We start from the raw sequence: 72,089 nt of genomic DNA on the forward strand, positions 1-72,089 counted from the left end.
ACCGTGCTTTTGAACATAACCTTTTGCAACAAGTCTTGCTTTGTAACGGGTTATGTCACCTTTGGCGTCTCGTTTGGCTTTGTAGACCCACTTTAGACCAATTGGTTTAACACCTTTGGGTGGTTGAACCAATTTCCAAGTGTCATTCTTCTCGATCGAATTTAATTCGTCTTGCATAGCAATTCTCCATTCCTTGCTATCTTTGGCCTCACTAAATGAACCCGGTTCTTCATTAAGTAACAATAGGTCTGGGTCTTCAAATCGAGGTGGGTTAAACGGGATTTGTTGCAATGATTGGGTTCTTGAATAAACATTATTCGGCTGTCGAACACCTTGGGTAGAAGTGTCATCATAATATGAGCTAAAAATTGGGCTCGCATTTGAACTGGGCTGTCCAAAGCTGTTCGGACTGTTCTGGTCTTCAAACAGGTTGTCTGGGCTGTACGAACTGCCTGAATCAGCCCGCTGACTGTTCTGCAAGGGGCTGTCACGTTCTGTTGTTGGGCTGCTGGTCACAGTAGATGAACCAGGCCTGCTGTGTTCATTTTGGACAGCAGCTATCTCGCTTTGATTGGGCGAAATCTGGGCCGAACCAAACCCGGTGGTTTGGGTTTCATCTTCAACAGTGAACTCGATTGAGTCTTCTTCGTTTGTCTCGACTTCTCTGGCCCAATTCCATGGCTTGCTTTCCTCAAAGAGAACATCCCTGCTTACACACACCCGTTTGGTTCTTGGGTTGTAAAGTCTATAAGCTTTACTTCCCGGTTCACTCCCGAGATACACCATAGATTCACTTCTATCAGCCAATTTTGTTAATTGTACCATGGGTATTTTAACATGGGCAGTACAACCGAACACTTTCAAGTGTCCCAAATTCGGTTTTCGTCTTTTTAAGGTTTCATACGGGGTCTTCTTTCCCAAAGCTTTTGTAGGTGTTCGGTTCACGATGTAAACCGAATGCCGTACACCTTCTCCCCACAACCATTGTGGCAGCTTCATTGCCTTCATCATCGATCTTGTCATTCCAAGTATTGTTTGATTTCTTCGTTCAACAACACCGTTTTGTTGCGGTGTATACGGTGCGGTTAAGTACCGATTTATGCCATCTTCGCTGCACAATTGTTCGAAGTTTGTAGACACAAACTCTCTTCCACGATCCGTTCTTAAAGCCTTTATTTTATAACCTGTTTCAACTTCAACGGATTTCTTGAACTTGGCAAATGCTTCCAAAGCTTGATCTTTAGACTTTATCATGTATACCCACATGAATCTGCTAAAATCATCAACAAGCAACAAAAAATACTTGTTGCCGGATGGTGTGCAAGGTGTAATAGGACCGCAAAGATCAGCATGTATTAGTTCAAGAGGTTGTTTTGCTCGATACAAGGCATTGGACGGAAATGGAAGCCTTCGTTGCTTCCCGACCAGGCAACTTTCACAAAGTTGTGACTTGTGGTTTATGCTTGGAACCCCAATCACCAACTTTTCTTGTGTCATCATTCTCATGACATCAAAGTTTAAATGCCCGAGACAAGAATGCCAAATCCAAGCTGTCTCGTTCATTTTAGAAAGTAAACAGGTTGGTGAAACAACATGAAGACACACTTTATAGAGCCGATTTGGAGACCACTTGACCTTTATTAACGCTGCTCCCGATCGGTCATAGAGTGAGAGATAACCGTTCTCAATATTTGTCTTGCATCCAACCTCATCAAGTTGCCCGAGACTCAATATGTTATTACATAAATCTGGAATGTAATAAACATTAGTAATGAGTCTTTGATCGCCATTTTTACACTGCAGAAGAATCGACCCTTTGCCTCAGATTTCAACCGCTGAACCATCTCCAAACTTTACTCGCCCTGTCGTTTTTTCATCGAGTTCACTAAAGTAAATCCGTTCACCGGTCATGTGATTTCTTGCACCATTATCTAAGTACCAAGTGCCTTTCTCGGTACTATCTTTGGCAAATTCGCTAGGAAACACCTTTTCTTCATTCAACATTACCAAATCTTGTGTAGACTTTACCATTAGTAAAGTAGCATCATCATCCTCCCTTGCCAAATTAGCTTCGCCTTCGGTTCTTCTCGGAGCCCGACAATCAGCTACAAAGTGACCAAGCCTATCACAATTATAACACCTTTTGCTATTTTGATCAGCAACATGTTCTGGCCTTTGATTATTATTCGAGGGGTGTCTAACTCCTCATCCACGGCTGCCAAATCTACCGAGTCCTCGACCACGACCACGGTGATTGATCGGAGCTGATCCTCGGCCTCTGCCGACTTGTTTCGCCTCAGATCTGTGCTTCTCGTGCCATTCAGATCTAGTTAGTAATAACTGACCCGGAGAGTCTTTGGTTGCTCCAACGGGTTTAATACGTTCTTCGTATGCTTTGAGACGTCCGACGATCTCTTCAAATGGCATAGTATTCAAGTCAGAATACTGTTCTATTGTAGCAACAATAGGAAGAAATCTGGTTGGTGCAGAAGTCAACAACTTCTTTACTAGCACCTTTTCTTCAATCGTCGTTCCAAGTGTTTGGAACTTGGACACGATCCCACCAATCTTGCTAGCATAATCATCAATGCTATCAGCCTCCTTCATGCTCAATAATTCAAACTCTCGATTAAGGGTTTGAATCCGAGCCTGTTGTACCCTTTCAGCACCAAGATACCGAACTTTAAGGGCGTTCCACACGTCCTTAGCCTCCTTGTGACATGCAACTTGCAACAAGATGTCTTCCGGCAGCGCCTGGAAGATGAAAGCCCTTGCTTTCTTCCCGACTTTGACATCCACATCAACTCCTTCGGGTGGTTCTATGGCATCCCATATTCCTTGGGCATCCATGAACGACTCCATCTTGATAGCCCAAGAGGTATAGTTCATTGTACTTAGTAACGGACATTGGTACGATGTTGTTCCCCCAACTTCTCTAATTGTAACACCTGCTGGAACTGAGTTTCGATCTGCGGTGGTACTGCTGCTTGAATCAGCCATACGGACTGCTGGTCAGATTCGTTTTTTATCAGATTCTGGGCTGGAACAGGGGTTATGGCTGGTAAACAGGTCGACACCTTCGACCTATGTGATTGGCGGTGGCTGTAGTGTTTTTCTGGACCAGGTAACAACTGGTTGGATCAATGAGCAAAGCTCTGATACCAATTGTTGGTCACAATCGGATGTTGAACTAGAAAAACAAAACAAACCAGATTTCTACTAACTTTTGTAGTTACATTTCTTAGGTGTATAATCAATTATGTTCGTTTATATTTGTTAATCTATGTTCAGTTATATTCCTCCGTTCATATATGTTTATTAGTTTACATTTGTTCGTTTATGTATTCATTTATAGTTAAACCTATTACAAATTTGTCTAGCTTCATTATATTAAAAAATCACCCATTGCAATTTAGTCTAGTTTTATTACATTTTTAGGCCCAACATAATAATATTCACATTTACTTGTAATTAGTGTTTGCTCAATTACGATTGTTTATATCTGCTCGTCTATGTACAGTTATATAGGCATGTTTATGTCTGATTACGTTTGTGAACAGTTCGTTTATACTATTATCGAACAGACATGAACAAGAAAATCAAGTTTGTATAACTGTTCGTGTTCGATCGTGTCTTCGGTTAAAGTTAACAAAGAAAAAAACACGCACATGGCCCGTTCGTGTTCATTCGGTTTGTTTACGGGCCTAATTATATATTCAAAAGAAAAGGTTACCTCAAGCATTCCACTTTTAACTGCAGATATTGAGACATCGATCATAAAAAAGTACAATGGTGGCATTGGAGGCCGAACCATGTACTCAGCTGGAGCAACGAACTCTACAGAACCCTTTGTAAGCTCAGGACGTTGTTCTAGATCAGTTCTTCTACCAGTGGCATCCAAAGGAGCAAAATAATCGTTTTGCACTGCAAATATCCATAGAAATTGTTTAGCAAGAATAGCATAATTATAACAAAATTCCATATACGACAACAAATGATCAAGATATATTTAACTAGTAAACGAATCAAACGAGACTTGTTCATGTTCATGTTCATTTAACTGTATCCGAACAAACATACAAACACGAACATTTTAACGTACGAATTTTCTTGTCCATGTCCGTTCATTAAGAACACAAACATGTTCATGTTGGTTTGTTCATATTCTAAATGAGCCTAAATAAACGAACATAAACAAATGTAAATGAACAAATAAAATTAACATGTTCTTGTAAATGATGGGCAGATGTTTGCTCGTTTAGTTAAATAAACAATTTCTGTCCATGTTCGTTCATTAAATAAATAAACATATACGAACTTCTTGTCGAACGATTCACAAACGGTTCATTATGCGCTTGGATCGTTCACATCATCACATGCCTATTAACTGGTGACCATACAGCATAAAATAATAATTTGATACTAGATATATTAAACACAGATACAGCATAAATGTGTAAGATATCAAATAGCTGGAGGTAAGATGAAACCTTATAACAACAACATGAACAGATTTAGAACTAGAAACATGTAAGGTTGAACAACACATACTGTCAAATTACTGTTTTAACCAACACTTTCCTATTTTAAAAACACTTCATGTTTTGGTACAAGGAATAAGAGTATTACCATCATTAAGCAAAGCACATATATTGCATCTCCATTTTCTTCCACTGTCTGTAAAAGTCACGTAAGGGTTCACATATGTACGACATCTTCTACAACGAACGATACCTGTCGTTGCAAAATTAACTATCGGTACTTCATCCTGAACAATAAACAGTACAAAACAAAATTATTGTTTTATCAAATAGCAAATCTATCTCACATCCATTAGTTGCAGTAAATGAACGAATACTCACCCCCTTAGGAGCTTCTGCTAGAGGACACACAACTGCTCCAAGAGGCAACTGCCAACGGGAAACCAGAGACTGTGAATTTGGTATAGCACTAGTTGTGAGCCGGAGATATCTAGAATCACAGTTCATGGGATACATCTCAGCAAAATAACTCGGTTCCACATCGCCATCGAGTGGTCTTGGTAATGATTTAGTATCAAGCCCATTATCAAAAGATCCAGGAACCGATCCTAAAGAAAGTGAACTGAAATCTTCTACCAAACCTGACATGGCCCCTGTAGGAGGTGCTGAGGGGGGACCAGCTCCATACATTCCTGATGATGATGTCACTGATGGAGGTTGTCCATAACCACCTTGGTGAGAAGAAAAAGGAGCAGATATGGTCTGCTGAGGTGGTGGTGGATTCACTGGCCTGTTTTGTATACTGGGATAGCCAGGGTAAGGTGGTCCAGTTGAGGGTGGAGCTGACTGCATGTTTGACCTTGGAGGATTACTGTACAAGTTTTGAGGTGGAGATCCCATTGGTACAGGTGGCATCTGGGGTTGACGATTTACTTGGCCAGGAGGTAGAGGTCTCATTGGAGGAGGCAAAACCGGCTGGCCCACATTGGGAGGTCCGGTAGTTGGTGGGCCATATGAAGGAGTGGGCCTACCTGGACCACCTGGTTGCATGGGTCTAAAACCAGGAGGCCCAGATCCAATCACAGACCCGGGAGAAGAAAATGGAGTTGTATTTGGCATAACAGGGGCTGATGTTGGCCTGAAAGCAGAGACACCTGATCCAGCCACAGGATGAGATGATGATGAAATGGCCATGTTGTTTTGAGGAGCTGCAAAAGGAGTAGCAGTATATCCTTGATAGTTATTTGCACGGTTAGGATTTTCAGTCCCCATTGCTTGAGTATATCACGTTGTAGCACGTTATTCCTATGCTTCCATAAATAACATGCAACAAACATGCAATTGCAAAAGTGTCATTATTTGAATAAAATAAGAATCAAATTTCACATCATCTTCTTAAAGAAGAATGAGATAAACTACTAAACTAGAGTGTGCACATAACACACAGTGACACAACATAACACAAATGTTGCTTTTAAGCATAAAACATGACGCCATATGCAGCTTACTGATAAAGAACTAAGGCGCCAAAATAAACAAAGCAGCTAGCCAGCCTAAATCAGGCATACACTTGGTTTTATAAGGCGTGTTGTGATCTGATGGTTTTGATCCCAATAGTTTAAAGAAAAACACCAGAAATTATTTATAGATACTATTTGAACTTGTTAACTTACATATTATGATAATCTCTAGTCAGATTTGCTCAGTAAATGGTCTTTTGTTCAAATACTCAAACCTATTGCTCAACTGATAGTCAGATTTGTTCATCAGTCAGATTTGAGGAACTCAAAACCCATTGCAATCAACGACCCAATTTACTTAAACACTAGCCTGACTAAATAAACGTCTGATCACGCATAAGATCATCTCAGACCGTATCATGCGATGCGCATATTATGTGGTTCATAAACTACAACCGGGCGTTCAAACGTTCAAGCTAGAAATCTAAATAATATGCATTCTATCCATTTCCTTTCCAGAATAAGATTAAGGTGCATTTAATAAGATCTATAATTCATATACACAGAAGTGTGTATATATAAAAAAAAAGTACTATCAAGTAAAAATAGACTTCAACTGTTGCAAATTTTCATAAGCAATAAATAATATAATTATAATGTTGAATTGAGCATGTAGCTAAACCTATGAGTGAAAACAACTACATCTCCTCTATGTATATATATATTTACAAGATGAGTTATCAGTTACATTCCAATTGATGTTAGCAAATTACGCTAATAATAAACAAATTAACGATCAGTCAATTGGCACGTAACTGAAACCTAATTTCAGTAACAAAACCTAATGAACGAATATAATTCAATAATTAATCAATCAATCAATCAATCGTATGTGAAGAATTAGTTACCTGATCGGAAAGAGGAGATGTTACCGGATCGGATCGGATCGGATTGGTGATGAAGATCCAGAAAGAAAAAAAAGCAAGCTAGTGGCGGAGAAGAGAATGGTATTTAGTTGACGGTGAAATCGATTTGGATTATTATTATTATTATTATTTATTATTATTATTATATGATAGATTAGATTAGATTAGATTAGATGTAGATTAGGAACCCTAATTTATCAGTTTACTGGACATCAATCAATCACCTCATCTCATTTCATGTGTGATTTCTCTTTTTACTTTCATTTAATAATAAATAAAATAATTTATAAAAAGATGTTTTAGATATTCATAACTATAATCTTTTTTTTTAACGACCAACTAAGTAACGCAGGTACTCCGTACGCGGATCTCATTGGCTAAAGGTAGCTCGAGCCGGCCACTAGTCCGGAAGGACAGAGCCCCTAACGGTCCACCTATTGAGTGATTCACCGGATAAAACCCGACCCCCACGCCCGCCAAACGACACGACAGCGAGGAGCCAGTAAAACCGGGTGAGATCAAAACATGGAGAAGTGTTGGTGAATCATAACTTAAATGTTTTTCATTATCGTTGATAATCTTACTACAAGTGAAATTTAAATGTTGTAAACATAAATAAAAGTTAGAGGCTTAGAGTTAAATGAAGCCATTTTTTTTGTTATAATGGATTTTTCATAGCAACAAAAGGAGTTTTTATGAGTGTTGTTTGTTGCATTGTTAGTACGGATTACTATTGGCTTATGTGTCAGATTTTGGATTGTTAAAATCCCATTTCTAATTAAAAAAACTATGTGTGAAATGATATGAATTATTGACGTAAATATTATGCCTATGGTTAATGACTATTTTTCTCTTCAATTATGTCATGATTTGTATTTAATATATTGTTAAGTTATGATCTTTGTGTCATGTGTCTTTGACACTTATGCTCAAAATTTAATGATGGGTTCGCTTGTATACATGTTAAATATGTCAACATATCGTTGTTGAAGCTTATGTTTAGTTTCATATTATGGAATCATGCCGGATGAAGATAAATTGTGTATGAAGATCATAACATATGTTTTAAAGTTTATTTTTGAAAGAAACCAGAATTTAAAATTTGGCATGAGTTGTGCTAGGTAATGGTGGTTATTCTAGCATAAAGATAATTAACCTACTTATTAGACCCAATGTTATGTTGACTTGGACATGTATATCCTTGTGTTATGATTCTACGTGGCCAAATATGAATTTATACGATATAGTGTAACTATGTATGTCGATTTACCACTAAATGATAGGGGTGTTTACGGTCTGGTTTTGATGGTTTTTAAGTCAAACCGTATATCAAACCGTTAGTAACGGTTTTTAATTCCAAAAACCAAACCGAACCGTTATCAACGGTTTGGTTTCACGGTTTGGGCTTTATTAGGCTAAAATAATGAAAAATAAAATGGCTTGTCAAAGATTCATTGCATATGCTTCCATTTCGAGACCTGTATAAGCACCATGAAATTGATAGGTGAACAAAGTCATTTAAAGCTTGTTAAACTAACTCACTAAACTCTTTTTTTTTCCTTCTGTTAAATGAAATACATATAATAAAAGCCATTAAAGCTTGTTAAATAAAACAATTACTTTTTTTTGAACGGCCAACTAAGTAACACCGGGCAAACAATTACTTTTAAAGTGTAATATATAATCTTGATGTTTTATATATATAGTTATTTAAACATCATCATTATGTAGAACAAGAAAAAAAGAATCGATAGAAGTAACTGAAGCAGATATGCAAGAGAACAAGCAATATATTATACAAAGAAAATACTAAAGCAGACATAAATTTAGACAATCAAATACCCATAATATACAATATAAAAAAGATTAAGTAAATTAAAATCACACGGTCCGGTTCGGTTTTATACGGTTTGAAAGTTTTAAAACCATAAACCAAACCGTTCGTTACGGTTTGAAAAGTTTGAAACCGACCGACCAAAAGATAACAAAAAAAACCGACCGTGAACCAAACCAATGACCGGTTTGGGTGGTTTCACAGTTTGAAACCGAACCGTGAACACCCCTACTAAATGATACAAATCACAATTGGTATTAGCAGATAGGTCAAATTATGTGAAAAAATGATTCTTACCTATGTGGTGTATTAGTGTTGATAACTATGAAAACGAGCATAAGATAAAAAAAAATCCTTATATGAGGTAATATATGAGATATGACTAGTGTATGTACGACCCTATGCCAATGATTGGTGTTGCATGAAACTAAACAAAGTACATGATCAACAATGATAATAGCAAACAAATTAGGAAGTTAAATGATTGAACCAATAGAACAATGTACAAGAACAACTTACAACTACTATTCTTTAGTGTTTAACAATAAAATATGGAGTATGGTTGACCCGAAATATTGTTTGATAGTGATCTAGTAGTTTAACCTCTTGGAAAGGGGTGCAAAATGATAACAGGTCGTGTGACTTAGGTGTTGCAAATTTAGCTTATTTCCATATTTTAACCAACTTTTGATAATTCATAGTAACCTAACCAAATGTCTATTCAGGGCGCATGTGTATGAATACAAAGCTCTACCGGTCTACTTTACTCAAATTCTTAGTTTGAAGTGAAACACTCCCTCTATTTAAAGGGGGGGGGGGGGGGTGTTAAATTGCTATAGCTGCATAAAATTGTATTTTAAACAAAAAACTTATGGTTTCTACTTTCTACAATAAAAAAAAAAACCATTTGGCATGGTTTTTATGTTGTGGTAATCCTAAAGATGCTTTTTATGCTCTTTTAAACTATATTATTATATGGTTTTAGATATCATGAAAGTGGGATCGTTAAGCTTGTTGAAGATTATTGTGTTAGATCATGTGAAGAGAAGATCTCCAAGAACTTTAGAGCAACGTTGTAAGCTTACTTAACATACACTATGCTGTTGGTTTTAGCTGCCAAGTTGTCATGAATGAATACGCATTACTTACAGTAATATCTGTTGTAAATCAACGGTGTCATGGTTTAACTACGTGTATGGTTGACTTTGCCTCTACTAATTTTTTAATGATGTCGTTCGTATGTATAAATCTATAGTTAGCAGTGACAAAACGAATTGAAAGAGATTGACACGTGCGGTGCTAATTTATAATACTTGTTATTATTGATGAAATTAAATATTAAACTATACATGTGGTATTGTGGTCCACCAAAATTTATCACTTTAATCGATATCATTATGTTTCCAAGTACTAATAAAAAAATTGTTCAATCGTGGTATAAGTTTCAGTTAGCATGTTACAACGGCTATTTTGGTTCAACTAAAAGTTTATGTTTTTTAAGCTAATTTACTATTCATTGCTTACATGTTTCCTTTTTTCAACATATTGTTATTCATATATATGTATTTTTGTAACAGTTATTTAAATATAGTTGCAACTTGAAATGCTAGACAACTGGATTGTGTAATATAAAATGAACACGTGTTAATTATATGATATGCCAATCGGTTGCCTCGACTCACGATATTTGAGTTAAGGTAACTAACGTTAATCAAGATATGATGTTTCGAAGCTTATAGTTTAGTTAACAAGATTTCCTCATGTTACGTAATATGAAATAAAATATATCAAAAACGAAAAAAAATTTGTAGCATGAAGTATATTTAATTTCCATTTTTTTCCATAGTCATGAAGAGAGTTAGAGTACATTTTTATAATAGGACCAGATAATCTTCTAGCGTGCAATCTCCACACCTTATGTCTCTTAAGATCAACCTCCGGCTATTCCACTGATTGACCCGCCTGCAATTAAGGATTTTGATGCCTTGTATACTTTCATAAAGATGAACTTAACATCTTTAGCGAATGCCATACACATCCATTCCAACAAATCTTTTTATTTACCATGTAATATGTCAAGAAAATGCCAAGCATATTGCTTTTGTGTATATAAAATTAAGATAAGATGTGACCCTAAAGTGCACCTAAACAGATTGTGTTGCACCATATATGTCACCATGCTTCTTCCTCACACCTATTGTACCTAATCTTTTAAGAAAAAATGCATCGATTATTTTATAGCCATTCCTTTTGTCACCATACATGCCAAAGAGGTTCAAAACAATATTAATCAGTTGTAAATTTAGAGGAATAAAAGGTAAAATGGTTTGTTAATCAACACAATTATTCAACTATTTGTTTTATCATCCTTAACTAAAAATATAATGTTAATATTTTCATTTGAAAGTAACTTTATATAGTTATCAATTGTTTTTCATCTATATATTTAAAGCTGAGTTAAAAACTTTGTGCCATTCAGTTGTGTTTATGAAAGGTCTTTGAGATGGCAAAACAAAAAAAAATCTATAATTAAGGCACACATACCCAGATAACTTTTTTATGTAATCAAAAGTCAGAACATATTTCACACTTCTTAATCTAAATACTTAATCTGCATTTTGCATTATTTTAATTTTGGACAGTCTCCAAGTCCAAAGTGGTCCATCATCTTAAACAGTTAAACACTTAAACCAGTATTATGTACAGAAGAGGAATCAGAACCAGCCCATTCATCACTGATTTGGCATTCTTTTATAAGTTTTAACCCAATCAACATTATTGTAACTTTTTTATTTTCATAAAAGACTTTTTACTTGGAAGGTGAATTCTGCAGGTTCATTGTATGGAACTTGGGGCACATCCACCTACCCACTAACCTTAACCCCACCCAACATCCCACATGTTACTTGAAAACCACACATTCTGAGGTCTATTGATCTAAACAAGCAAGCTTATTGACTGATTGACTAAAGTTTCACCATGCTCTTCTTTAATAACTGGAAATAGTTAATTTACAGTGAGATGTAATTTAACTCATACCTTTTGGTTGTAAATAATCTTCTATTATTTTTAGAACATGTAAAGTAATGATGTGATACTAATTTTTTACGATGTGGTCTTGTGCGATATCACCGTTTCATCTAGCTATAAAAACTCACGTCATGAGAACATAATTAACCAAGGTCTAAAAGGTTAACCATGTCGTGTTTTTTAGTTGACGAGCCAGATAATAATATACAAATATAAAAATTTCATATGAACCTAAGAGCCTTGTTAATATAAAAGGTTAATCATGTAAAAAATTCTAAGTTGGTTGTGGATCAATGGTAGAGCACTCACTTTACAAGTGAGAGGTAGGAGGATCAAACCTCACTACCACCAACTTATATGTGAGATATGAGGGATGACCCTGGTTTGCCAGGGTTCGAGTCCTGATCTCACCCGGTTTTACCGGCTCCTCGCTGTCGTGCCGTTTGGCGGGCGTGGGGTCGGGTTTTATCCGGTGAATCCCTCAACAGGTGGACCGCTAGGGGCTCTGTCCGTCCGGAGTAGTGGCCGGCTCGGGCTACCTGTCAATGGGGGCCGCGTACGGGGTACCCGGCGTTACTTAGTTGGCCGTTAAAAAAAATATATAGACAAACCACACAAATACTACATGTGTGTCTAAGAGGGGGTATGTAATGGCTAGATTCACCCTATGCCCAATAGCTAGGACCATGAGAACTTGATTCTAGTATAGTGGACCATAAGCATATATAGAGAAGTTATGCGTTGAAAGGAAGACCATCTAAATACATAGAACGTGATTTACATTATATAAGATAAAATTATTTAGTTGGTTGGTAGTAGATTTCTTGGTTTCAAGTAAATTATTAGATTTCTCATGATCCATTCCTTTAAAGACTATGTATGTAATTTGTGAGGTCCATGTGATATTTTGTTTGTGTTTTTGTCTTCTTTTCATTGTGATTTTTGGTGTTTAACCAATTATACATTATCTGCTTTAGTGCTTTAGCACTTAAGATTTGACGGTCACTAGTCACTACATTACACATATGACCGATCAATGGTCGCACTTCATGGTTTTGGATAGGTTGGATTGGACAAAATGGATCATTTTGAAAGTTTGAACCAATTCTTAGTTACTTTTTATAGTTTGTATTAAAATTTAAAAGAATATACACAAATGCTTATGGATATTGTGCTTAATAGTCTCAATTGTATTAGGTTGGCGGGTTTCGATTGATGTGTTAATGACGTAAAATTATTCAGCTCTAAAGTCTAAACTAACCCACATATTTATTTGTGTCTTGTCATGTTGAATTTATCTAAAATCGTGTTGTGTTCATATCGACCCATTAATTGATTGTTTGTGGATATGAATAAAAACTACCGAGTCCAAAACAATCAATTTCTATGACTTAAATGAACTAGTTTAATAAAACTAATATTACTTTAGAAATAAATAGTTATAAGGACAAAATCAAAACAAAAACATACATAACTTTAAATATCACCATTTATCATCTCTAAAATCTAAATATAATTTTGTTTAAAACCAATAAAACAAACTAACCTATTTATTGATATGTCATTATGTCGTGTTCATATTAACCTATTTATTAAATATGTAGTGTCTAATCTGACATCTTTAATGAAAATGGTTGTATTAATTAACCAATAACATGTTCTTTTTTCCTTTTTATGTATTTCAGGTTGTGTAGAAATTGACACCCCAAATTACTCTTATGCTAAATAGGCCGAAAGTTATAAATCTAAACCTACAATTAACTAATTTTCTTCGTTTTAAATGGTTCAGCTTGATATCGATTTATACACACATCTATATTATACTATTTAAAGTCAAAATAACTATAATTTTAAGGTGTAAAAAAAATAAAGTGTGTTTTAACCAAATTATTAAGTAAAAGAGGGAAAATGCATTAAAAGAATGTACATGCTATAAAAACAAACACCAATATATATATATTTTTGTTTTTTTACTCATAATAAATACCAATATATTTTTTGTTTTTTTTTTTTTTTTTGTCTTTTTACTCATAAGAGTCTTGTAACAAACTTTTCTATATTAAAACCTCTCTACATGTTAAAATTAAAAGTATAAATTACGTTTTTTTCTAGAACAACTTAAAACCGGCACCTCCTGTTGTTTTGTTTACATGCCCTTTTCTTTCTTACGTGACTTACATTTTTTTTATCCCAGTTATTTATAAAAACAATTTGGATGATTGTTTGGATGTATCAGTTACAATTGTTACAAAAATAGTTTACATTTTTATTCAATTTAACATTATGTGAGATTTTTTTTTTTTTTGAACGACCAACTAAGTAACGCTGAGTACTTCGTACGCGGCCCCCATTGGCTAAAGGTAGCCCAAGCCGGCCACTAGTTCGGACGGACGAAGCCCCTAACAGTCCACCTATTACGTGAGATTTTAATATGCAAAAATAGATATTTTTGTAATAAAATACTTGACTTAAAAAGAAACAAATGTGAACATGTAGATTACCCCACCATCATGTCTCCCCTCACTTCCTTCCTTTCCTTTAAATGTGCAGAAAGCGGGAGTTACAGATAAAGCAAAAAATAATAATAATAATAATAATAATAATAATAATAATAATCAACAACAAAACACCATACCATATGACAGAGAGAGAGAGTGTAGCAACATAATATCATTATGTTCATCAACCTCTTTCTATCAAATGCAAAATTAATATCAAATAAATAAATTATCTCTGTGTGTGTACATTCATACCTGAACGTCACCGGAAAAAAATGATGACAGGTCCAATCCAAGACCGGCATCTAGAAAAACAGATCGGTTGCATGTCTGGCTTCCTTCACATCGGAAAACGCTTTCACTCCACTAAACGCCTACCTGCAGCCACCGTCAGCCCAGCGGTTACCTCACCTGAAACCAACAAGCCAGTGGTTAACTCACCGGACGGTTTTCCGCCGTCTCCGGCGGCGAATATAAAGTTCTGTCCGGCGTCAACACCGCCGAGATCAGTATCACCACTACCGCTACCACTAATGCCGAGACTGTCTCTTGACAGTAGAGCAACGGTTGATTCAAAAGGTAGTCTGCGTGCGAAAGAGATCCGGCCGGAGAACATTAATGAAAGCTTCGAGAAGCAACGAAGGTCACCAAGTGTTATTGCGAAACTGATGGGATTAGACCAGTTACCGTCTTCCGATTCGGCATTATCGAGTTCTGAAACTGTGAAGACGCCGGAGCTCCGGCGATCGGCGTCGGAATCCAGAGTTTCACGTGATTTGTTCCGGTCGAGGTTCATTGAAACCAACAATTTTCCGATAAATAAATCAAATCAAACAAACAGAGAAACAATTATGGAACCGGTGAAACATTCATCGCGAAATCAGAAGAATGAATTAACTAAAACAAGGTACTCTTACTCTCAGCAGAGAAGAAGCTTCTTCGATTCAGCAGATATCTTCCCGGAGCCAAAGCAAACGACGGTGAGTAACTCCGGGAAGAATTTAAGACTGAGAGGAGTAGATGAACAGTCTAAGGATCTGGAAGCATTAAAGCATATTCTCGAAGCAATGCAACTCAAAGGTCTTTTACATTCTATAAACCAAGACAGCCACCGGAACTTCGTTTACGATTCAAACGTACTCCTCATGAACCACCAGCACCGGCGGTGTTCACAGCTTTCTCCGTCAAATCGGAGATACTCCGGCGAGTTTTCACCACGTGGAGTGTTTGATCGGAGTGGAAGGAGTCCGGTGAGGTCTAAAAATTCAGCGATTAATTGTAACACAAATGATAAGCGAAAAGCGTTAATAATCGAAACGCAAAAGAGATATCACGAATCCGTTGAATCACGAAGAAATTCGCCGGTTAATTCTCCTAAACTTACACCGAAAAGTACCGGATCTGAACGTCACTCGGTCGTCACGAATCGATCTCCGAGAAGCATGAGGCCGTCGGAGAAGAGCTATTCAAAAGCGAAGGTTTCTAGAATAGGTGTTACGGAGGATGAATCGTCATCCGTTTCCGAAAGCTCCGGCAGTACAAATTCTCATATCGATCCAGAGGTATACGATCTGCCACTTTATTGTAATCAGCTTGTGTTTTAACAGCTTGTGTTTTAACGGCGTTCGCATATATTTATTATTTATAATAAAAAAAATCCAGAGGTAAACAATAATTTCATAAATTATAATCACATATCTGTAAACTGATTATTAATTTACAGAGATCAAAACCGGAGGAATACAGAGAAGGAAAAAGCTTATTAACGAGATGTGACAAATTACTAGCGGAGATGAACAGCATCACGAGTTCTAACTCAGTGTTACCGAGTCCAGTTTCTGTACTTGACTCGGCTTTTGACAAGGACGAATTATCGTCTCCGTCACCGGTGAAGAAACGCACTATAGATTTCAAAGGTAGTTACAATCTCGTGCCACGTGGCACAATCTGAGTGACTTTTACAATTAACGCCTTCGATTATTCGTTTTCGTTACTTTTATGACAAACTTATGACAATGACATCACCAAATCAGTTAACAGAGTAATACGTACAAAACTTAACATACACCGGTAGTTACCGTCACGTGGCCAGTGCAACCTCACAGGCGGTTGTCATCGGCGCTTGTCGTAAAGTCAAATTATCATTCAATTGAACGTCAGAGACTAATTGAGTAATATCTTATTAATTTTAATTTATTTATTTTTGTTTTAATCTGCAGATACCGTAGATCTAGAAGATGATGACATCTGGAGCTCTATAATATCTCCAGCAACATCAAACGAAGACGACGACTTCATATCTAACGATTCCGATTTCACATACATCTCCAAAATACTCAAAGCATTAAAATACCTACCGGACGAATCTAGCGTCTTCTGTTATCTCGAAAAGCAATATTATGATTATGATAATAATAACGAGTCATCAACCGGTTCAAAGCTTCAACGGAAGCTCGTGTTTGACGTCGTCAACGAAATCCTTCGCCGTAAAAGAGACTTGCCGCCGTGGAATGCAGTTTCGTTAACGGAATCTAGTAACGCCGTTAAGCAGATTTGTACCGAGTTTAAAACAATCCGTGAGCATGAAACGGCGGAGAATTTGTTGGATCTGATTTGTACGGTGCTGAAAAAGGACCTTGCCGGAAACAATGGCTGGGGAGATCATCCGGTTGAGGTATCGGAATTCGTACTGTACGTCGAACGGCTGATATTCAAGGATCTGGTGAGCGAAACAATCGGAGATCTAGTTGAGTTTACCGGGAAAACTACGTTCTGCGCGCCTCGAAGGAAATTAGTTTTTTAATATTTTTTTTAAAATAATTGGGCAGACAGAAATCCGTTTAGTTTAATTTCCCGCTCTTTTTTTATATTTTAAAATAATTTCTATGTTTTGATATTTTTCGATTTTTGGTAGAAGGTAGTATCCAAATTTGTGTAAAATAACTGAAATGACGTTTACCTCAAAGAGTAAAAGTTAATACATGGTTAGTATAAAACGGTTTTTATCGTCGGATAACGTTAGCGATGCCATGTATCCTTAATGCTGCCGACTAAAAGAAAATCACTAATATGGCAAAAAGAAAAATATGGATTGAACTATAGTGACAAATGAAATTTACTAAATTGTAATTAACTTAATAACTTTGAAAAGTTGTATATATGTATGTGCCTATATGGGGCAACTTGGACAAGTATATAACGGTCACTGTTGGAATCTGTCTTTAAATGGAGGTACTGAAGATGATATTTAAAGGAAGCATAAAATATTGAAATGGGATGTGTGGTTGTGGCCACACTCTGACTTATTAATAAAGTAAAATACTTTACGCATGAGAAAATAATAATAAGGGACCTGTTAATAATAAAAAAATTTACTCTTAAAAATATTATAATAATAGGTAAATATTTATGGTTTAAAAGAATGTAAACGAGACGAGCTAAATGTAAGCTATTTAAAGTCAGCTTAGTAAAAGCTTAAGTTAAATTGAGTTTAAATAAACTCGATCTTATAAATAAGTTCCTTTACTAATTTATACTAACAAGCAAGGATTTGACACACAACTATAAATAACTTGTAGCGTTTATTATTCTTCTAAAGTTTTAATAAGGTTTTATATGAGTCTTTGCATTTGTACATCTTATCATGTTAATAAAATAGTATAACGATAAACATAAATTTACCAATATATTCATGTATTAATTTTTCTTTCGAACTATAAATTTTCACAAATGTTATACTCCTAACTACCTAATACCAGGGCCGGCTATAAGGGAGGGCCGGGTGGTCGACTGACCCCAGCCCGACACCCCGATATGCCCAGATTTTTGTAAAAAATAAAAATAAAAAATTATATATATATTTTTATGAAACACAATATGTATATATAATGTTTAAATCTAACTACACAATCATTAGCTTGGTTTAGTGGCAAGAGGTGTGGCTTTTTACACAACCAAACAATATGTATATATAATGTTTCAACCAAAAGGTTGTAGGTTCTAACCTCACTTGAGACATTTTATTAACTTTATTTTATAAAAATTAAAAAAAAAAAATTTTTACACAACCAAATCATAAAACCCAAAAATTTAAGACTTAATTAAAAATTAAATTGTTTAAATCCAACAAGATACCTTAAGGCCCAAAAAAAATTTCACCTTCGGCTCAAAAAATTTTAACTGTCCTCAGAGCCGGGCCTGCCTAATACCAAATTATTTTTTACTCCTAATTATTACACCTACGACCAGGATTCGAGCCGCGGTTACACCAAAGAGGTTTGTGCCTCTTCACACCCTATAGAAAGTGCAATGAAAATGAGGTGACAGTGACACCAGGTTTCACACATGTTGGCTACACCCTTTAGTCTAAGGCTGAGGGGTGCGGAGCGCTAGTCAGGGCGCGTGAGGGACTTCGATAGCGCCCCGGGGCGCGAGAGCCACACCACCGGGGCGCGAGAGGGGCGCGAGAGGGGCGCGAGAGCGGAAAACGAGGCAGGCGCCAGGAGGCTCGCGCGCGTGAGTGGCTGTGGGAAATGGGAAAGAGCCGTTGGAAGGCTTTAATAATGAATAAAAATATTTTTTTTTTTTTAACAAAATCATCTATATATATCACAATACATATATCACAATACATATCAAACACAACCATTCTCACATACTACAACCAAAACGAATATCACACACCACACCCAAAACCCAAAATCACCCTATCTTCGAAACCTTTTTTTAAAAACATGTCTGGAAATTGGTACCCAAACCTAGATTCAGATTACCCTTACGACGATTTATGGTCGGCACCGGAACAACCGATGTTTTATTCGGGGTCGCAACAATCATCCGGCTTTCAACCATCCAACATGCAACCGTCTCCTAACTTTGTAGTTCCGGAGACACAAGAACCGGAACCAGAAGGTGAAGCTGCGGGACAAAGAAGACGCGTCCACCGGAAAAAACAACTTGCAACGGACGGGTCGGGTTCGGCTTCGACCGGAAGGGCGAAACGGAAAATCACTCCGTGGTCATCGGATGAGAAGGAAGCCCTGTGTCGGGCTTGGATAGCCATTTCTGAGGATCGGCGTTGCGGTAATTGTTTTAACGTTTTTAAAAATGATTGTAAATAAAAAGTTAAATAAAAAAGTTAAATGGCTTACAAATTTATTTACATAATTTTGCAGCCGACTACCAAAAGAGCAAGGTCTTTTGGACAAAGGTTAGGGAGACGTTCTATTCGCTCGTTGGGAGTACAGAGCGGAATCCCGATATGATTTCGGGTCGGTGGACCGAAATTAGAAAATTTGTCGGCTTGTTTACTAATCTGTTCAACAGGAACGCCGGTCGTATGAGACCAAGTGGCAGTGACGATTTGGCGGTCTATAATTTCACTGTCGAAGAGTGGAAGCAGGAGTGCCTGCGGAGGTATGGGGCGGTGAAGACGTGGGACGGTGTAAAGTTGTGGGAGAGGTTGAGAAGGTGTGCCAAGTGGGTTGAGCTGGTGGCGCCGGACCTTGATGCGGAAGTAGGGCCGAAACGGACTAAAACTAGTTCGTCTGGAGCGTACAGCACAACGGACGGGTCGGATTGCCGGGTTGGATTCGACCTAAACGTTGCGGGGGAGGAAACGTCTTCACCGCCGAGGAGGCGGCCATTGGGAAGGGACGCCAGGGGGAAAAAACCGGCTGAGGGGGAAGCCGTAAACATCAACGATCTTGTTGAATCCCTCAATAAATTCAACAAAACCCTGGAGGTGGTCTCTGTTGACAAAAAGGAAAAAAAAAGAATGAGAGATTTGGACTTCCTTGCAAGAGACTTCAGCCACCTAAATCCGGTCGACCAAATGCTGATGGAAAAACAAAAGGAACGTATCCGGAAGAGGTTGATCGAAGAAGACGAAGCCGAAGAATAAGAATAATGTTAATGTGTTTTTTTAATTTTTTTTAATTAATGTGTTTTTTTAATTTTTTAGTACTTTAATTTTTTTTATATATTAATGTGTTTTTTTAATTAATGTGTGTTTGTTTAAATAATTACTTGTTTTTTTAATAATACGTTTTTTTAATACATTTATAAAAAAATAAAAAAATAAACCGCTCGCGCCCCCTCTCGCGCCCCTCCACACCATGCCCCGGGGCGCTATCACCACTACCAATACCCATCTTATCAAGTTTCTCTCTCTGCCACACGTCACAATATTATTGGATGGCGCCCCCACTCACGCCCCCTCTCGCGCCCCCCACACCCCTCAGCCTAAGTACTATGAGTTTTCTGCTTGGAAATTCTCATGATTAGAACTTTTAAAAGGTTAATGTATTCATAATTCATATGTAATGATATAATTTAAATTTTTTTATGTTTTTGTCATTATACAATTCTCAATACCAGGAATTATAAAATTATGTATTAAGATTCGATCTCCAATATAAAATAAAAAGTCAAATAAGAGATATTTTATGATAAAAAGAAAAGAAGATAAGAAGGACAGGGTTACATTCCTTTCATGTGGTGGGTCTTTGAAGAAACACTAAGTGATCCCGGGCAGATTACGGATAATCTGGGGGTTAAATAGATGTTTCCCACGAGGGGTTAGACCCGGCAAAGATGGTTCTTTTGATAACCTGCAAAACAGACACCGTGAGCTCGTCACTGAGAAGGGGGGGGGGGGGGGTACCTCCTTGTGTCCACCCTCCGGCGTGAGAATCAGACTAGATTGCTCTTGAATATAAGTGTATATTAAGAGATTGCTAGAGAAGATAAGATAATGAGATATCAGATGATGTCCTTACCATTCCAAGGTATTGGGGTATTTATAGCCGAAGGTAGGTTTCCAAGAAGGTACAGCCGGTTGAATAGTATCCCTGTTCTACCAACAGTGGGCTACGCACAAGCCATGCTGGTTGGTGGATAGGCTGCGGCCGATAGTGACAAGGCCGGCTGTATACTGTTCCTTTACTGCCGGCTATGCACTGTTCCACCAACTGTAGGCTACGCACGTCCCACAGTGAGGGTTGGTGAGTAGGCAGCGGCTAATAGTGACAAACAGTACTAGAGGGTGCTCCTCCTCGTACTGTTGTCGGTGAGCTGTCACCCTGTGATTGGTTCATGGGCTGTTTTGGTCAGATCGTCTGTTTTGCCCATACCTTGGCAGGTATAGTACAAAAGATCTTCCAGATGCATACGGACTGGCTCATTTGGGCGGGAGTATTCCCGCCTTGCTCATTCCTTCAGGTGACATTACTGAAGTATCAAGAGTTAGTGCCTTGTGCGTGTAGCCTTGCTATCAGTGCGGGTAGCCTTCCCTGATGGCTTGTATCCGCAACTGCGGGAACAAGCGGGGTACTTCACCATTGGGAGGCTTTCCCTGCGGGTACAGCTGGCGTACTGCGCGTAAGGTCTTCATCTCTGAGCATGGTGGGTCCTGCGGAAGCAGTTGGTCGTTGCGCAGACGTCCCATTTCAAGGTGAGTCTTGCGGGTCCAACTGGGATCTGCTGGGACCTACCTCTTCAAGTCCCCCCAGTCCAATGTTCTTCTCATGAATTATTAATAAGTGAGGTGAACTTTTGGATTTTAGCAAGGGGTTTTGAAAAGGGTTTTTAGTTTTAAGGTTTTTCGTGGGGATTCTTCCCGCGGTTTTCCTAATGTCACGCAGAAATTCCCGACTTTTCTGCTTGATCTTTGGGTATGAAGCGGGTATGTCTGTAACCTCCTCGCAAGTCAGGAGCGTTGAGTCCCACTTGTGTGGATTCTCCATGGGGTTTTGGTAGTTTTGAACATAGTGATCAATTATGTTAAAACCACCAATTCCATCTTGGAGTTTCAAACAATATAGTTCTCGACGTTCCCGCTATGCGGGGATGTTATTCCCGTTTCCGCAAGCATGGCCCAGAAGATCCTTCTTGGTTTGAATTCCCTGCGGAGCGCTAAGTATGTGAAGGGTTTTGCCTTGACACTGTACCCGCACTCGTCTTACGGTTACTTTACTTCCAAGGTATTCCTGGCGTCAATTCCCTGCGGGTGCTAAGTATGTGAAGGGTTTTGCCTTAACACTGTACTCGCACCTGTCTTATAGTTACTTGGTTGCCAAGGTAAGGGGTATTTTCCCGCTTTTGAATCTTTTTGAAATTTTGAAATTCGAAGAGTTGGTGAAAGGATAAGAACAGTCCAAACTATTGAAACGTCGTCCGACGGTTTCTTCTGACAGTGTCAGGACGTGCAGGAAGTTATGGCGACGTGACAGTATATGGTCATTCCAGACGCTTTTTCAGGCGCGTGGGCGCGAATTTTCGGGCGCGTGGCCGCGAAATTAATGTCACGCGTCCTTTCAACAGCTGTTGCCAGCTTGCTTATTGCCACGTGTCATAGTTTCATTGCACCTGCGATTTCTCTCTCTTCCGCATTAAATTCATCGCATTAATTGCGATTAGTATATAAAGGGGGAGAGGGTCCTTTGCAATCCACACTTTCACTTCTCTTCATCTTCTAAACGATTTCCGGCGAATACTCACTATTCCATCGAGCATTCTTCTGAAATCGTTTTTCTGTACATCCAAACATGTATTCTTTTGCCGAGGAGTCTGACGTGTTCGTCGAGAATCCTTCGTCCACCTCTGATAAGGACGATAAGAGTACAGCTGGCGAGTGCCAGCGTGCTCTTCCGGCCGACCTGTATCGGTACGTCGTCCGGAAGTTCATGCTCGAGTCGTTCGAGCCTGAGTTTCCGGAGCCACACCAGACGGTGTACGATGCCCCCCAGGGCAAGATAGGGGTGTACGCTGCATTCTTCGTTTATGGGAATCTCAGGTTCCCATTAACGAAGTTTGTATACCGTGTCTTGGAGAGGCACGGAGTGCATCTGACGGAGGTACACCCGATGGCGATCTCCAAGATCCGCCACTTTGAGTGGGTGTGCCTCATTCTGGGCGTGGAGCCCCATGCTGACCGGTTGATGACCTTCTACTCTTGGAGGTGCATCCAGGGGTGGTACACCTTGGTCAATCGGATCAAGGGGTTGAAGATCTGCGCTACCGAGCGCAGTCTTCGGTCGTGGAAGCGTGAGTTTTTTTAAATCTCCGCTCACGTCATCCCCCTTGCGATGACCTTTAAGAATGGGAGAGCACTCCCCACCCTTCACGCCGTCAACTACCAGGAGGCGGAGTGGTTCGCTAAGATCTCCCGGGTCCAGACTCCGGTATACCGCTTTGCGGAGTCTGGGATGGTGATGCTTGGGATGAGCCGGGTGTGGAAAGAGGCGTCACAGGTTCCCATCGTCCTCGAATACGGTTTGAACTATGTTCCTTACGGTATGCTCTTTCTTCTTTGTTTATATAGGTTTGTCTTCTAACTGTTTTTCTTTTATCTTAGAGGGGAACGACTTGCAGTCGCTCCTGCATCCGCGGGAGGCTGATAGTCCCGCTCGGATGGGTACTCGTGCTCTAGATGAGAACGAGTTGCCCATCCTTGAACAGACGGCGGATCGGTTCGTGGAGGTCTACCCGCCAGGCCACGAGATCCTGAGCGCCAGGCGGCCAGGTAAGGAGTTATTCAACCCTCGACCCCTCAATGCTGAAACCTCTGCTGGAATTCCTCTAATCGTGTATTCTGATGAGGAATCCGCAGATGGTCCTCCGTTGGTGCGGAAAAAAGGCTGCCGGCGGGAAGGGGAAGGCGAAGGTGGCCTCCACTGCCGATCCGGTGCCTCGGCCTGATTCAGAGACCGAGAGCGAGGAGGTGGCGGGGAACCCGGGTGGTGATAAGACCACGGCTCCGGAGGCTGCGACGACTGTCACCTCCGGAGAGTCCAGGATGACGACGGTGAGCGGCGTAAAGAGGCCGGCTCCATCGGGTTCATCCCAGCCTGTTCGCACTTTTAGGCTCAAGAAAACCCGTAAGTACAAACTTCCTTTTTTTGTAACTTCATAGAATTCCATCATTAATACTTATCTTCTTTGTGCAGGCGTGGATGCTACCGCATTCCAGGGTGGAGCGGGGAGGAGTACCTCCGGACCCATAACGGTAGGCTTGGTCAGCCTACCTGAGGCGACAACCCAGGCGGCTGCGCCTGCTTCAGTTGGTTCAGTTGCTCACCCAGTTGAGCCAACTGTTCCAACTGTGATGACATCACCGCCGGCTGTCAGTGCCATATTTACTGAATCTTTCACTGAGCCGGCGGTGACTTTTTATGCGGACTCCTCCGCAGCGGCGACCACGGTTGTGAGTTCACCTACGGTGAGTTCACCTCCGTTGGTTTCTACTACCGCGGCGGCCTTCACCATGCCTCCTCCGTCATCGACAACGACGGCTGATCCTTCAGATATGCTTGGGGCTTCTCGCCAACCTCTGCCTCCTTCCCATCTGCCTGACCTCTTGGACGGATTTCCCTTGGGTTCAGGTGATGGGTTTGGCGGCTATCGGCCTGTTGTCGACCCTACATGTGCGTAGGGTTCTTTTGGCCTTTTTTTTTTTTTATATCATCTTTTCCTAACTGCTTTTTGTTTTTTGCGGTGTCGGATTCCAATGAAGTGTATGTTCCACGATGGAACATCCGCCGAGGAACAACCCTTCGCACGCCTGTGGAGTGCGTGGAGTGGGCTCGTCACGCAGCTCCCAGTGGTGCGTTGGGGGAAGCCATGGCTAGCTACCAGGAGGGTAGGCTAACCAATGAGCTTCGGGTTCTCCTGGCCCGGATGCAGCCGCGCGTCGAGCTGCTTTGTCGTGAAAACGACAAGTTAAAAGCAGCTCGTATCCAAGAAGTAGCTCAGGCGCGGGCTGTCCGGGAGGAGAATAGGAGGCTCTCCGCCATTGCTGCGGAGAAGGAGAAGGCCTTCAAGGCCCTTGAAGTTGAAGTTCAGGCCCATCTCGAGGCCCGTTCCAAGGCTGCCCAAGCTGTTAACGAACAGCTTCGGCTGGCTAAGGAAACTGCTCGGAACGCAACTGAAAGGGCCACCAAGGCTGAAGCTGTTGCTGAGCCTCTACGCCTCGAAAATGAGGAACTTAAAGCCAAACTAGAGGCGCTCCAATAGGCTCATGATGCCTTGGCGATGGAAGACGCCAAGAAGCTCCAAGAGATCCTGGACCAGAGGGGGGGTGCTTGACTACACTGAGCGGAAGCTAAAGGGCGTTGAAGAGGCTGCGGCTAAAGAAGTGTTGCTTGCCAACCTCAACAAAAGTGAAGTCGAACGCGCCCGTAACCTAGCTCAAGCTGCCCTCCAGGAAGCTCTGGTTACCAAGGAATGGCTTCTTCGAGAAGCGTTGTCGCAGGTATGCGCAGTTTCACAATTTCTTTACGCTTTTCCTTACACTTAGAAGAGTTTTTGATATACTTCTGTTTTGTAGGTTGTGCATCGAGTCTTCAAGGACACATCATACGACGATGCCATGAGCGCAGCCCTCAACGCTTCTCATGAGGATGGGGAAAAGGCCGGCTTCCTGCTTGGTCTAGGGTTCGTTGAGAAAGGCATACCGCCTTCCAACTTCCCTTTGTACGATGTGGATACTGAAGCTGTTTATGACCAAGCAGTGAACCAGTATGCCGCCTTCCCGCATCCGGTGGTGGAGAAGGTGAACGAAGTGGATCATATGGAACGGTATAAAGATGACACGACATGGTGGTTTTAGACACTCCATGATGTGCCACTTTAGTTTAGGAATCTTTTCTTAATTTGGTACAAAGATTGGCTCCCTCCAATAGGGTCTGTGTCAAGCTTATAAATAAACTAAATGTTTGTATATAAATACGTTAAATACCCGTACAAACATTGGTTGAGTAAACTATATTAAGAAAATAACAAAAAATAAAATAAAATAAAATGAAAGACTTATATTAATGTGATACTAGATTAATGAATTTTAAATATTAACTGTTGCTTACTGAATTTCAAGTATTAAAATGAGAATATTGGATATGAATCCTAAATATTAATTTTAAATAGTTAATATTAAATGTTAAATATTGATCATTAATTGTATTATTCATTATAAAAGTAGTTGATAAGGGGTCATGGGTAAGTGTAATAAATTTACACTTACTATACAAATACCGTTACTGTTTAATTAAAGACATGTGGGTCATAATCTTTTTTAATAAATGCATGACTATCTTTTTTTTATTGACCAACGAATAAAACCCGACTATCCAGGGTAATCCAATGACAAAATGTGATCTCATACGCTAACAAACACATACAATGTTTGGTATATCTAGCCCACCATCTCTTATTCCGAGGAAGACCCGTCACCTAAACTACTATCCATACCCAATATTCGAGTTTAGCAAATAAATTTTTTAAGAGTTGTCTTTTTAGTTTCAGTTTTATATTGTTTATGTTATATTTTGTTGTTAAATCCAGTTTTTAAAATAGTATGAAATGAATATCTCATTCCCTACAAAAATATATATGAAAAAAGTTATACACTTGTAGGCAACTCAAGTTTACATGGATTTAATGTATTATTTTGGTCAAAGATGTTAAATATACAATAATTACAATAAGGTGAAACAAAAAATGTACCTTTATGGCTTTATAGATACAAGTACAAAGAATTCCTAAAGAAATAATTGGTGGGCAAGAAAAAGCCCATTGACTGAGCCCATTTCTTGAGACTAGTGGTTTTAAATCTAGAATGGTGGGACATTAAACCTATATCATGAATTTGGTTAATAAGGACAAATTGGATAACATGTAATGTTGGGAAAATGTGACTTATCATCATGCATTGCTACGTACAAATGAAAGAAAACAAACAGTATCTCAAAACTAAATATCTTTTTAAGTTTGTTTTCGTTTTTTTTTTCTATTTTTAAATGTTAATAAGTTCTTTTTAAGTTTGTAATACGTGGCTTTCTAGCGTGATGCATATAGAGAGAGACCAATACCATCGATAGATGTTAATATAACAATATGAGTCATATTGTTATTTACATAAACATCTCTTTAATAATCAAACTTCGAACTTATCATTTATTTATAAACTAATAATAAATAAAAACCTAGTACTGGTACGTATGTTTCCACATGCATTAAAGATTGCCAAAATAAACTTTTTAAATGAGGAACATGCAAACATGAGGTACATTTTATCCTGAAAATGATGTAACGTGTTATATAGGTTGTTTGACTAGTCTATGACGACACACATGGTCTCAAATCTTTTATAATTTGTCAAGATTTATATAAGTTGCTTATTTCTTTTTGAAGCAATGTCCCCACCAAACTTTTCAAATTTTAGCCGATTGATAGAATCATATATCAAAAGAAATATGGTACCCTTCGTTTAAAATCGACCTAACCTTTCATTAAAGATTGTATGAGCATCAATACCTTGGAAAGTTTCGAATAGCTACGTCATACGTCAACTCATCAAGTACATAATAATTATTAGAGCGAGTGAGACGTCGTTTTGATATATACAGTTTTAGCAACAATTCTTAAGTACAAATAATAATGTAATTAAATGATTTATAGTTTTTAAACATGCCATGTTTGTAATTCGTTTCTTTAAAATGATAATTTTATTGCATGTTATATTAAAACTTAATCCTTAGCGAACATGTTTTTGTTCTTGATCTCCTACTCCTTATTTACACGCACACGTTCCCTCTTTCCCTACCTCGTCTATACCATGAAGGTACTGCGGCCGTACATATAATAAGTTATGTGAATGATCCATAAGGTTAGTCCATTTACAAGCCGCTTATGGCCAATTTAACATGTTTAGAACTTGATAATAACTCATTTTGCAAACCACCAACTTGATTGCAATTCGTCAACTCATCAAACCATTTGATTTGATTTGATTAGCTGAAGGGTTACACAGATCATGGTAGGGATACATAATTTTAAGTATAAATGGGTTAGCGTTGATTAATACCTTTAACACGAATTAGTATATGAGTCGTGTTTGGGTTCAATATATAACAACTTGCCAACCCAAAATCTGTCAAACCACCAACCAAACACAAATTGTCAATTCTATCCACCTGCATCGTCTTTACAACCCTACTGTTGGATTAAAAAGATGATCGAGGAGCAACATAATGCAACAACTGAGACCATTTAAAACTATTAAGGGGTGTTCGGTTCACATAATGTTTTTAAAGGAATTTGAATTGTTAATGGAATGAATTCTTTAGAAAATACATAATGTGATTGGTAAACTTATTGATGGACTTGAAATTTCCCTCCTCCTATCCACCCCTGAAACCCGAAACCGTTTCCGACTAATTTTTTTATATGTACGCCCCCTAAGATGACAATTCTTAGAATAAAACATTTGAATTAGAAAAAAGGAAGCTATTAAAAGAAAACGAAAGCTTATATAATATAAGAAAGAACTATTTGTTGTATAATAAATAAAAGTACCCATAAAATAATACACACATGACTTAATAAACAATTACACCAGCAACGTATAAGTGCACAACTTTATGTCATGTTCTCACATTTTCAGAACCCCTACACATTTCAATAAGTGTGAGTTACAATAACAATCAATAAAGTAAAGATATATATGCATACATGTGTGCTTATAAAAACCCCAAAATATGTGACATGTGCCATCCGTGTGCGACACAACCAGGCCAATAATATATTGTCAAATCTCCATAAGGATAATTTTTTATATATTTTAAAGTTGGGTAGGAAATGAAAGTTGCAGTTTGGAATGTTGGCAGCAACAAGTCCCAGGATCCTGGTGGTTTTACTTTTGGTTTCATTAGGAAATACCGGAAGGATCTTAAACAACTGGTCATGAATTTGACCACTGTCTCACTGATGTCCTGACTAAGGGATTCGTTAATGACGGATGCAATTCCTCTTTTATGACGCCTATCCCTAAAATCAAGGATCCACAAACGCCAATGATTCCAGGCCAATCTCGTTAACTGGAGTTATGTATTAATTGGTGGCTAAAATTTTAGCGAACTGACTAAAATTGGTTATAGGGTCCTTGGTGTCTCCCTTTCAATGAACGTTTAATAATGGGCGGAATATTCTTGACGAGCCAATTATTGTTAACGAACTTGTCTCTTGGGCGAAGAAAGCTAAAAAAGGTAAGGCTATTCAAAATTTACTTCGAAAAAACTTACGATACGATCATTTGGGATTATTTGTTTATGTGATGAGTAATGTGGGATTCTCGGACTTGAGGTGTAAATGGATTAAAGCGTGTTTAGTTTCTGGAAGGAGTTCAATTCTGGTGAATGGTTCGCCAACTTTGGAATTTCAACTTAAGAGAGGGATTCGACAAGGTGACTCAATTGCCCCGTTCCTATTCGTCTTGGGCGTGAAAGCTTTGGAGGTTAGAATGGCCATAAGTGTGAAGATGGCATGCAGCATTAATATGTAATCTTTTGTAAGGGTTTATAGATATAGATTAACTTTATACTAAATTATAATCCCAATAATTGGTTTTATATGGGTCCTAATCTCAGTTGCAATTATAATCCATAATCTCATTTTAACTCTGATTATATACGTCAAGCAGTACGTTAAAATACATACGATTAACACGACTCTATACTTAAAAAAATGTTATGTGATAAATAGCTATACACTTCTATATGAACATAACAAAAATCAGCTTATTATTAATTAAATGAGCCAAGATATTTCCATATACCTTAAAGACCAAAACCAAACAAAACAAATATACATCTGCGTTTTTAATTTAAAAACATAAATGAAAGAGAACTTGAATAACTTCGTTTTTCTAAAGGAGTCGTCATTTAGGAGGGCTATGTCATTTACAAGCCTGGCGTATTTCAGATGCTTGAAGGCCCCGCTGACCCGAAGTGATTTAGAAAGATCCTTTGTCGATGGTGATCGGTCATGGTATCCATAGCGTTGCTTCTTTTTCGGCCAAATCCTGATTTCGTTTTGCTTCTCCCGGTCATCGAGCCTGATCGACTCGACTCTTTTCCCTGCCCCCGGCCTCTTACTTCGTTTCGTTCTTCTTCTGTACCGTTGCTTGAATGAAGACACCCGATCGGTATAACAGTAAATCAAGAGTATAAGATAAAGAAAACCATGAAAAAGGATTTAAACATTGACAACCAAAAGTTACCAATTCAAAGACAAATCAACATGTCATCTCATGTTACAATCCTACAACTATAACTTAGTCCCAACACTACAATCACAAATGCCAAAGTCAACAATCAAACAACGGTCTCAACACTTAACTAACATTCATAAAAACATCTTTTACAAGTAACCGAGATATAACAGTCATCAAACAAGTTCATTCCTTTGTGGTTTTGTTGATAAGAGACTTGTGAATATGAGGAATGACACCACCACCAGCAATGGTACCTTTGATCAAGGTGTCGAGTTCTTCATCACCACGAATCGCCAGTTGCAGATGACGTGGCGTGATCCTCTTCACCTTCAAATCCTTGCTCGCATTGCCGGCTAGCTCAAGCACCTCAGCTGTTAAGTATTCCAGTATTGCAGCTGAGTAAACCGCAGCAGTTGCTCCTACTCGACCGTGGGCAGATGTTCTTGACTTGAGATGGCGGTGAATTCTCCCAACTGGAAACTAAAATTATAAAAATAGTTGTAAAAATATTAACAAATTATAAAAATATTTACACGTTATTGTAATCGCTTTGTAGTAGTTGAATGTTAATTACTTGATATATTCAATAACTGTATTACAATTGTTATAACTTATGTTTTAAAAGGTTTTATGCGTTAAAAATACACATCTCATGAATCCAACCCAAAACAATTACAGTGTAAAACTTTTTTATTATTCAATAATAATGTTATGTCAATTATAATCTATTTTATAAAAAGGTTTTATGCACTAATAATACACTATGCATGAATCCCAACCATTTAACAAACTGGATATATATATATATATATATATATATATATATATCAACTAAATAAACACATAAATTGGATTTTATAAGACATCAAAGAAAGTTAATAAATAAGATAGATACATAACAAGCTGGGATGACCCATTAACACTTGTTAAAAGTTTAATAAATTATAAAATGAATTACAAAAACTACAAACTTTATTTAAACACAAACTGTAACCTAATTGGAGCAAAAATAGCCTTATTAAAATAAAATTGTTCAACCAATAAAATTGATTAAACTCACACGAACAGAATGAAATTTGAAAGCCAGTTCAAGTATATAATTCATTAATCAATTAAAAAATTAAACTATTTCATCTAAATGTTCAAACTTGTATATGCAAACTTTAAGCATAGATCACAAACGTGCTATAAAGTAATAAGCTTTAAAACAATTAGGGTTTTGGATGAACACCTGAAGACCAGCTCGGGATGATCTGGAAGTGGGTCTCTTCTTATCCTTGTCCTTAGCCGCAGCTGCAGCTGCAGCCGCCGTTGTTTTTCCCGCCAACAGACCCTTTCCACCTTTTCCCGCCATTTTCACAGACCTACAAGAAGATGTTTGCTATAGAGTGAATATGAGGTATGTGTGTATGTATAATTTGTTTGGTTTTGCAGAGTTGGCGGGAAAATTAATAATTTTTAAAAGTTTTTCCCTCCCTTTTATTCTTATTATCAAAATTTGCCACTTTGACTTTTTATACGAAACTGGTCTTCTGGGCCAAAGCCGCATCGATACGGCCCGGATCATAATCTAATGGATAGCGTTCTAGCCCAATAAGATGGTAATGGACATATTTTGTGACTTGACAATCAAAACTCAAAAAGTGTGAAAATTTTAAAGTAAGTGATACTTGGCTGATCAAAATTAAATAAATACTTGAACAAATAAATGATTTTAAGAAGTATAAAAAGATTTTACTTTTGGTATATTTGATGATAATTTAAACTAAATAAAGATTCGGTGCTTTATGAGTTCGAATGCTTTATATAATGAATTACAAGGATCTGATGGCATGTCTAATCTGTTTGTCAAGAAAACCAATCACACTTCATCTACTTCATTTTAGAGGGTAGTAAAGAAGGTGGAAGCTAGTGAGTGAGGAGTTGTAAATCCAATCAAGGAATATCCTTGGGGATTCACCACAAAGTCTTGCAATAAAAGATCGCCAAATCAAATACTTTTGGTGCCACGTTCTCACTCAAATTTGTAGAAGAATTGGGTTTCCGTCAAAGTCTTTGATTCTTTAAAGACTAGTCCAAAGTATAATCCCCTAAACTGTTAACCTCATTAGGAGAGGAATCACAATTTAGTCAACATCATGCGACCTATGTCAACTGGAAGAGGATTTGGTTGATTGTGTTTTCGAAAATCACCCATGTGCAAATCAAGTACAAAGGAGATTATTATGATGGCTAAACAAAGATTTCACAAAATACTCAAGTATGTTGAATACCGTAACTAAGTTTTCAAGATAGAGCTAAGTGTAACATTCCTTGGAATTTTGGTTTTATTGGTGTAGTGATCCAATAAAATGTCTAACACAGAAGTAACATGGTGATTAGACTATCAAGCAAGAAGGATGTCTTCATTGGTGGCTAGCTAGGAAATCCAGAATCGTGATCTTGGTACATATGGACAAGATTGCACCCCATGTAAACTGTATATAATATTGTATTTTGGTTCTTTGGTAAGTTCGTGATTTCCAGCTTTAAGCTGGCTTTTGTATATATGCATACCAAAATTGTTCTTACAAAAGAAAATAACAATCATATCCACTAAAAATCCCACTAATAGTAAAATTATTAATAGGGTCTGGAAATGGTAGAGTGTACGCAACCTATATCTCTATCCAATAATTGAGAGGTTGCTTCTAAAAAAAATCCCAACTCTTGTTAGAAAAATAATTATTAAAAAGGAAATGCCGCTACGATGAGAAACAAGTCTCCCTTAGGCTATGCGTGGTGGAGGGGCTACAATTGGGGGCGAATTGCGCCGTTTGGCGCCCAGTCAGGGAGGGGTAAAAATTTGTTTTTCGGGTGTAATGGTGTAGGGGCTACAACTAGTAATATATATATATATATATATATATATATATATATCACACGTCCATACATGCCGGCCCCACCACCCTGAAAATCACCCCTTCTTCCAGGCTAGGAGAAGACCTCGACCTCGCCCCCACCCCATTTCGCCCAAAATCGCCCAAATTGTAGCCCCATTACATATGGCCTTATGTAGTGGCAATATAGGTGGGTGACTGTTTGTTGGGCCCACACTTATTGCGCCATGCCCCGCTCAGGGTATCATTTACAAATTACAAATCTCTCATTCAGTTTTATATAGTGCCAAATTACGTACGTTGAACTCGTCACTTGTTAGTTGCCGTCGGGTTCTTTCTGAATCACTGAATGCCATATTATGACGAGTTTCTAAAAAAAACTTACACTTACAATTAGGGCTGTTCACGAACCGAACCGAACCGAACGCGGAGATGCTCATACTTGGTTTGGTTTGAAAGCGAGCCGAACCGAGCGGATTGAATTTAAAGAAACGAGCGATATTTTTACGCTTGAACTTGGTTTGGTTTTGAAACCGAGCGGCTTGGTTCGGTTTGGTTATGCTTGATTTCGTACAAAGTTTTCAATTTTAAATTTCTAAAACTTCAAAATGTCATTAATTCAAGACTTTTAACTCTAAATTGTCTAAACTTTCACCTTTAAAATGTATAAAACTCATAGTTAACAACAAAACATATATAAAACGAGTGGCTATGGTTTAAATTTGAACTTTGAATTCAACACAAAAGAGGAAAATTTTAAAAACTTTAAAAAATAGAATACTTTTATATATATACATAAAGATTATATATAAAACTAATAAATAAAAAATAATTCAAGCAAAACGAACCGAACCAAACCGAGCAAGGCTTTGCTCGTGCTTGGATTGCTTTTAAACCGAACCGAGCCGAACGGATCACTTCCAAACCGAGCCGAAATCGAACGAGCATTTTTCAAGCAAAATTCGAGCAAACGACGAACGAGCGGCGAGCAGTTTGGACAACCCTACTTGCGATATACCACCCTCCACTTTTCCATTTTGATAATCATAACAAATAAATATAGTTTTCACAGTTAATTATGACAAAAACCATCATTTAATATGTATGCAGTACAAAACGTGTGTAAACAGTAAAATACCATGAATCTTAATCTTGATCACGACCGGATTTTACTATCATCAAGGTGTTAAAATTCGAGTACCCAAATTTGAAACCGGATATCACCAATTCACCTTCTTCAAATGTTACACTAGTTTCAGACGCAACAAGCAGTAATAATAATAATATATATTCATATTCTGATTCTGAAACTGGAGCTTAAAAAATCAATCTTTAATACTTTTCCGTGCAATTCCATCATCGTTCCCAAAAACCCAGATCTTACTTCACCTTAATAACACGAAAACCCAAAATTAGGGTTTCAAGATCCCTTTTCTTGTTTCGATTCTCTCATCATTGCGTCCTGTAACCAATTTCATCTGTTTTTAAGATAAACATGACTCTTTAATTCAGTTACAGATCAATGTCGAGCAATTTTAGGTGGATCGTTATTAATATTATTATTATTCTTCCGCACTTATCATGGGTCTCTGCGATTGATGATTTCAATCAAGCGTAAGTGCTCTCCAATTTTTCAATTTGGGAATCCAATTTGGGTTGGATTGACTTTGACTCTTGATCTTCATTGGGTTAAATTAAGCTTCAGTTTCCTGTGAATTTGGATGTTGTTTATTGATAGTATTGTTAACAGGAATGTTTTGTGTCTAATTAGCATGATGTTTGATATCTATTTTGCATCTAAAAGTTATAGCTTTGACCCCTAAAGTCAAATTGTAGCTTTTGACATTGATGATAAAGGACCTTTTGATAGTTACATGATTGGTTGTAGACTTATAGTACTAGATTTTCTATATTTATTTTTAGGCGCCTGTAACCGAAACTTTAGTGAACAGTTCGTGAATTGTTCGGCAGGAAGTTTGCAACGAACACGGACAAATTTTTTTATGTTCATTAAGTTAACTGAACGTACATTAACACATGTCTCATTCGATCATTTATTTTCGTGAATGTTCATAAACGTTGGTTTACGTTCATTTATGCTCGTTAATTTACGTTTGTTTAAGCTCGTTCGTTAGTACACTCATATAAATTTTTGGCCCGATACAACTTAGTTTGTTTTTAATAATATATAAGGCATGAAGGCCCAACACATTGTTCTTCTCATTACTTTCAATGGAATTTTCTTTCATCTGTTCAGTTATGCTCGTTCATTATATGTCCGTTTATAATCTTAATGAACAAACATAAATGAACACGAACAATAAAACTCGTTTACTTTCATCATTTCATATTGGGTTCATGTCATAATATTTGCAGTATATATTATTATCTTCTTACAGGTTTCCTATCATTGAACCCGATCCGGGTCATACAAAACTTCGTCTTTCTCATGAAGGACTTGAGGCTATTCGTAGAATAACCACTCCTATTGCAGCCGTTGCTGTAAGCTTCAAATTTTATAATTTACTTTTATTTTGGTTCATTTTTACTTTTAAACTTATATGGGTGCCTTAACTTTTAATAGGTAATTGGTCCATATCGATCTGGAAAGTCTTTTCTGCTTAATCAGCTTCTCTCACTTTCTTGTTATGAAGGTATGCTTATTTTTACTAATTTTAATGATTTTAGTATTTTACGGCACTCGATTTGTTGCTGGACAAAATTATATGTTCTGAAGTTTGATACTTTGCAGGGTTTGGTGTTGGTCACATGCGTGACACTAAAACTAAAGGTATTCACACGTAAATTGATCAGTGCTATATGTAAAATTAATTCTTGGAAATTTCAATTAATCTTTTATAAAATACTTATAACCTAATATATGTTTGTTTTATTTTTTTATTATTTGTAGGAATATGGGTATGGGGAACTCCGGTTGAAATGGACATAAACGGGGTGAAAACGTCTGTCTTCTTTCTCGACACAGAGGGATTTGAAAGTATAGGGAAATCAAACGTCTATGATGACAGGTGTTATAGCTTATTCAAATATTGTAATTGTCTTTCTTACTTTCTTATAGTATAATATATATAATACTGATAATATAAATTATGGGTTGTGTTTTTGTAGGATATTTGCTCTCGCAACGGTTTTGAGTTCCGTCCTTATATACAATTTGCCGGAGACGGTTCGTTTTCTTTCTCTTTTCTTTATATATAAGTGTTTCAAATTTTAAATACTTCATTTTAGATCTATATTGGTTTTTTAGAAAAACCCAAGTTTGTATTCTTGTTTCGTTGTTATTGTTATTGCTATTATTATTATTATTATTATTATTATTATTATTATTGTTTTTTTAATCTTTTTAGATACGTGAAGCGGATATATCCCGATTGTCATTTGCTGTTGAGCTTGCTGAAGAGTTTTATGGAAGGTTAATTTTCATTTGATTATCATAATATCGTTTAAATTAGGGTGTGCATGACTGCATAGGTCGGTTTTGGGCTCAAATAAACTTAATATTCGGTTTTTGAAAACTCTTTGGTTCTCGGTTTCCACAATGGGCTCAGTTTTATTGGTTTTGCCATTTGGGCTTGAAATTTTTGGGCAAAAAAAAAGTCCAAAAAGTAATGAATTTGGACCTGAAACTTTGATTCTAATTTTTTTTTTGCTAACTAATGATTAATATATTATTAAACATCTGGGTCTAAATTTTTTGTGCTGCACCATTACTTATTTATTTTTATAGATTACTTAGCATTCAAAATAAAAATTTTAATTCATACATTCAATTAAAAAAGTTGGTTATCCGGTTTTTACAGGCTCGGTTGAGTTGTAAAAGTATGTTTGATTTTTTTGGATCCAAAAAGTCAGTTTTTGAAGAAAACATAAAAATTTTCGGTTTGGGTTGGGTTATTTTGGTTTGGTTATGTTGGTTATTTTAGTTACAGGCTAGTTATTTCGGTTTCATGCACACCATTAGTTTAAATCTGCGTTTAGTGTGAAACTGATTTTTCTTTTTGTTTTTTTTTTGTCGATGAACAGAGTCAAGGTAAAGTTTGACCAACTTGGATATCTTCAACCCCCTATATTATTTCCTTCCCTAGAAAACGATAAGACTTGTGGTGAGGTGAAGTTTTTCTTTGTGTTTGACCTGTTAGACCCGATATAATTATAGGGTCAAGATGTGGCATTTGAACCAGCAAAACTCTTGTGGCTTATACAGCGTGACTTTTTACGTAAGTTTCTATTATTATTTTTATTTCTGTTATGTAACCTTGAGGTGACAATACAATATTGACCTGTATATATAATATGCTAAGGCAAAATATTAAACTAAAAAGGAAGCGGGTCAAACGGGGTTTGAAAGTCAACCAAAATGTATTGAAGTGCATAAAGCCTTTTAACTTGTTTTATTAAAAAAAAGTTTAGATTTTTATTTTATAGACTAGTATTCAGTCCATTATGTCGTTATACCTTATTGTTTAACATTCATTTTGGCTCGTTACAGAAGGGAAGTCTGTAAAAGAAATGGTAGATGAAGCTCTACGACACGTCCCTAATTCTGATGGTTAGCTTTCTTCCTTTTCATATATCAATACAAGTGCATTATTTTATTATTAATAAAGGATAAAAATAGTTAGTAGGTGGTATATGGATTTGTGTTTGATATTGCTCATTGTGACTCTAAATAATCAAAAAATACAATCACCGGAAGAAAGAGGTTGCGCTTATTTGAGATGAAAATTATTTATATAACAGATAATTTGATAAATGCATACTGTTTCCCAGGTGACAAAAATATTGACCAGGTCAACCAGATTCGAGATTCCCTAGCTATCATGGGTGACAATAGCACAGCTTTCAGCTTACCGCAAGTATGGTCCTTTTTGTCAATTTTTATTATATTCTATAAATATTTAGCATGTCAGATATTATTATAGAAAACATATAGTTTTAATAGTTATCTGATGTTTTGAACGAAATAATATTTGGTGGTTTGTTATAAAAGTGACACTCTAGGCTACTTTTGACGTGTTTTAACATTTTCTTGTAAACCTGTTTGGCCGGAACAATTTTTTGTCTATTTTTGTTAATCAAGAAAGTAGGTTATTTTCGACCTTTTCTAATATTATTCTGCATTATTCGAGCAGCCACATCTACGAAGGACAAAACTTTGTGACTTGAAAGACGGGGATCTTGATCCGAGTTATGTTGAAAAGAGAGAGCAGTTGAAAGAAGTTGTTAAATCTGTTATTCGTCCGAAGATTGTACAAGGAAAATCACTTGATGGAAACGAGTTTGTATCTTTTCTTGAAAAGGTGCGTTTTTCATAACCCTATGCGTGCCAATATTTGTCGGGTCGGGTAATCGCTCAAAACGGGTTTTCTATAACGTCACTCGGCTTTCATTAGGTGTTCCAATCGTGTATGAATCTTGGTTACTATTTAGTAATTATTATTTTTTCAATCCGACTTAAGTTTAACAGTTATGAAACTTGATTATTATTTAGTGAATATTTTTTCTTCAATATTACCTCCTACTTTAAGTTAACTGGCATAAAATTATCACTTATTAGTAACCAAGATTCATACATGTTTCATTTGGCTGCCTTTATTTAAAAAAATTTAACATTTATTTAGAATTTACATAGGTTTAACTGTGAAGTGAAGGTTTCCCTAAAAAGTAACCTAAGTTGACCAATTGTCGCATGAGATAGGTTCTAGTTGACCCATATTTTATTTTACCAAAACAAATATGTTTTGACTCTTAATGCATGAATGTGGATATCTGGATATCTGTAAAATATAAATATTACTGGTCATTATGATCCATTAGGTTTTAGTTGTATTTTAGTCCACGGCCCCAGTATAGGTTTGTTTAGTGTTTCTAGTTTCCTATATGTTGAGCCAGGCTTATAAACAAACAGAATGGACACATATGGAGCATGTTAGTGTTCGTTCGTTTAACTTTAACTGAACAAATGATCGATCACAAACAATTAAACACTCAAAATTTTCATTTTTATGTTTGTTTGTTAAGAAGATGAGTGTATGCCTCTTCGTTTATGTTCGTTTGTTATTTGCATAAACGAACAGTTCACGGATGTAAATGAACGAACATAAGAACGGACACCAATTAAAAATTTAAAAGTAAACATGAACATCGGGAATAATATATTTAAAAATTAGACTAAATTGTAATGAGCCTAAAAATTTTAATGAATATGCAAATGGACAAACCTACTAATGAACATAAACGAACGAACATAAAGGAGTGCGAATAATTGAATGCTCGCAAACGAACAAGACATGTGGTCATGTCCGTTCGTTAAACTAAATGAACAAAAAACTTTGTTCGTGTTCATTTGTTTATTTAACAAACGAACATAAACGAACTTCCTGCCGAACGGTTCACGAACAGTTCACTTAAGGTTCGGTTTGTTTAAATGCCTTACAATTATCGTATATATTATTATTCCAGTCTCTTTTATGGTATCCACTAAATCTATGAGAATTTTGTTAATAACTAGGGAAAAATGTTGGATTTTTTTTAATAGATTTTAAAAGCTTTAAACAAAGGGGAGATTCCAACAACAGGGTCTCTTGTGGAGGTATTTAACAAGAAAATATTGGAGGGGTGTTTGAAGTTATACGAGGATAGCATGACAAAAGTGATTTTACCTATTTCTGAGGAATCTTTACAATCCATCCATGAATCTTCAAGAGCCGAATCTTTGAAATCATTTGATGAACAACATTTTGGCCGCAACCATGCCAAGAAATCTGTTGAAACACTTGATGAAGATATTGGAAAGGTAAAGATTTTGAGCATTTTGTGAACACAGTTTTTATAAATAATTACTGTCACATTTGGGCTAAATAGTTTATGGGCTACTCAGTTTATTAACTTTTTTTTTTGTATAAATTACTTAATATTCGTATAATAAATATCATAATCCATAAATAAAAAAATTCACATTTTTTCGGGTTTAATGGTTCGATTTCGTTTTTACGGTTTTCGGTACATGCAAACCTGAAACCAAATCGGTAGTTCAGTTTTTTTTTTTTTAAACCACTTGTCAGTTTTGGGTTGGGCTTGGTATTTTCGGTTTCATGCGCACCTCTAACTCTTGCTTCAAGTAAAGATTGGTAAGTTCTAAAAAGTATTATTTTTTTTGGCAGATGTTTAAGAATTTTGTGATGGCAAACCAATACCAGTCTTCAAAATTGTGTGAGGCACTATATACAACGTGTGAGGACAAAATGGACCAACTTCAAGTACTTAGACTACCCTCCATGGCTAAATTCAACGCGGGCTTCCTTCAATGCAACCAAAGTTTTCAAAATGAGTGTGTCGGGCCTTCTAAACCCATATACGAGCAACGAATGGTCAAGGTTTGTATATTCTTTTATCTTTAAGAATGTTATCGGTATCTACAAACTATCACTGTTTCGTTTGTAAAGACTAAAGATATATGTTTAAGGTAAAGTGTAAAGCGGTTCATATTTAGTAGAATTTAAATAACTGAACATAGCTGATCTAAAACCAATTAAAAAGTTAACGTGAACAATGAATGCAAACGAATGAACATAAACCAACGTTCATGAACATAAATGAACGAACAAGACACGTGTTCATGTTCGTTCCTTTTAACTATATGAACAGAAACTACTTTTCATGTTCGCTTGTTTATTAAATAAACAAATTTCCCGCCAAATGGTTCATTGAACGTTCGGTTAGTTTACAGGCCTATCGACCCGGTCATAAGTAAATCGATTAAAATTGCCATGCATAATTTTTATTTATGTATTGAATGTGCAGATGATGGGAAAGTCAAAGTCTTCGTTTATAAAGGAATATAATCACAGATTATTTAATTGGTTGGTGGCCTTTTCACTCGTAATGGTGATCGTGGGGCGTTTCATCATAAAGTTCATTTTAATTGAAATCGGGGCGTGGATTCTCTTTATCTTTTTGGAGACTTATACACGCATGTTTTGGTCACCCGAGTCTCTTTATTACAATCCCGTCTGGCATGGTATTGTAGCCACGTGGGAAACACTCGTTTACAGCCCGGTTCTCGATTTAGACAGGTAAATTACTAAATTTAAACATTATTTATTTAACTAGTCTAAAAGTTTATATGGGGTTTGACATTTTAGAATCATGACTCTTTTTTTAGGCTTAAAAGTTTGACACATTATATGCTGATTAATATAGATGGGCGATTCAAATTGGATTCATTTCATTAATATTGTTGGTATACTGGCGGTGCTGTAGAAGGAGGAAACACGGGTCCCACTCGCTGTTACCGATGTACACCAACGCTTCAAAAGTTCGGGATAGATCAGAATAGGTCATGACAGCATTTTAAGGAAAGCTTAGACTTTAAAAAAATTTGGAAAGAGAGCTGTGATTGTGATATGGGTTCATGATATATAAATTGAGAGAACATGAGTTGAAAGATTTGATGAAGAAACTGTGATGTATGTAACTTTAGAAATACAAATTGTCTGTATGATTGTAGAGGAACCCATATTAAGTAAAGCTGTGGCTGCTGAGCTATATGAGTTAAGCCTCGCTCGAGTCCGACATACTCGAGCTTGGCTTCTGAGAAATGTTAGAAGCTCGAGCTCATAGTTTGCTTTCCAAATTTCAACTACTTACATTGATATGCAAAATTATATTTGTATATATGTTGATAGTATTGTTTAATTAAATGAACTTCAACTTAGGCTTGAGCTTAGATGACCGAGCTCATTCAAGCCTGGCTCGGCTTGATTTGAGATTTCTACGAGCCGATCTTGAGAGAGAGTTGTTCGGTGTACACGTGCCTAAAGGCAAATTTATTCTATGTTCTATTATTTTTCCATGGCTTCTATAAAATCATTTATAACGATCATAATACATGTTTTTTTAATTTTGCCCCGCTAAGTTTCTTCTATGCCAGATTGTTGAAGGGGGCTACTATATAATCACAACCCACAAAAGTCAACACAAGTGTGTATGTCACATCACACGAGCCGTATGATGTTATATAGGCTATATAAACTGATATATAGTAGCCCACTTTAAATCAGTAGCATATTTAGAAACTGATAAACATTAATTATCAGTATAACTTATATATAATTACCAATATTCAAATGTTATAACTATTGTGACTTAGACTCATATTGGTCTAAACCTTACTAGTTCAATGAATAAGCTTAGGCCTTTGCTCATTATTTTAAATGTTTAAACCTTATTAAAATAAAAAAATCAAGCTGCGATTATACAAATTATTAACTTTAGGTTTTGAATATAGTTTGTATGAGTAGATGAGTTTATATATGTTACATTTAAAATTTTTCTTATGTGTAGCGACGTTTGACATACTTTGTTGATCATATAAAAGTTAATTATAATATCATTTTTAATGTGACCCGACTTGATCTAATCCAACCCGGATCGAAAAGTTATTATATAGCGATAGACAAACGATCTCTATATATTTCCACCCCACGGAAATATTTTATGAGTCCACCACTTGTTGATAACCAATAGATACCTTAACCAAGTAAAGACCGACAATTAACGACCAATGCAAACACGGATCTAGTTGATATTTGTGTGATCTTTTTGCTGACGGAAAATCTCTTGGGAATGTGACTAGTAGATTTTTGGATTTACTTGTATACCAAACTTTCTTTACCTAGAAATCACATCTTCTAAAGAATTTCGAGTTTCAAAACTACATCTAATATGTATTTTCAACAACACTAATTATATATTACAAAAAAATATAAAAAAAATCAAATACTAATTCCATAAAAAAAATTGATGTATATTCATATTTACTTGGATTATATATAAAAGTAACATAGAAAAAAAAAATTAATGATCATTTTACACTATCACACAACATAACCAAATATGCATTTTGTTCCCTCATTTCTTCTTAAACTTCCAATTTCCAAAACCTCATAGTTCTAATATTAAGAATCCTCTTTTTGTATGTAATTTTTTTTTAAATGTAAATAGTTTTGGTTTGATTTATAAAGAACCACCCAACCCTCTAGCTTCACAACTCTTCATGATTCTAAGTCTTTTGCAAGTACTTATAAACATCTCCCATGGTACATCTCCAACAAGCATCCAATCTCCTTCTTTATCTTCATAAGTTAAAACATGATGTGATCCATTGTACCCTTCTCTTTCGGAGTACAACCCGATAACACACTTAAACATATCTTGTAAACCCTTCACTAGTTCTTCATAGCTTGTGTACATTTTAAGATCTAGTTTCCTCAAAGATGGAGCTCCATCCATGCTTACTTTCACATATATCCTCGAACCCGTCTCCGACTCTATTTTCTTCACTTGAAGTATGTTTTTCCGGTACGATCTCACTGGCGGCCACCCCACAATTTGTTCCCTGAAAACATTACAACATTACAAATAAGTTTTATTTCTACACAAGAGCGGGATCGATTCTTTTGAGGGTCTAATTAAGCGGATTCTAGTTAAAATATATTTCTTTTTCTTAAAACCAACAAATGATTAATAGGGTAAAGTTGAAATACAAAGGGCAACAAAAATGAGAAGGGTGAGAAGGAATCCAGTCCATTGATCTTAGATTTGAATGGCTGAGATTAATTTAATAAATAAAAATTGATGAAAAGGGCATTAAGGTAATAACCCACATTTGTTGACTTTCTCTCTTCACATGCAAGACACATGTCAATCCCCCCCATCATTTAAAATGTCCATAACTTTTTCATACGACATTATTTTTTTAAAAAAAATTCACCATAATAATAAGCGTTTTTTATCTTTAATATGAGTATCATATTGTTATATAAAAATAAAAAAAAATATATAAGTTTTTTAATTGTGTTTTTTTGTTGTTCATTGTGTCATTGTGTAATATGTTGTTTCCATTGTGTTTTACATTTCAAGTCATTGTGTTATATATATTTACCATTGTGTGTTACGGATTAGGCCATTGTGTTATACGTATTCGCCATTGTGTCTTACGTTTTAGGTCATTGTGTTATACGTATTCACCATTGTGTTTTACGTTTCAAGTTATTATGTAACATGTATTAATGGCGAAAAAAGACACAATGGTGTGCGAAAAGACACAATGGCGAAAAAAGACACAATGGTGTGCGAAAAGACACAATGACGAAAAAAGACACAGTGATAAGCGAAAAGACACAATGACGAAAAAAGACACAATGATAATCGAAAAGACACAATGGTGTGCGAAAAGACACAATTACGAAAAAAGACACAATTATAAGCGAAAAGACACAATGACGAAAAAAGACACAATGATAAGCGAAAAAAACACAATGATGTGCGAAATGACACAATGACGAAAAAAGATACAATGATAAGCGAAAAGACACAATGATGTGCGAAATGACACAATGACGAAAAAAGACACAATGATAAGCGAAAAGACACAATGGTGTGCGAAAAAAGACACAATTATAAGCGAAAAGACACAATAGTGTGTGAAAAGACACAATGACGAAAAAAGACACAATTATAAGCGAAAAGACACAATAGTGTGCGAAAAAACACAATGACGAAAAAAGACACAATGAAGAAAAAAAACACAATGACGAAAAAAGACACAATGATAAGAGAAAAGACACAATGATGCGCGAAAAGACACAGTGACGAAAAAAGACACAATGATAAGCGAAAAGACACAATGGTGTGCGAAAAGACACAATGACGTGATTTTTGTTTTAATTTTTATATAACAAAAATCATACTCATATTAAAGATAAAAAACGCTTGTTATTATAATGAATTTTTTTTAAAAAAAATATCATACGAAAAAGTTATAGACGTTCTAAAATGATGAGGGTATTAACATGTGTCATGCATGTGGAGAGAGAAAATATGTACAATTACCTCTATACCCTTTTCCTTTTGGTCCACACTTGACACATGTCAATTATTTATGGCTTCTCACACTTCTCATTTTTGCTACCATTTGTAGAATAACTTGACCCATGATTAATATATCCCATTTTCTTTGTGTGTGTGTGTATATATACTAAATAACTAGACATATTAAAATTAAAGTGAGTTTTGATGAAAAGAAAATCGCTAATTATATTGATTACTCTTTGTTCTCCTTGTCAAAAATCTGAAAATTAAACTAATAAAAAGCTTATTATTATTATTATTATTATTATTAGGGTTTGCATGGGGTTTTATAATAACTTACTTTGCTGGTGGTGAGAACGTTGATTCATTTTCATCCATGCATGTGGTTGATCCCATCTCCGATGAACTTCTTTTGTTGCTTGAAAGACTTGTTGTCTTTATCTCCGGCTGGTCATCGGATCCCGGCAAACCTAACCGGAGTTCGGTGGTAAGATCATTATCCTCAAAAAGATTCAAAGTGTTTCTCTTAATCTGATCCATCTTTGTTTCAAGGTGATCGAAGCTAGTGTACGAATATGTTTGACCGGAGGTAGTAAATTATATATTTCCGGGGAGTTTGTTGATTTTCCTAAGGTGGTAATTGAGAGAGATTTGGTTGGTTTGTGAGTTGTGAGTTGTGGTGGTGGGAGGAGTTTTATATATAAAGATTAGGGTTGGGGACATGATGTAGGTGTCATATTCTCTTTGTGCAACAATAATATATTGGACCCAACTTGCACACTCGCGGCACGTTAACATTAGAGGTAAGGTAAGTAAAATATTTTAATAATTAATAAGAGTTAAGAAAATTTAATAACTAGAGATGATATATTAGTTATGTTGCAAAATGGAAACACTTGTGTGGGCTTTTACGATTTGTAAGTTGTCTATTTCCTTTTCTTCTATATAAATTGGTCTTTTAGAGAAAAAAAAAGTTATGCTGCAAATACTAATTACTTGTTTCCTATAATCACACTATTAGTGTTAAATCAACAATAAATCTGACTGGTCAAGAGATAGTCTTTTTAAATCATTCAACATGTTTCTGAACTTAACCATTAAGGCTATGTGTAGTAGAGAGGCTACAAATTAGGCGAATTGCGACATGCGGCGCCCAGTCAGCAAATGATATGAATTTGTTTTTAGGGTGTATGGTGTTGTAGGCTAATATATATATATACATACTACACACAAACATATATAATAATATTTAATATATATATACACTGCACACAAACACAAATCGCCCAACAAAAATTTGTAGCCCCCCCACATTTCGCCCCCAAAATCACCCGCGGGGGGGGGGGGGGGTGTTGTAGCCTCAATTCGCCCCATGTCGCCCAAATCTTTCGCCCACTATGGGTAGCCTAAGAGGCTCAGTTAGTCATTAAGAGTTAGGTGTAACCAAACACGCTATATATGGCAAAAACATCATATGGCAAAACCATTTGCATAACTCATCATGAGTTGCATGAATTGTTCGTGGACGAAATGTTCTACAAAGGCAATGTGTTTCTAAAGAGGGGAGAAGAGGGTGTCTATCCATATTATGAAGATGAAAAGTAAGAAATATGGTTTGGGCAGGCTAATATTAAAGTAGGCAAAAAGGACGGGTAACAACACCTTAAGCATTGGAGATGGTCTAACATAACGTTTAAAATAAATTCTTTAATAAATTTACTAACATATTAGTTATCTAAACAATTTCTTTGCTATAAAAATATATATTTTCTTACACTTTTTGTAAGAACAATTTTCACTAGAATGAATCCATAAGGTTTGGTTATCACGCGCGTGACAGGTGCGTACATATTATGCCAAAAAAGAAAACATGTTGTCAGTTTAAGATAGGAGATATGTCGGTGAATTAAGTAGCACCTTTGGTCTAGTTCCAAGAAGGTAGGGAACATAGGATAGACAAGGGCGCATGGAGTACCATGTGATGTTGGCCAGGATTTTGTCGACACTCACCATGTGTGAGGCTTAATTTGTAGGGCCCACTGAACATCCACCTGTATCATATTTAGACATGGCGAGTTTAATAAGTTGACTATAAATTATTTATAGGTGTTCAGGTTGCGATTTTAACGATTTTTAAATTAAGGGGGTTTATGAGATTTCTTACTTTTATCAATTTATAATTTATTAATTTTTTAAAAAGTAATAAGGTGTTTGGGATTGCTTATATTGTAAGAGAAAACGTTTTATAAGTTACAATGTTGTAACTTATTAACTTAATGAAAAGTTATAAGGAGGTAAAATAAGAAATCACAAACACCCCCTAAGATTGTAAACAAAACCACACAACTGAAAATTAAAAATTGAATCAAACCAAACTGATGCTAGTGGTTTGATTTCATATTTTGGGCTTTAATGGCGATGATAATAAGACAGCTCTCTATGGTCGAGGGTATCAAAGTCTCTTCTAATTGTTACGTAAGCGCCACGTGAGCATATGGGACATCGAAACCCCAACCTATAATGCCCGGTTGTGGTTTAAAGCCTCATTGGGCGTCCCATTACACACACATATATATGTATGCATGTATGTGTGTGTGAGAGATGGAGAGAGAGAGAGAGAGATGGCCCACCAAAATTACCCAAGCGCGCCCATCGTTGTAAACCCCCCCCCCCCCCCTTCTGTGGTGTGCAGGAACATCGAAGCTCCAATGGCGCCCATAGAGACTTGTCTAAGTAGTTACGTAAAACACCATCAATATACATAAACAATGACGTTTCCAGGGGTCAATAATGCATGTAACTAAGTCTAAAATAATAAAATTCTTATATAAATTAGCTTATATAGTTACATAGCTTAGAAGCCTATGGTTTGTTTTTTTCAAAGGATCTTCGTGTATAAGCCATAAACAAAATGCTTGGTTAAACAAAACGTTTAGTTACGATTTGAAAATTCCTAAAATGACAGTCCTAAAAAGTTTTTAAAAACAACTACCAAACCACACTGATAACCGTCATTTTGAACGATTTACCGAAATATGAAAGGGATTACTGAGAGAGGCTTTAACCTTCAAAAGTTTGTACGATATAGTAAATACATTTTGTTATCGTTAGTACAAGATAATATAAAGACATTTTGTTTTAAAATATTACAAAGTGAAGAGGTATGTACCCGCCTCAACACCGAGCAAGGCGGGTCAACCCACAACATAAAGACATTATGAAGGCACAAAGCCAAAGCATATGCGCATGGCGCATACAAAACATGCCCAGGCACACATATGCTCGCGCATCACATATGCGCGCGGCGCATGTCACATGCTCGTGCATATCACATCTGCCCAGGCACACATATGCTCGCGCATCACATATGCGCGCGGCGCATCAACGCGCGGCGCATATCACATGCTCGTGCATATCACATCTGCGCATGAAATATCTGCGCGTGAGAATAAAAAGAAGACCTCGCGCATCCTCAGGATTGGCGCATATCACACATGCACATAATCGACCTCGTCCTTATCCAAATCAGGATTAGGGCAACCTTGATTGTGCACGTCAGACAACCTTCCAGAAGGCATCTTTTTAAGGAGTAAGAATATGCTGATGTTGACAGCTGCCAAATGAAGGGTCGACAACTCAGCATGACACATGTGCTACCACGTGATTACATCCAACGAGAAAGCGCCAGGTGTCCCAGAGGACACGTGGCGCAGTGCGATTGGAGGAGGCCAACGAGGTTGAGCCCAACCAGTGGAAACCCTAGCACTATAAATACAGCATCAACTCCACTTTGATGGGGACATTCATACTCAATCATTGACAGTTACAGGCAGTGATATCACATTCAATCATATTGAATTACATTCACTCACAGTCAGTTACATACAAACACACAGTCACACAATCAGAGAGTATTCAGCTATTAAGCAATACTCTTGAGATTCCCTTACTCTCACATATTATTATCTTCTCCACCATATACTTATTCTCACGCCGGAGGGTTACCCCAAAGAGGACCCCTCTGTCCCTTTCTGAGGGGTAAGTTAACGGCGTTGTTCATTTTGTAGGTGGAAGAACACAGATCCAGAAGAACCATCGGTGAAATAGTACAATCAAAACCCGAGGAAAGTAGATCTGCTACCAGTGAGTAGATCCACGTTTCTTCATTGGCGCCATCCGTGGGACATCCACTGTTACAAACGGCAATCAGATCTCATCAGATCTACATAAAAAAAAAGTCAATCACCATGGTTTCTGGCGTTCGTAACGTTGATCAAGCTCTGGAGGATATTGAACGTGAGGGTGTTAACGACGGACAGCAGGTTCTGAGGGTTCCGCGTGATTCTACGCGTACCACCAGCAACCGTCCCTTCGTCACAACCCCTCACGGCCAGACTGAAACTCTTCCAGATGATCTCACGTTACAAAATATGGCCGGCGCGAAACTGAAAGGACCAATGGGTCCAGAAGAAGAAACAAATGATCCGAATGAATGGCTCATAAACGAGCAGCGGCGTCTGATGGAAAAGTACAATGAAATGGTCAAACAGAAGAAGCTAGCCGACCAAACACAAAGGCAAGCGTTTGATAAGCAGACTACAAAAAGGCCGCGCGCGCCGGAAGAAGGACATTCTGTTCACACTGCACACACTGAGTTCAGTGATGAAGAAGTGCATAGCATGAGGAAGACGCGGGATACTCATGCAGGAGGCTCACAGCTCCGCGCGCCTGTGAACATGGCGCCTGGAGCCAGAGCCGATCTGGATCTGCACATGCCGTACAGCCCACCAGTCAGAGGGCAAGTGGACGTAACCACACCCTACAGACCAGCCATCTTGGTGAAACACTCAAAGTTCACTGCGCGCATCGCGCAGGCTCCCATCCAGCACAAGACCAAGATGCCGAGTGGTTTGGGTAAATATGACGGCACAACAGATCCAGACGATTTCTTGCAAGGTTTTTACAACACGGGAAACCTAGAGAGCTGGACGATGCCAACATGGTGTCATATGTTTGCTCGCTGCCTAACGGGCGCGGCGCGGGTATGGTTCGAGAGCTTGCCGACTGGGCAAATTGATGGGTTCGAGGAACTATTAGAAAAGTTCCAAGCCCACTTCGTACAGCAGCGCAGGCACACGCGCGATCCTGATGACATCATGCACTGCGTACGCAGGAATGATGAAACGATTGAAGATTACATCACTCGGTTCAATCAGGAGTCTCTGGCAATCGGAGGTATAACCGAGCAACTCCTGCGCGTGGCCTTTATACAAGGCGCGCGCAGTGATCAATTACGACGAGCTCTCGTAAGCAAAGATGGCATGCCCACCACGTGGGCCAAGTTAATGGAGGCATCGCGAGTTTTCGCGAGAAATGAAAAACAGATTGCCCAAGATAGGGCAAGAGAAAGAGCGCATCAGGCTGAATCACCGCGCAGCAAAGAGAAGAGGGCCAAACAGAACTCTGTATGGTCCAGGTTGCAGCCAACAAGTTTTTCTTCCACAGAAAAGCAAACGCAACCAAGCTCACCCCAGCCCCAAAAAGATGTTCGTAATCGCGGGGAGGGTGACAAGAGGGAGGGCGGCAGAGATCCTAGCAGACCTCTGCCAAGAATATGGACTCCACTCACTAAAACACCTTCACAGGTGTTAAGTACTGAGAATGTCCAATTCAAGCCCCCCAAGCAACTACACTACAAGGGACCGCAAAACAGTGGCAAATATTGTGAATTTCACAGGTCCCCGGGCCACAACACCGACGCATGCCATCATTTAAAGGATGCGATCGAGAAGGATGTAAAATCAGGCAGGCTGGCTCACTTGGTGAAAAACCCAAGAATAGAAGATGAGCAACCGGAAGGAGCCTCTGCCACCAAGAAATACAAAAGAATCTGTGTGGCTGAGGGGGGACGACAAGGGCAGACGTCAAAAAAGAGAAGCGCGCAAATCCACGGAGATTGGCGCGAGCAGCAAGTTATCTTCCCAAGAATCAGGGGAGGCCCTTCAATCAGCAGCCTTCTCGTCATCACCACACACATTGCTCATTACGAAGTGTCAAAGGTCCTGGTGGACACTGGAAGCGAATCTGACATTATGTATGAGCAATGTTTCAGAAAGTTAGACCCGGCGGACCAAGCGCGGCTCGAAATTGTGAACGCACCAATCTGTGGTGTTTCAAATGAAATCATCCATCCCCTAGGTCAAATTCAGTTTGAACTAACTATGGGGGATGATGAGCACAAGCGAGCCGAAGTTGTCAACTTCTTGGTCTTGCCCACCACGTCATGCCACAATATGATCCTGGGTAGGGGAACGATTGCCCAATTTAATGCTATACCGTTGCCAGCGCACGGCGCATTGGGGTTCCCTACACCAACAGGCGTAACATTTGTTTACCGCGATCATTTGTGCGCAGTGACAAGTACGCCGCGGGAAGGGAGAATGAAACTTCCAATGGCGGACAATGCGCCAGAGAAGTGGATTTTAAACCCAAAATTCCCAGAGCAAACGGTCACAATTGGCGCTACCATTTCAGACGAAACGAGATTAAGAATGAAAAGGTTGCTCACAAAATACACGTCGGTCTTCGCGTGGCAACACTCCGATATGACTGGGGTCCCGCGAGACTTGGCGCAACATTCTCTTAACACGTTCAAGTCGGTGGAGCCAATTGCTCAGAAAAAGAGAATCATGGTGGATGAAAAGGCGAAGGCCATGAATGAACAAGTGGAGGACCTGTTGCGCGCAAACATCATCCGCCCGATCCGATACCAGACGTGGGTAGCCAATCCTGTGATGGTAAAGAAAAGCAACGGGTCATGGAGGATGTGTATTGACTTCAAGGACCTCAACAAAGCATGTCCGAAAGACTGTTACCCCCCTCCCAAACATCGACGCAAAGGTAGACTCCGTGGCGCCATTCAAGCTCAAATGTTTCCTGGATGCCTACAAAGGCTATCACCAGATTCAAATGGCACCACAGGACGAAGACAAGACTGCCTTCAGAACCGACAAGGGTGTTTTTTGTTACACAAAAATGCCCTTTGGTTTAAAGAATGCGGGCGCCACCTATCAGAGACTTATGGAAACGGTTTTCAGTGAACAAATCGGAAGAAATCTAGAAGTCTACGTTGATGATTTGGTGATCAAGAGCAGGGAGGAGAGACAAATGCTCAAAGACATCAAGGAAACTCTTCAGCGCCTAACGGAAGTTAACATGAAGCTCAACCCGAGCAAATGTACTTTCGGCGCGGAAGAGGGGAAATTTCTTGGTGTAATGGTCACTAAGGATGGTTTCAAGGTGAACCCTGAAAAGGTGGAAGCCATCCTTGACATGCCTTCACCATCCACCATGAAAGAGGTTCAGAAGCTGAATGGTAGATTGGTGTCAATCAACAGGTTCCTAGCGAACCACGCCAGCAAATCTACTCCATTCGTTAACACTTTGAAGAACTGCTTGAAGAAGAGCCAATTCAAGTGGACGCCTGAGGCTGAGCAAGCTTTCAGTGAGATAAAAGAATGTCTCATAAAGCTGCCCGCGCTAACAGCTCCACTTCCTGGCGAAACCCTTACATTGTACCTGTCAGCTGGAGACCGCGCCATCGGCGCAGTATTATTGGTGGATCGCAAGGGGATCCAAACGCCAATATACTATGTGAGTCGGGTGCTGACAGACCCTGAGACGCGCTATTCCATCATGGAAAAGTTAGTTTTGTCACTAACACACGCGTCGCGCAAGCTCCATAGATACTTCAATGGTCATCCTATTGAAGTTCTGACTGGTTACAACATCCAGCAAGTCTTGCGACGCCCCGCGCTCTCCGGAAGGCTGACAAAGTGGGCGTTGGAATTAGGTGAACACACGATCACCTATAAGCCCCGTCCAGCAATAAAGGGTCAAGTTTTAGCGGATTTCATCACGGAAATCCCAGAGGGAAAGATTGAAGAAGCTCAGCGCGAGGTAGACCCTCCGCGAGCAAATGATGCAGAAGATGTTTGGAGGCTATTCACTGATGGAGCCTCCAACAGCGAAGGGTCAGGCGCAGGGCTCAAACTGGTGGACCCTGATAATCATGAATATACTTATGCTATTAGGTTGGACTTTAAGAGTACCAACAATGAGGCTGAGTATGAAGCCTTGCTGGCTGGTCTGCGCATTGCGCGCAAGTTTGGAGTTAAAAGGCTAGAGGCCCATGTTGATTCTTACTTGGTAGCTGCTCAGGTCAACGGCCTTTATGACGCCAAGGAGAACACAATGCCTCTATATCTAGAGCAGGCAAAAAAGCTCGTTGAGCAGTTTGACTTCTTCAGAATCATACACATCTCGCGCAGCGAAAATAAGTCTGCTGACGCGTTGAGTAAGATGGCTTCAACTAATTTTGATCACTTTGGCAAAGATGTCAGGGTGGAAGTGATGAGCAACCCGTCAGTGCAAACGCAATCTGTCCTTGTAATTCATACAACCCCTTCATCCTGGATAACTCCAATAATGGAATTCCTGAAGGAGGGGAAGTTACCGGACGATCGCGCACAGGCGAGAAAGATAAGACACAAGGCGCAGAACTATGAACTACTTGATGGTACATTATATCGACGCTCTTACCTTGGACCGCTCATGAAATGCCTGGATGCTGAAGAAGCAAGCTATGTGATTAGGGAGATTCACGAAGGAATCTGCGGAATACACGCTGGCCCGCGCATGGTGGTTGCCAAGGCAATGAGCTCAGGCTACTATTGGCCAGGCATGTACTTGGATGCGCTAAAAGAAATCCAAAAATGCAAGGCATGTCAGAGCTACGCGCCAAACACCATGCGGCCAAAGAACAACTTGATTCCGGTGACCTCTGCATGGCCTTTCAACAAATGGGCCATTGATATTGTGGGGCCCCTGCCGCAAGCGCAAGGGCGAGTGAAATTTTTGGTAGTGGCGATAGACTATTTCACAAAATGGGTTGAGGCCAAGCCACTAGCAAAAATCACAGCTGAGGCGATGAAGCAATTTATCTGGAGCCACATCATTTGCTGTTTTGGCCTTCCTATGGAAATTGTGAGCGACAATGGCAAACAATTCACTGACAGGAAGATATCCAGCTGGCTCAAAGAATTGCACATCAACCAAATCTTCACTTCGGTCTACCACCCTCAAGGGAATGGCCAAGTGAAGCGCGCGAATCAAAGTTTGTTAAATGGGCTGAAGAAAAGGTTGGAGGGAGAATCCCATTCTTGGGTCGAAGAGTTACCTAATGTCCTGTGGGCGCACAGGACATTAAGCAAAACTAGCAATGGCGAATCCCCGTTCAGCCTAACCTATGGGACAGAGGCTATGATCCCAGCAGAAATTGGATGCCCATCCCATAGGGTACTCATGATGAGCAAGACTGATAACGAGCGCGAAAGAAGATTGGACCTCAACTTGCTTGAAGGACGCAGAGAAGCGGCTATCATCAATGAAGCCAAATACAAGAAAAAGCTGGAAAAATATTATAATCAGCGCGTTAAAGAATGCCACTTCAAGAAAAATGATTTTGTCCTTCGAAACAATGAAGCTAGCCGCGCGATACCCCCAGGAAAAATGTCCCCCAATTGGGAGGGACCTTATCAAATTTCAGAAGATTTGGGGAAAGGCGCGTACACTTTAAAAGATTTGAATGGAAAAAAGATACCGCGCGCGTGGAACGCGGCACAGCTTAGAAAATGCTTCATGTAAAAGTTCAAATATGTAATCAAGGCTTTTAAGCCATCATGAATGATGATTCGCGCTATCTTTCAATATTTGTTCTATTACCTTTGCATACATGTTTCACACTTCCTTTATTAATTTGGAGCAATATGACAACACTATATTGACTTCAAAACAAAATAAAACGAAGTAAAACATACATGCGCGAGCCTTAGCTCAAACGCGTTAACGAGTCTTAACTCTAAAACGTCAGGGCCTTAGCCCAAACCTACGAGCCTTAGCTCAAACACGTTAATGAGTCTTAACTCTAAAAACGTCAGGGCCTTAGCCCAAAACAAAGAGCCTTAGCTCAAAACACTCACAAACATCCATCTTACATCCCGCGCAGCCTGATCATAAAAATCCTTAAACACAACTAAGGCAAAGTACATGCCATATCATAGTTGTTAAGGTCTCAGGTCGAGGTCGCGCGCGGAATCATAGTGGATATCTGAGTAACACATGCTGACATGTAATGGCTAAAACTCATACTTCCATATAAAAACCGCGCGACAACGACGCGAAAAAAAGGAATTGAGAAAAGATATCGCGCATGTCAGCATAAACAAGATACTGCGAAACCACTTACAAAATAGGACTATGGTTAAATGAATAATTTCCTTACAACCTTGTTCTTATTTTAACGTGCAAGCATATCTTATATCTATACAAACAAACATGAAGAGATGAATGGAAATGCGCAAGATGTGGAAAAGGGAAAACAAATTTCATTCCATAGCATTGAAATTTACAAGTATGATGAGATACAAATTACAAGTATAAAAAAAAATAAATAAAAATAAAATATAAAATTTGATGAAGGGCTTCTCAAGTCTCCACGTCGACGTCAGCCGCTTCATCACCCTCATCATCTCCCTCAGCATCTGGCGCGGCCCGCTCCTCATCTCCGAACTGACCATAGTCAAGTTCTTCCTCCTCAATGGAGTCTTCTATCACGACGGTGTCAGGAGCAGATTCTTTCGCCGCGCCAGAGCCGCTGGCAGGGGCAACATCCCCCGCGCCACCATCATCGCCACCAGCCCTCTCGCATTCATCGAGCAACTTCTTTAGCGCGCCGAGGTCGGGCTGGTCAGCAAGCGCAGCTATCTGCAAATCATTAGAAAAGTATTGAGTACAAAACACTTGGAAAATTAATCAAGAAAAACTCATTAAGGTCGAGGTACCTGCATAAGGATGGGGATGGGAGTATTCATATACTTCTCCCCCACCGCGGCCATGTCCGCGCAGGCCGCGTCGCTCTTGTAAGGGTACTCGGATGGGTTCTTCTTCAACATGCCATATTCATACCCATCCGTAAACCCTTCAGCTCGACCCACCAAGCGCGCGGCAGCATTGCAGTCCATCACAAGGGCCCGAAACTCGGCGGAATATTTCATCGCCAAAGCGCAACGAGTCATGCCCTGTGACACCAGCCATTGGCGATCCTGCGCGAGGCCAGCAACAGACGTCTCGAGGGCAGGAACCTGTGAGTTTAATAACTCAACAGTTTCCTTGGTCTTTCTTAGCTCCTCTTTATCAGACGCTGCTGCCGCCAAAATTTTTTCTTTCTCCGCCTGCGCAGCATCAAGTGCTTCCTGGCTAGACGCTGCCGTCGCCAAGGCCTCATCCCTATCGGCCTGCGCGGCCGCCAACTCCTTCTTCAGGCGCGCGACCTCACTCTCCAGTGATGATTTCTCAGTGATACTCTGGACGATAGCTTGGTCACGCGCCTCAGCCTGCTGTTCCAAGACACGCACTCTCCGCGCGTAGTTGGCAACTTCGGCCTCCGCCACCTGCTTCTTCTCCCGCGCAGCCTGGAGCTCATGCCCGCGCTTAATAAAGGCGGTGTTGGCACTTGCTCGGTTTTCGCTGAGCTCCGCCTGGAGTTTCTCAGCTCGTGCGCGAGCATCAGAAAGGTTCCAGGCAGCCACCTTAGCCTCTTGCTGGGCTGCCACAAGAGCATCGCGTACTTTAATATAATCGCGATGAAGCTCTTGGGAGGCAGCAAAGAAAGCTGACCCAGCGAAAATGTGATCGTTGAGCAAGTCAGCGCGGGTGCGCTCCTCCTGATACCTCCTTTCAGTAGGAGGCACGGCATGAGCCCAGAAGTCCTCGCATACGCCCATGGATTGGAAGGAACTGTCTTCATTAATATTCCATCTCGGGCGGTAAACGTGGTCACCTTCCTGCAAAACACAAGAAATGTTCTAAGTCATAAAACATACTTATATGGAGGTACGCGTAGCGGAGCAACAAATTAAAACATACCTGCGGGGATGAAGCAGAAAAGTCAGCGCCAGCCACACCAGAAGTCTGCGCTGCGAAGTCTTGTGGCATCGCAGGGCTGGCGCGGTCTCCCAAGGAGTCTTCAGCTTGAGCCCCCTCATCCTCCTCATCTTCTTCAGTAGGCCTCTTCTCCTGCGACCTGGAGGGCTCCAAACCAGCCTCGCGGAGAGGGCTGCGCGTAGGAGGAGGCGAGGGAGGTCTCGACGCCGCCAGTTCGGCGCGCAATACGGCTTCCTGCTCCTTTGTAATCCCAACAGCACTAGCAGGAGCAGGACCAGAACCAGCGGCGCCGCCAACGGCGCCAGGAGTGTCACCGGCAACTTGTACGCCAGCTACAACTCCTATGAACAAATCAACAAGGAAAATTGGTTTATGACTGGATCCAAAAGAAAAAATTCAGAAGACAAATGTGCAAAACATACCTTGGCGCAATTCTGTTCGCGCGGCGAACATCGCCATAAAGTTCATTCTACCCTTCTCAGAGGGTAGAACGGGGGACTTCGAAGCAGACCCCGGCGCAGCCTCAGCACCTTGTGGCGCCTGCGGCTGATCTGCAACCGTCGCCGGTCCTGCAAACATTCAAAGGAGCAAAGGTTTAATAATAATTCAATCAGATGAAGATAAGCAAAGTATACCTGTCGCAGGCGCGGCACTGCTTCTCTCTTCAGCCGCGCGAACGGAGGAGGTGACGCCACCATACCTCAAGTGGACAGGAGGTCTGCCCACTTTCACAGGCAGGGAAGCTAAAGAACCCTTGGTGGTAAACACCTGGGTTTCCTTAGGTCCCTTCGTTTGAGCATGGGGATGAGCGACAGGGGTGTCATCTTTCTTTTGTCTCTTACTGCCCCCTGCGCCAGATTTTCCCTTAGCTTTGCGCTTTAGTAGGGGCGCCTCCTCTTCCTCCTCCTCCTCCTCGTAGTTCTCCAGCGCATCTACAATACATGCAACATAACTGTTAATAAACTTTGGTATTCTAAAGGAATAAGCATAAGTGCGAAGGCTTACCAGGCGCGTCACTTTCAAAGTCAAATTCCAGATCCACTGGGATGAACATGTCATCGAAGCGATCTGGGAAACCAACCTCCCCAGCGCCAAGCGCGACGGAGCCACCCTCCACTTGATCATCATAAGCGGCGTGGATATAATCCTTGGTGACTGCGCAAAAACAAGTCAAGTGATATCAGCAAAACAATTATGTTCGCGCAGAAAAAGAAATAAAGCAATGAAATAAACCTACACAACCCGTCGACTTGGATAACGGGCTCAAGCGCGCTGTCGGTCCATAGCTTACTCATGCCGACCCCCACCAGCGCCTCCTCGCGAATTTTCTTGGTGGGGGATGGTTCGGCGGTCAGTTTCTTAACCCAGGCGCCGGTTGGGTTCTTAATAACATCCACATCCGCGGGCGCAGAATCGATCGCGCGCATCGTCATGCGAATGGGGATTACACCAGCCCTGATGTAGAAGAACCTCTCAGACCAGTCATGAAGGCTCTTGAATGACACGGTGCTGCACTTAACCTTCTGACTGCGAGGAATAAAGGAGATCCAAGAATCTTGGATATTGGGCTTGTAAAAAAATTGAAAGCGCCGAGGGGTGGGCTCCTCGCGCTGTGATTTGCACATGAACTCGAAATGATTCATGCGCACAAGTCCAAACGGATGGACTTGGGATATATGAATCCCGAAAAAACGTAACACCGCGCTTACAAACCTTGTCATCGGAAGACGAAGGTTGCAGTGGGTGAAAAAATGGGTATACAGTGAAATATAGCCGGCAGGCGGGTCCGCCGCCGTTTGCCCGGCCACAGGCAACATGCAGCCAAACACAGGGGGGAAACCCTGTGACGAGATGAGGCTGTCGAGATCGACCTGCCTCAATTTGCAGGGGATTTCATTCCACCTTTTCGTGGCCTTGGTCTTCCCTACTTCCTCCGATGTGGTCTCAACAACCCTCTTCCCCTTGCCTTTCTGCTTCAATGTCGACATCACCACAGATTTCACACGGCGTCTTCGGGAGGCAATAGAGGTGATGGAGGGGTTAGAGGAGTCTGAACTATCAGACATACAACTGCAGCAGCAGATAATCGAGGATTCGAAACGATGAATACACTCAAATCAGAATATTAAAGGCAGAAATTCGAAAATTAGCTACAATGAAGATGAAGACAGAAAATTTCTTAAGGGCCTGCTTTTATAGGCCCAGGAGAGAGAAATTTGGCAACAAATCGGATTTCACGCGCCCCCACTCGCAGCTGTAAGCCAACGTGGTCGCGGCACGTGTCCTTGACACTGTTTGAGGTGACATGAAAACGTAACGGACCTGCCACGACGCAGAGACGCGCCCCCACTCGCAGGTGCAAACCAATGCGAGCGCGACACGTGTTCAAGACAGCTGTGCGAGGGGACATGAAAGGCAACTGTAGCACCTCGAGCACACGAAACGTCTGACACGTTTACGGCGCACGTCACCACCAACTAACCACGTGTTTGGACCTCTCGTTTCAACCAAATGGATAGAACTTCGCGCAACGATGGTAACAACCAAGAAAACGACAAAACCCCATTAAAAGGCCAAATCAGTAAGTCTAATATCTATCTTACCGCGCTCGCGCGAGATAAGACACACATTAGACTGGGGGGGCTTGAAGAGGTATGTACCCGCCTCAACACCGAGCAAGGCGGGTCAACCCACAACATAAAGACATTATGAAGGCACAAAGCCAAAGCATATGCGCATGGCGCATACAAAACATGCCCAGGCAGACATATGCTCGCGCATCACATATGCGCGCGGCGCATCAGCGCGCGGCGCATGTCACATGCTCGTGCATATCACATCTGCCCAGGCACACATATGCTCGCGCATCACATATGCGCGCGGCGCATCAACGCGCGGCGCATATCACATGCTCGTGCATATCACATCTGCGCATGAAATATCTGCGCGTGAGAATAAAAAGAAGACCTCGCGCATCCTCAGGATTGGCGCATATCACACATGCACATAATCGACCTCGTCCTTATCCAAATCAGGATTAGGGCAACCTTGATTGTGCACGTCAGACAACCTTCCAGAAGGCATCTTTTTAAGGAGTAAGAATATGCTGATGTTGACAGCTGCCAAATGAAGGGTCGACAACTCAGCATGACACATGTGCTACCACGTGATTACATCCAACGAGAAAGCGCCAGGTGTCCCAGAGGACACGTGGCGCAGTGCGATTGGAGGAGGCCAACGAGGTTGAGCCCAACCAGTGGAAACCCTAGCACTATAAATACAGCATCAACTCCACTTTGATGGGGACATTCATACTCAATCATTGACAGTTACAGGCAGTGATATCACATTCAATCATATTGAATTACATTCACTCACAGTCAGTTACATACAAACACACAGTCACACAATCAGAGAGTATTCAGCTATTAAGCAATACTCTTGAGATTCCCTTACTCTCACATATTATTATCTTCTCCACCATATACTTATTCTCACGCTGGAGGGTTACCCCAAAGAGGACCCCTCTGTCCCTTTCTGAGGGGTAAGTTAACGGCGTTGTTCATTTTGTAGGTGGAAGAACACAGATCCAGAAGAACCATCGGTGAAATAGTACAATAAAAACCCGAGGAAAGTAGATCTGCTACCAGTGAGTAGATCCACGTTTCTTCACAAAGCAACGGTAGAATCATAAAACAGTAAGTGAACATTTATAATTAACATTTTTTCTGTAAATATGTATATAATTAAAACTAATAGAATGTAACTAAAGAATTAATTTAATTCTGATAAGTGATAAAAAGAAAGTTATATTGATTTTCTTGTCGACCACTTTGTACATGATTGCTGGAATTTGTAGAGCACGTCTCCAACCCTTATTTAATGCTTAGGCTGAGGGGTGTGGGGGGCGCGAGAGGGGGCGCGAGTGGGGGCGCCAGCCTATAATATTGTGACGTGTGGCAGAGAGAGAAACTTGATAAGATGGGTGTTGGTAGTGGTGCTCGCGCCCCGGGGCATGGTGTGGAGGGGCGCGAGAGGGGGCGCGAGTGGTTATTTTTTTTATTTTTTATAAATGTATTAAAAAAACGTATTATTAAAAAAACTCATAAATTATTTAAAAAAACACACATTAATTAAAAAAACACATTAATATCTAAAAAAAATTAAAGTACTAAAAAAAAACATTATTCTTATTCTTCGGCTTGGTCTTCTTCGATCAACCTCTTCCGGATACGTTCCTTTTGTTTTTCCATCAGCATTTGGTCGACCGGATTTAGGTTACTGAAGTCTCTTGTAAGGAATTCCAAATCTCTCATTCTTTTTTTTTTCCTTTTTGTCATTAGAGACCACCTCCATGGTTTTGTTGAATTTATTGAGGGATTCAACAAGATCGTTGATGTTTACGGCTTCCCCCTCAGCCGGTTTTTTGCCCCTGGCGTCCCTTCCCAATGGCCGCCTTCTCGGCGGTGAAGACGTTTCCTCCCCCGCAACGTTTAGGTCGAATCCAACCCGGCAATCCGACCCGGCGGAAGTGCTGTACGCTCCAGACGAACTAGTTTTAGTCCGTTTCGGCCCTACTTCCGCATCAACGTCCGGCGCCATCAGCTCAACCCACTTAGAACACCTTCTCAACCTCTCCCACACCTTTACATCGTTCCACGTCTTCACCGTCCCATACCTCCGCAGGCACTCCTGCCTCCACTCTTCGACAGTGAAATTATAAACCGCCAAATCGTCACTGCCACTTGGTCTCATACGACCGGCGTTCCTGTTGAACAGATTAGTAAACAAGCCGACAAATTTTCTGATTTCGGTCCACCGACCCGAAATCATATCGGCGTTCCGCTCTGTACTCCCAACGAGCGAATAGAACGTCTCCCTAACCTTTGTCCAAAAGACCTTGCTCTTTTGGTAGTTCGCTGCAAAATGCATAAATAAAATTGTAAGTCATTTAACTTTTTTATTAAAAATCATTTTTAAAAACGTTAAAACAATTACCGCAACGCCGATCCTCAGAAGTGACTATCCAAGCCCGACACAGGGCTTCCTTCTCATCCGATGACCACGGAGTGATTTTCCGTTTCGTCCTTCCGGTCGAAGCCGAACCCGACCCGTCCGTTGCAATTTGTTTTTTCCGGTGGACGCGTCTTCTTTGTCCCGCAGCTTCACCTTCTGGTTCTTGTGTCTCCGGAACTACAAAGTTAGGAGACGGTTGTATGTTGGATGGTTGAAAGCCGGATGGTTGTTGCGACCCCGAATAAAACATCGCTTGGTCCGGTGCCGACCATAAATCCTCGTAACTGTAATCTGAATCTAGGTTTGGGTACCAATTTCCAGCCATGTTTTTAAAAAAAGGTTTGGAAGATGGGGTGATTTTGGGTTTTGGGTGTGGTATGTGATATTGGTATGTGATATTGGTATGTGATATTGGTGTTGGTTTGGGTTTGATATAGGTTGAATAGAGAGAAAAAATCGGGTTTGATTTTGGTTTGATATTGGTTGCAATGTATGGTATTATATAGAGTGAAAAAATTTTTTTTTTTTAATAAAAAACGAGCCCAACGGCTCTTTTCACGCATTCCCAGACCTCTTTCACGCTCCCCCCAGCCGCTACCCCACCCGCGCCTGCCTCTTTTTCCGCGCTCGCGCCCCTTTCGCGCCCCTCTCGCGCCTCGGTGGTGTGGTCCTCGCGCCCCGGGGCGCGACCGTCTCGCCTCTTGCGCCCTTTCTCGCGCTCCGCACCCCTCAGCCTTAAACCAATATCTCCGTACCTGTCACACATGCACTCAAAAGTCATGAACTCTCATGAATTGCCGTGTTAATGTTGGGTCCGGTTTTATAAAATTGTTGTTGATGAATAACAAAAAAGTTAAATATATGTAATTAATGTAGCGTGCCTCTAAAGTCTAAACCATACATAACTTAAGGACATATATGTAGAGAGAAAGAACGCAAATCCTTTTAGAGACCTGCTCATTAGCTCATATACATTAGGGATTTTGGCACACATGCAGTTTCTACAAAACTTTTGTTCAATTGCTCGCTTGTAGTGAAATGCAAACAGCGCTTCCTTAAAAAGACAAATAAAAGACGGAAATTTCAACAATTAATTGGGATTTACATTAGAGATTTCTCACACGTATCTTCTCTATGACTCTACTTAAATTGGTAAAAAAAAATATATAAAAAAATCAATTAAGACCCATTATGGCTTTTGTTTTTTAATTAGCCCAATATTCTATATTTCTTCCGATCCTATAAAGTGATAAACAAACTCATTCTTTCTTTTTAATGGTTGATTAAAAAGATGTTACCTATTGAACGAAGAAGACAAACACGCAGATGATTCATGAATATCAAGTTCATTTGGAGAATTAGTTTTCCCCGTTGGAACCACAATGGTGAAATATTTTTTAAGCAATGAAAATGTATTTTGTTTTGCTATATTTAATGTAGTTCGTTTTTTATAATTTCATGTAATTTATTGTATTGATTATTTTTTACCCCCACTGAGTTAAATGTCTGGATCCGTCACTGGAGCCGAGTCACTTAATTTATTGTTAGTGGAAAGACAAATTTGATATAGATGACTGCTATATGGTTGACAACTAGTTAATTCCAATAACTATTTCAAACATTTGATTTCCTTACTTTTTTGTTTTGCACCGTTATGTCTTCATTAGTGATGAAATTAACTATAGATACTTTTAAGTAATAAAATCTTTGGAGCGACAATGCATGTGTCTCAGCTTAGCACACTTATGTCATTGATAAGATCTTTGAGTAGAGCTTGCAACTTGCATAACCATAAGCTAATTGAAAACTTTAATAAGTGAAAGAAAATTGATCACATAAAGTTAAGTTGAATTCTTTTTGGACCACTTTTGTGATCATGAATGCTAAATTTTCTATAGGTCTAGTGCCCATATATTCTAACATGTCTTCTGCCCGTATTTAATAACAAAATCTCCGTACCTTTCATACACTCAAAAGTCATGAAATCTCTCATCAATTGCCATTGTTGGTGATAGGCCCCATATTTTAAATTGTTATTGACTATTAAAAAAAATATTATTTAAGAAATTATGTTTGAAATATACTAATTCTGTACACACTCATAAATTTTGACATAAAAGAATAACTATAAGTTCTAATATAAACACATTTTAAAAGTACGAAAATAATAAATCGGTAATGGTAATATATTTTGGGTTAATCCCATCGAGTTGACATGAATACAACCCGTTTAGTTAAACGTGTTTGACACAAAACTGACCCGAACATTTAGATAAACCTAAACTTGCGTGTTGGGAAAACAAAGGTTTAAGCTTTATTCAACCTTAACGGTTTTGATAATGACTAATTAAATAAATGTGGCTTGAAATATTACTAGGTCATTAATGATGTTATATGTCATGTATATGTCTCTATACGCTTAATTAATCATCTTTAGTCATTAAACAAGTATGATTAAGATAACATGTTTGAAATGCATATATCAAAGAATGAAAAAGATGCAAATACAAGACCAACTCGTTGAAGATAAAGAGAATTTTATAAAACGAAGAAAAGAAGTTTTATAAACTTATGAGAAATTTATAAAATTACTACTTTGAGCCCCCCCCCCCCCCCCAAATGTTACGGGATTTTATTTAGTTTTTTTGTTTTTAGTCGTCTTACTATTTTATATTTTGTAATGATTTGTTTTATTTTTTAACGTAGTTTTGTTTCAATATAATATGTGCATATTAGTTTCTTACGTTCATTATATTTTTTAACGTTTGGTCTATTTCGATTGAGATGTGTAAGGTTTTTAGATTTTTAACGAATGAGCATAAACGAACACAAACATGTTGATTTTTTTAAACGAACAAACATGAACACAAGAGCCCAAACGAACAACATGTACATAACTCGGTTTATATAGATTAACCTAAATAGCTAAACAAGACATTACGAGTTATAATTGCAAAACAATTAGGAAACTTATTATAATTAGGAAATACAACCAACTATTACCGGATTATCAGTATTGATCTCTCAAGTTCATTAACTTGTAACTTAGAGTCCGAAATTACCAACATAGTATACCACCATACATGCGATACCCAAATGGGGGTCGTCGAGGGTGCCCAGTCCCCAGTAATAGCATGCTACATTTTCTTTTGAACAGCTGGTAGGTTACAAATGATTCTGAATTTGATTATCATAATTTGCACAATCGTATAACCTTCAAGGAGAATAAAAAAGTTGGTAATGGCTCATTGATTGGGGAACATGAGCTTTGTAACTTAATGTTCATGTTTGATATGGTTTGTTGTTAATCATTATTGTTTTGATACGTTTGTGACGTTCAAATTTTAGATCCAATTAAAAATAGACAGTTTTACACGCTTGTCTAATCAGGGGCTCTGGTATTTTCCATTTTTTTTAATATATAATAAAAATCTTTAATAAACTTTATTATTATTATTACTTGTCATTTTTTAATGAATTGTGTAATGTGTGAAAAATCGGATCTACCATTCAACCGACTGCTATACTGACGCTAGTTGAAACATGTTGGGTCGTTGGAAGGTATAACTTTTAACACTATTTTAGTATTGAAGCAAGCTTGGTCGCTTGGGGTTGACCGCACACGTAGTTTATTCGTTTTTTAGTTTGACTTGCGGATGGCATTGTGAAGCATGTTACAACTTTTGCATCTAACAACTTTAGTACCGTCTATTAGGCATAAATCCAACTTTGTAAAACTTTTTGGGGCTTCTTTTTGTTTTTAATATTAATACCACGCTTGTTTGATTTCCATGTGAGGGGTCGAGAACCGGACTTGAGAGTTTTTGAGCGCTTTTGTTATTTTCTAAAGTTTTGAGAGCTAGAGAAGTGGTTTAGTGAAGCCAGTATCATATTACCTATTTACATTAACACACGGAGGCAAAAGTATCAAAAAGAGGTTTCTGGCAGCTACATAGCTGCTTAAAACAATCGAAAATCATACTAAACGTTAATAACAGGTTATTAACATGTTGAAACTAACCACGTTTGGTTAAGCCGTTCCCTAACCTACTGTTAACATCGCTTTCAAAATGGTTACTATCATACTAGTTTCGGTTTCGGGTCCTAACTAGTTTCAGTTCGATTAACCGGTTAGGATTTGCACCTCTAGTTTTTGCTACAAAAGTAACAAAAAAAAAACCCTTCAATTGTATGAACACTGAACCTAGCACAATTGATGTAATATTGACATATATATATTGTAATTATGTATGACTTCATAAATCCACCATCAATATTCGGCCCAATATCAATATAACACCGTGCCTTTTAGTGGAGTTTGGAAAGCCCAGGTCCGGTTTATGCAGTCAGCACTTAGCAATATAGTACTCTTCAAAAACTCTTTTTCTTTTTAGTTATTTTATTTTATTTTTATTTTTTCCCAAGGAAACTCGAGCCTTAGGGTGTGTTTGGTATGAGATAATCAAATGAGCGACGGAATGGAATGAACGAGGGAACGAAATGAACGAGGGAATGAAATGGGCAGGGTAATGGAATGGATCATTACCATTTCATTGACATGTTTGGTTACCATGTGGGAATGACATAAATTATTAGTTTTTAATTTTTGGTAAGCTAGAAAAAGTCAAAATAAAATAAAAATGGTAGTGAATGGCAGTGGGATGGTGGTGATACGCGGCGAGCAGTAATGGTGGTGGTAGGTGGTGGGCGGCGGGATCGATTGTTGATGGTGGCGGTGGTGGGCGGCGATGGTAGGTGGTGGTGGGTGATTGGTGGCGGCGGCAGAGGCGGGTGGTGGTGGCGGCGGGAGTCGTTGGCGAGTGTTGGTGGCGGGCGGGAGAGGCGGGTGTTGGGGGCGGGCGTCGGAGGCGGGTGTTGGTGGTGGCGGGCGGCGGTGGGTGGTGGCAGGCGGCGGTGGCCGTCGTGGGTGGTGGTGGTGATGAGAGGACAATGGGTAGCAGTGATGGGAGGGTGGTGGAGGTGATATAGTGTGAATAATGGATGAAATGAAATAAAAAACAAGGGGTGTGGATGAAATACATTTGAGGTGTTTTAAAGGGAATGAAATGGAGATGGTAATGCGTGATTCCATTTCATTGACCAACTAAACACATTTATTTCTTATTCAATCGTAATGGTCTATTCCATTTCGGCTCTCATTCATGCATACCAAACGCTACCTTAATGTTCTCAAAATATATAATAAAATTTTCTAGAAATAGCATAAACAGGCTTAAAAAACACGTTTACAACAAGTAATGCTGAGTAATCACATAAGTATTAAACCAGAAAAACCATTTTTAAATCATTTCCATTTATGTTTGCAAACAATCAAGAAGCACATTGACCATATGAAGTGATACGATCCGAGAGTGCTGCTACCTCACCCAGTCACCCATGTAGCCCATGCCATGTTCCCAATTCATGCATGTTCTCAACCCATGTTCTCATACAACATAATATCTAGTGTTTTGTTTATTTAGTTTGCAGTAAGTATAATTGAGTTTATAGGTAATGGTTTGAATTAATAGGATAGTGGGTAGTTTCTTTTGATTTGGTTTGTTGCCCATAAAAGGCATTTGAATTATGTTATTAAAGAAGAAGAAAATTGAAGTAAATTATGGCTTGTTCTCTCTATTTCTTTGGAGTCTAACCCGCTCAAAGGGTCACTGTCTTGGGAGATTAGCCATCTCGAATCGGCTCCCTATCATGAAGCTACCGTAGGCTTTGGGTGTCCCGTTAACACTTTTTGATCACCGTATGGTCTCTTTAGTATAGAGTAAAAGCGACACGTCCAAACTCCAAAGTCCATCATAGACGTGTCTAAAGTACTCCTATGCACAAATTATAGTTTGACCAAGTATTGACCACTAATAATTTACATCCCAGTTTTTAACATTTGAGGACTTACAACTTTACATATCAAAAAATCCACTTAAGGCTTTTCATTTCAATTTTTGTTGACTTACATCCCAACTTATTTAACATGTTACATTTCACCTAGTTAAAAGTATTCCATCATGCAATTCATTCTCACTAACAACGTACTCGGGTGTGCATGGTTCAGATAGCTTCATTCTTGTGACTGAATCGGTCGTAACATTTTTAAGCATGGCTACATGAGTCTAAAGTAATGCAAAATATGAGCATCGATGAACTACTTATCCTAGAGAAAAATGCTAGGCTTCCTAACATCAATAATATGTGATATCATCGGTTCCAAGTTGGATTGTGCCTCAAGCGTGTATGATTCCGATTATTACATATTTCAGCTACCGGTCATGGCATTGATGATACTAAACAATGAACCAACTGTTTTATTTATTTCTTTCTCTATATATAATTATATTATTACAAAGAGAACTTTAAATTATTGTTCTTTATGGTGATATAAACAATGATCCGCCATTTTTAGATGTAAAACTGATCTTATTATTATTATTATTATTATTATTATTATTATTATTATTATTATTATTATTATTATTATCGCCGTTCAGGGTTAACTATTTTAACCCATTTAACTAAATGGCCTGTTTCTTAAAATTCAAAACAAAAATATAAAAGAGAGTATATTATGCAAGTTAAACCTGTTAACGACCCCTTTAACCCATGAAACCTGTTGAACCCGTTTACAACTTGATTATGACCTGCTAATTACTTATTTACATACCTCGTCTAACTTGTTAAGATTAAGCCGCAATTCAGGTTGCACGATTTCAAGTGTGTGGCGTTTGCACGATTAAGATTAAGCCGCAATTCAGGTTGCACGATTTCAAGTGTGTGGCGTTTGCACGATTAAGATTGGTTTGGATTCATCACTTCAACTCGCAAACACGTGCATAAAGACTATAGTCATCAACCCAACACAATTTCCACTATTTGCACCCATCAATTTACAAGACTTTAGAGAACATAACTTTTACCATTTACTTACATTTTTAGCAAATTGATACAACTATATGCCATTCTAGGCAATTATCAGCTTCTTGAACTGGTCACTTTCAACATTTTGCGTTTTGCAGAAAAATCAAAGTTTACCACTCCTCTAAAGTTATACATTAATCAAAGCATGTTAAACAAAAACAAATTTTATAAGGTCAACCCGTCAACGGCCCGTTTACCCACATCAATCACAATCAACCAACTCATTTTACCTTTTATATAACTTGATTTCAATTCGTTCTAACACCCGCCAACATGTACTCTTTAGAACCCATTATAGACTTGTTTAAATAATTTGAAACGGTCAAAACCTTTAGAACAATGAAAAGTCAAACCCAAGAAACAAAATCGAATTCAAAAACCATTAAATCCAACATCTATGTTTTCATTGGATGATAAATGCATGATTCGAACGAGGGATTGGGCTTCCATGAATGTCCCATGTACCAACCGGAGACATTTTGAACTATTAGGCCTTGTTAGTGACGATATTGATAGAATCTCCGTATTTTTGTATTAAATAATTTTGAATGAGAATTATAAGAAATGTCGAATGTTAACATGTAGGAGTCAAGAGGGTAGCGTCTCTTGCGAGGGTCCGACCAACGTTTAATCTACTATATATGTATCAAACAAGATCATTCTGTCCAATACTACTTTCTTAGACCATATATTTGACACGAAAGCAGGATTGGCAAACAGATTGAAGCAAGTGGAACAAGAAGTGACCCAAGACGGGTTATAATAGCATAATAACATTATATATACAATGATTATCATTATTACGATTCAAACTAGATTTACAAGATTTTGATGGATGATCAATCTAGATATCTCCCAAAGTACTCGGATTTCACTATCGAAAAAGAGTGTTTGGAAACCAACTTCAATAATCATACCCACACATGTTTGAAATAACTAACACAGAAAGAAACGCTATCATGTCCCGTCACCACCTGGGGTACAAATCTATGAAAACAATTGAGGGTTGATCTAAAGGGAGTTGTAGATTTGCTTGTGAGACAATGGGTTCAACAAATATTTACTTTCGTTGATAAAATAATTATACTGTGGATATGAAGAAACTGAAACGATATTGCACTATTCTTCAATTTGAGACGGTACAATTTCGTTTCAGTTTATTCATATCCACAATATAATTGTGTTATCAACGAAAATAATTATGGTTGAACCCATTGTCTCACATGCAGATCTTCTACACCCCGGTCAACCATTAGTTGCTTCATTGATATGCCTACCACAACACCCTCTCCATGCTCATAAAGATTAGCGTTTTCACAAAACTCCTAAAGAGAATTATGATAACATGTTTACATCATCTATTAACTAGAAACCGAGTCATGGAATCTTTAGCAATCAGTAAGCTAGACACTGGATTTTTGGGGATTTTCATTCGTGTTTATGTTATAAAACATAGCTAAAATGTCACATTGTGACTATATTTTGTTAAGTATTTGAAGTAATGAAAGTGTCCGGTTTTAAGCCTTGAATATAATATTAAATTATATTGAATTCGATATTACGCCTAACCTTAAGTGGCGTATAGAAACTCTAGGGACTCGAGCAGCACTCCAACGCCGCTTGAACTCTTTGGTCGTCAATCGATAACGCCAAACTTCAATTCTTGACAAAACGCTTATCGAGGTTTATTGCCATTATAACAACACCTTCTTGATATGGTGGAGGGTGGTATAAACTTCAAGGAAACGTCGGTACACAAACAAGATTCGAGGCACGCTTATCGAGGAAATCGTTTATATGATTGTCGGGTTTTAGAGAGAAGCTAGTGAGAGAGTGAACAGCTGAGTTTGGGATGTGGAAATGAGCAGCCCGTGGCCGCTATTTATAGGCAAAATATTGGTCCCCATCGCGGTACGCGATGGGTCCCTGGACAGACCTATCGCGTACCGCGATATAGGTCTGTCGAGTCACTGCCTAGCCTTGCCACATGGCAGGCACCGCTCCACGTGGCGACACGTGTCAGCAGTGTTGCCACGTGGTGACACGTGGCGGCAGACACTGCCACCGTGTGCCACGTGGCACACGTGTCACAATTTGTCAGACTCCCCATCGCGGTACGCGATGGGTGTCTCTTCTGACTCATCGCGTAGCGTGATGGGTCAGGAAAAACAAATTTTTCATAATTAACCCTCAACTTTGGAATTTTGGCAATTTTAGTCCCTAGACTTTGGAAATTTGATACTTTGAACTCGAAATTTTCACATTGTTACATCCTCCCCACCTTGAAACAAATCTCATCCTCGAGATTGTTTTTACAAGAATAGTTAGGGGTATGTCTTTCTCATTTCCGATTCGAGTTCCCAAGTATATTCGAGCCTTCTACGCGAGTCCCATTTTACTTTCACTATTTTCAATGTTCTTTTCTTTAACTTCTTTGTTTTCGAATCTTCAATTTGAATTGGACGTTCTACGAATTTTAAGTTCTCATTTATTTCAACGTCTTTTAATGGCATAGCCAACGATTCATCGGTCAAACACTTACGCAGATTCGAAACATAGAATACATCGTGTATCCCTTGCATTTCCTCAGGCAATCGCAATCGGTATGAAACAGTGCCGATTCGTTCGAGTACCTCAAAAGGTCCAACGAATCGAGGACTTAATTTTCCTTTCTTACCGAAGCGAACGACACCTTTCCAAGGCGAGACTTTCAATAACACTTTGTCACCGACATTGAACTCTAACGGCTTACAACGGACATTAGCATAACTCTTTTGGCGATCACGTGCCGTCTTAAGTCATTCTCGGATTTGAATAACTTTGTCGGTAGTTTCTTGGACTATCTCGGGTCCAGATAACTGATTGTCTCCAGTTTCAGACCAACACACGGGCGTTCTACACTTTCGACCATATAACGCCTCGAATGGTGCGGTTTGAATACTTGCGTGATAACTATTATTATACGAGAATTCCATTAGGGGTAAGTGGTCATCCCAACTTCCACCTAAGTCGATCACACAAGCGCGGAGCATATCTTCCAACGTTTGAATCGTCCTTTCGCTTTGCTCATTGGTTTGTGGATGATAAGCAGT

At 38.9% G+C, this 72,089-nt stretch overlaps 5 protein-coding genes across 5 annotated transcripts in view; 2 read left to right on the plus strand and 3 right to left on the minus strand.

The window, feature by feature from the left end:
* Window positions 1-6,873, minus strand: part of LOC143613356 (protein transport protein SEC24 A-like) — a 17,367-nt gene extending 10,494 nt beyond the window's left edge. The window contains exons 1-4 of the mRNA XM_077087082.1: window positions 6,850-6,873; window positions 4,863-5,786; window positions 4,630-4,768; window positions 3,734-3,924 (exon numbers count right to left, since the gene is read on the minus strand). Of these exons, the coding sequence (XP_076943197.1) occupies window positions 3,734-3,924; window positions 4,630-4,768; window positions 4,863-5,753 (1,221 nt within the window). The 5' untranslated portion in view covers window positions 5,754-5,786; window positions 6,850-6,873. The remainder of the gene's footprint in view (window positions 1-3,733; window positions 3,925-4,629; window positions 4,769-4,862; window positions 5,787-6,849) is intronic.
* Window positions 6,874-14,504: 7,631 nt separating this feature from the next.
* LOC143613350 (uncharacterized) lies at window positions 14,505-17,140 on the plus strand. The gene is made up of 3 exons (XM_077087077.1): window positions 14,505-15,791; window positions 15,953-16,148; window positions 16,449-17,140. The coding sequence occupies exons 1-3, from the start codon at window positions 14,505-14,507 to the stop codon at window positions 17,030-17,032; spliced, it is 2,067 nt and encodes a 688-aa protein (XP_076943192.1). The 3' UTR covers window positions 17,033-17,140.
* A 13,189-nt stretch (window positions 17,141-30,329) lies between these two features.
* On the minus strand, window positions 30,330-31,657 carry LOC143613349 (putative histone H2A variant 1). Its single transcript, XM_077087076.1, has 2 exons — window positions 31,509-31,657; window positions 30,330-30,757 (listed from the first exon to the last, which is right to left on the minus strand). Exons 1-2 carry the CDS (start codon window positions 31,629-31,631, stop codon window positions 30,461-30,463), a joined length of 420 nt encoding a protein of 139 aa, XP_076943191.1. The 5' UTR covers window positions 31,632-31,657; the 3' UTR covers window positions 30,330-30,460.
* A 2,708-nt stretch (window positions 31,658-34,365) lies between these two features.
* LOC143613346 (uncharacterized) lies at window positions 34,366-41,818 on the plus strand. Its single transcript, XM_077087074.1, has 16 exons — window positions 34,366-34,770; window positions 35,556-35,658; window positions 35,741-35,810; window positions 35,909-35,947; window positions 36,068-36,185; window positions 36,286-36,343; window positions 36,525-36,589; window positions 37,201-37,207; window positions 37,334-37,394; window positions 37,667-37,726; window positions 37,948-38,033; window positions 38,310-38,477; window positions 39,716-39,973; window positions 40,341-40,553; window positions 40,981-41,252; window positions 41,380-41,818. The coding sequence occupies exons 1-16, from the start codon at window positions 34,679-34,681 to the stop codon at window positions 41,513-41,515; spliced, it is 1,806 nt and encodes a 601-aa protein (XP_076943189.1). The 5' UTR covers window positions 34,366-34,678; the 3' UTR covers window positions 41,516-41,818.
* Window positions 41,819-43,092: 1,274 nt separating this feature from the next.
* On the minus strand, window positions 43,093-45,801 carry LOC143613348 (auxin-induced protein 22D-like). Its single transcript, XM_077087075.1, has 2 exons — window positions 45,392-45,801; window positions 43,093-43,576 (listed from the first exon to the last, which is right to left on the minus strand). Exons 1-2 carry the CDS (start codon window positions 45,589-45,591, stop codon window positions 43,195-43,197), a joined length of 582 nt encoding a protein of 193 aa, XP_076943190.1. The 5' UTR covers window positions 45,592-45,801; the 3' UTR covers window positions 43,093-43,194.
* Window positions 45,802-72,089: the final 26,288 nt, after the last annotated feature.

Source organism: Bidens hawaiensis, unplaced genomic scaffold, assembly GCF_021521415.1.
Source record: "Bidens hawaiensis isolate Kalapana, Puna unplaced genomic scaffold, B.hawaiensis_p1.1 tig00037192_1, whole genome shotgun sequence".
Lineage (NCBI taxonomy): Eukaryota > Viridiplantae > Streptophyta > Magnoliopsida > Asterales > Asteraceae > Bidens > Bidens hawaiensis.

Coding starts and splice junctions, on each gene's coding strand:
- LOC143613350 (XM_077087077.1), top strand. CDS start 14,505: ATGATGACAGGTCCAATCCAAGACCGGCATCTAGAAAAACAGATCGGT. Junction 15,792..15,952: donor ATTCTCATATCGATCCAGAG/GTATACGATCTG, acceptor ATTAATTTACAG/AGATCAAAACCGGAGGAATA. Junction 16,149..16,448: donor CACTATAGATTTCAAAGGTA/GTTACAATCTCG, acceptor TTTAATCTGCAG/ATACCGTAGATCTAGAAGAT.
- LOC143613348 (XM_077087075.1), bottom strand. CDS start 45,591: ATGGATCAGATTAAGAGAAACACTTTGAATCTTTTTGAGGATAATGAT. Junction 43,577..45,391: donor ACGTTCTCACCACCAGCAAA/GTAAGTTATTAT, acceptor TAATGTTTTCAG/GGAACAAATTGTGGGGTGGC.
- LOC143613346 (XM_077087074.1), top strand. CDS start 34,679: ATGTCGAGCAATTTTAGGTGGATCGTTATTAATATTATTATTATTCTT. Junction 34,771..35,555: donor ATTGATGATTTCAATCAAGC/GTAAGTGCTCTC, acceptor ATCTTCTTACAG/GTTTCCTATCATTGAACCCG. Junction 37,727..37,947: donor ACACGTCCCTAATTCTGATG/GTTAGCTTTCTT, acceptor ACTGTTTCCCAG/GTGACAAAAATATTGACCAG.
- LOC143613349 (XM_077087076.1), bottom strand. CDS start 31,631: ATGGCGGGAAAAGGTGGAAAGGGTCTGTTGGCGGGAAAAACAACGGCG. Junction 30,758..31,508: donor CATCCCGAGCTGGTCTTCAG/GTGTTCATCCAA, acceptor TTATAATTTTAG/TTTCCAGTTGGGAGAATTCA.